This window comes from Sprattus sprattus, assembly GCF_963457725.1.
Source record: "Sprattus sprattus genome assembly, chromosome: 2".
Lineage (NCBI taxonomy): Eukaryota > Metazoa > Chordata > Actinopteri > Clupeiformes > Clupeidae > Sprattus > Sprattus sprattus.
Window position 1 is genome coordinate 61324778 of NC_137921.1, and position 72089 is coordinate 61396866.

The following is a 72089-nucleotide window of genomic DNA, read 5'->3' on the forward strand; positions in this document are numbered from 1 at the left end:
CATTGTTTGTTTTGTTTGGTCATATTGTATTAGTTGAAATCAATGAATCTGTTGGTCAAGGTATTTTGTTTCATCTTGACCCGTTGCCATTGATGCCCTCTGCCAGTGAATTGGGGTTATGGTTTTGTTTAGAATGAGCATGGTTCATTACTAAGAGCACTGTTGCTTTCTCCCTCAAATCTAACAAAAACTGAACCCATTAATGTTAGTGGCATGTGTAAGAAATCAAAATAAATCAGGATGCAAACAACATTTATCCTAACAAAATACTAGAGGCTATTTCTCGTAGTATTGTGAACTCATCAGCCTATACATTCAAGCTTTAAGTTAAATAACTCTCAAGGGGCCAGACATGGAAAGACTTTGTGATGAACATTCACAGCCTGGAGACAACGTGTTTAAATTGAAGTGCTGTTGCAAGCAAGCAACTAAACGTGTCCCTCTAGTCTTAGACTTCCCCTCTCTCCAACCCAATCTAACCATCTGAAATGAAAGAACATCCGCTATCTATACACATTTTGGAACTCATATAAATGTTCCGTGTAAGATGGTCAATTGACATCATATTTGTGTCTATTTGACTTTAGTGCTTGCATGATTTCCCTTTGTGAAAGTCATTATTTAGGCCAGTGTAAAATGCAAATATAAGTAGCAGACAGGAGAGCTGAGCACACGGGCATGACTCATTCAGGGACCTGCTCCTGTGTTCTGGCTTCCATGAGCATACTGCAGTTATTCCTATAGGAACCCAAGCATGATGAATACCGTTCAGCAGAGAGACCCTTATGCCCAGACCTCATCTCTACACACTATACTTCACTGGCAAAGGTGACTGTACGGTAACCTAGTTTAGAATGATTACACCACAAGGTTACAAGGGCGAATGTTCATCATACATCACGGAGGCAGCCAAAGGAGGCAAATACACCTGAGGTCAGTGTATTGTAGGATAAAATCAGCCCTGGGTTACTTTAAATTCTGTTGTAGTGTGAGGGGAGAAAAGATAAAGACCTCACTTTGCACTCTAAACAGCACAGGACCGTGTCATACTGAGGACATTACGAGGGCTCAGAACACCTGCCAATTTCCATGTATGTCTCCAGCCTTTCACATGACTAGTGACAAAAACTTTATGCCCGTCCTCAGTCCTATCCTTTTCATTTTTTTTCAATTCTAAGTTTAGCTGCATTTACCATTAGACTCAACAGGGGGGCACCAGCCCTCAATCAATATGGGTCCCATTAGATCCCCCCATGGCGCCTGGACTGTGGGCATCGACTCAGCGCCTGCTGGTGTGCTTGTCTAGCCTCCTCTCCTCCCATCCATCAGCTGTGAGTCCAGCGACCGCCCAGCACTCTCATAGGCACACACAGCTAATGGTGGTGTCCTTCTCACCCTCCTGGACCTGGGTTATCCTGGGGAGGGCATAGTGCCTACGGTGCAACCACATATACCTGTTTTATTTAGAGATCTATCCAATATTAACCATCTGTATCAGGCGATGGAGGGGCACTGAGGGACTGTTACATGTATGACATGGTAATTAATAACATTATCATCATCATCATCATGATTAGTAGAAGTATTAGTAGTATGGTTATTTTACCTGTTGAAATTAAACAACACAGCAAAATGTCCAGACATGGCACCAAGTGATCGAAATAATATTTTTTTGAAAAGCATGAATTTAGTCTATCACGCATACCAATGTTGTCTGCTGTTATGGAAAGTAGCCCAAGAAAGTAGACCTTGGAGAATAGCGTGTTGTTCGCTCAGACAGATGAAGCTTGTCTATCAGGTCTATTTACCCAGTTCCTCACGCCACGTCCCCTGAGACCTCTCCCGCTATCTATTCATTTTCATGAATAATGTCACACATCTCATGTGAGATGGCCAGATAGTAATGTCACAAAGCAGGCTCACATCTCTCCCTGAGCACAATTTACAATGGACTATTCTCCCATTTGGCCTCCTCCTCATGCCTCGCATTGCCAGCCAATGACACTGGCTGAGGAGATGCATACTTAGCCCTCACGCTGACCTCCCACTCGAGGAGCCCACGCAGCTCCTTCTGCCCTCTGTGCTCTGGATGCTACAGGTCACATCGGATTTAAAAGATGGCTATTTTGGGGTTTCTCTCTCATTTCTCGTGAGATATAAATCATTTCTCCCTCCACTGTGTGTGCATAGACCAGAAATTATTTTTCCATTTATGAGATTCTACCTAACATGGGGCACTTTTATTCAGACCAATTCTCTGGGAAAGTTGCCCAGGTCTTTCAGTATCTGTTTATGATTAATAACATAAATCATCAGTTTAATCAGAGTTTGATCTTATACCCCCCCATGCATACAATGTATTAAATCATGCAGAAAACCTCAACTCTTCCTTCAGTCTATGCTTAAATTACTAACTATAGTGGAATATCTCATCTTTTTCCAACAATTCCAACCACTTTATGGCCAATGCCTTTTTATGTCCCATCGCTATGGTTTCCTTTGCATGACTGTAGAAGGTGCTTCACATGCAACATGAGCTAGCTCCGTGACCGACCAGCTAATGTCACACACACACCATAACTCATCTCAGTCCACCGTGTCTTTGACCAAACCATCATATCTGCCAAATCTATCAGCATTTTCCAAAGAGGCATTGCCAGCCGGTGAAATTGATCATTGGCCCAGGGCACGGCACTCTATGGAGAGGGAGGACATACAGTATTTTACCAGCCCCTAAATACTGCAGGGTGCCACAGGCCAGGCCATAAAAAAGAATTGGTGTGGATCCAATGCAGTAAAGCCATTAGGACTGAAATAGCCTCAGGTGGACTATGCGCTAACAGCATCTGAGACACTTTTAATAAACAATATAACGCACCTGACCCGAGTCACGGCTGTGCTTTTCATCTAGAGGGGAACTCTAAACAGCCAAAATCAGAACAATAGGGGCAACTGGCATTCTAGAGTGGGGGTATTAGATTAGCATGGTAAATGTAGGTGTCTATTATCCAGTGAGCAGCCTTAGGGGAAACGCTTTCAATCAGCTTTGCATCAGATTCTGCAATAAATGTCTTTCTTCATTGCACTGGAATGACCCAATGAGTATTATTTTGAGCAGGTTTGAAGTGAAACCGGAGAAATGGTTCTGCTTTTATTATTTCAGTGAAGGGCATGGAAGCTACGCTTACAAATCTAAAGGCTTTCCCCAGGAATATTAAAAGACCTTACTAAATGCAGTAAACACACAAAACAAATATGTTTTGAAAATATTTCTGAGGCATTTTCTGAATCCGCTGTGGAATGTCAAACTTCTTTGTTGAGAAGTTGAGAAGGCTGCAAAATCAAATATCATCGGCATCAGTATGCACAAAAAATATCATTATACTATTCAAGCCTACACTGTCCACGCTGGGTGCACACTTGCAGTATGGGAACATCTACACTGTGCTAAATTGGTTTTAATATTCATACTTAATATTTATCAACATGTTGATTTTGATGATGTATGAAATGGCTTTAAGGGGCATTCTTACAACATTCGGCAGCACATAGTGTCCACATCGGCTCTGGTTCATATATTTGTGTTAGGTATTGGTCATTTGGCTTTGGGTATGATTACCTACACAGACAAAAATATTAAATCTCAATAACAGGCTTTGCTCAGGTATATAGAACAATACATTTGAAATGATCAACACTTTGTGTTTTCATGTCAAAAATGCTTTTTCCATACGGCAACACACACACACACACACACACACACACACACACACACACACACACACACACACACACACACACACACACACACACCATTCTTCAACATTACTAACCCCATGAACCTCCAGACTTGTTCACCCCCACAAACAGAATTAGACATGATAAATATCCTTCAGCCAAGTCAATGGCTCTTCTCAGGTTGCTTATGATTTACTGGCCCTACAGTCACACACCTTTTCTGTGTTCTCACTCTCCTCATGTGTGCAGAGTACAAATCTGCCTTTGGCATTGAACCCAACAAGCCCTAACCAAGCCCTACCACAGTTCTGTTTTTCTCTTTCTCTCTCCTCCCTCCCAGGACTGCTGGTGGCTGGGAGGGGCCACAGGTTAGGCACTATTTGCCTGCCTGCCTTCCACTGCAGACTTCCCCAAAGACGGGGCATAATGGGAGGTGGAATGTGAGCCTCCGTTATCTAAACCCGGGGTCATGGTCCTTTAATTCAACAGAGAGGAGGCTGGATTTTATGAAGCCAAGAATTTTCCAGTCAATTTCAACCGTTTCCTGGAATCACCTAGACTTAGGAGTTCTTTATTAAAGACGCAAATGGGTAACATTCGGAGAGTCAAGCAAGGGTCTTTTGAGCTATTACTGAATATTAAATAATTTGTCTTTCTATCACTTTAAAGTGTTTTGTTTTTTTCCATCTCTCTTGCTGGGTACATTTGCCCTGCTTAATGTGACATACAGTTTTTGTGTTAAGCTCTCAGAAGACTTGAATAGAAGATGTTTAGTCAGTAGAAACATTAAGGTTGGTATCAAAGCCTGAATCTGCAGAGGGGTGAACATTTTCTGTGCACTCTGCTCATTGTTAGCTTCATGTTTAAACAACCTGACACTTTCAGGGGAGAAGGGACATGTTCTTCTGGAGTCATTCCATCTGCTTGTAATACATCATATTGTTGAGGTTGTACCAGTCTTCATGAAATAAATATTGAAATATCTGTGGAGATGTAATCTTTATAAATCCATTAAGTTTGCTTTGTTTAAATCCCAGGGGATGGTATTCAATTAAGTTCAAATTTACTATTATTACTTTGGAACATCGCTAATGTCTTTTTAATGGCATGTCCCATGGCTGCCCACCGCCAGCAACATCATATAACTACACTGAGAGAGAGAGAGAGAGAGAGAGAGATAGAGAGAGAGAGGGATAAAGGGAGAGAGAGAGGGAGGAAGAGAGGGAGGAAGAGAGGGAGGAAAAGAGTACATGATATTATCTTCGATCCAGCCCTGTGACTGCAACTTTGTCACTATCCCTTCATTATAGAAACCTTAAACTTATCTGACCTCAGCATGCGAGGGATCCAAAAACACCATCTCCAGTACCATCCAGTGAAGAGCTGAGGCTCAAAGGCTATTGTGGTTCATGAGACAAACACAAGACAAGAATCTTTCTATAGATTGTATTATATTTTCCAAAAATATATGTACAGTCTATTACAAAGATTACAAAGCAAAAAGAAATGTCTATGTAACAAGAAATTATCTAGGTAAATGATTTTACAATTCTGCAGTTGGAGAAAATACATTTGACCAGTGAATACTCTCAATACTTTCATCACAGAAAAATAAATAATAAATCGACAATCCGCATCACTGTACATCAACCTAAAAGACAAAATAAAACAAAATAAAAATCTAAATGGAAAACCTATCATCTGTCTTTGGTCCTAAATGAAAGAGTATGTACAACTGAAACGGAGAGACAATAATAATCTGTGAGTGAGATAGAAAAATATAGTGCATTTTCAATGTATCCAGAACTCACTACAGAGTAATGTGTGTAAAAAACAACATTATAAATAAAATGTACAAGTTTTACAATTCGAACATATACAAAGTTTCCCTATGATCTCTGTGGTCTTCCTCACACAATCAACAGTGCTGAACTCTTTGGAATCATCAGTCTCTTTCCGTAAAGGGCTTTTCAACACTTTTCGTTCCAAAAAAGAAAATCTATAACACCATGTTCATCCCAACCAAAAGTCAATCTCTCCATCATAGACACATTTATTTTGTCCTGATGACCAGTTCCTGATTTCCACCACGCTGCCAGTGTGAGTTAAGAAAGCAGGTTTTAAAACCAACATTGTGAGTGTATCTGTCATTGAAGGGTCAGGATGTCTCGGGAGGTGGATTGATTGAATCTGGCTTTTAATCTCAATTTGGCCCAAAATTGCTGTCTCTACAGGAACCCAAATCCATACGGAGGGAAGGGCCTAGTGCCGGGGCCTGGGGACCCAGCAGGGCGGGCTGTAAGGGATCCGTACTCTGTGGTGGGTAGGGGAAGGGGAGGGGTGTGGGGGGGAGGGGGGTGGTGGTTGAAGGGTAGAGTGACGTGACTGACTGCTGGACCACTGGGCTTTGTGCTGACTGAATGCCTTTACGCCAGTGTTCAATTCAAAGGGCTGGCAGGGGCCCAACTGCTGAGGTTTGCTGTATGGAGAGCGAGTGGATCTGTACCCGCGGGCCGAGTGCTGGCCATGATCTGACTCCAGGGCAGAGGGACCCACACAAGGGAGAGTCCCTTTTGGAGAGGCGCACAATGGAAAATGGGGCGTGGGGGGAATGACAAGCTACTGTTTCCAACCTGCGCTGCGGCTGCAGAAGCTGCTTTGCGGGTCATCGACAATATCAAAGTGTCACAACAAAATCCTGCAGCTTCAGTCAGTTTTTTTTCAGGAAAAGGGAAAAAGGGAACAAGCACTGCTGCCCCTGATCTACCTAAAATGACATTCTGAAATGTCAGATGAATATCTCACTTTTGTGGCTTTCTAAATAACACTGCGTAAACGAACCTACGTTATGCTTTCCAATTTGCTGAAAGTAAAATCACTTACATAACTAAGTTTCGCTGAATGCAAGGAAATGGCTGACCCATTCATCAAGAGACCACAATGCTGATCACTAAATTAAGCAAAACATTCATTTGTTGTAGATACAATAGACTGTGATGGCACCAAAAACTGTTGACAGCACACAATTTCATCCATTGATGAGCAACAACAAAAAAGGAACAAACAAGAATTTCAAAAGACACATCATACCACAGAGGTACTGCTAGCATCATAACATTGCACAAAGGCTTGGACAGACAGAGGTAAACCGTGAATGAAACAGTGGTGGCTCTCCTGTTGGTTAGCTGACTACGCACAACCCACCACAATGTTATAATTTGTATCCTCTTCCTCCCCTGGCAATTAAAAATCCTTTAATTTAAGTGGTGAGAATATTCTCAAACAACAAGCAAGCCCAGCAGTCACTTAAGCTTCCCCCTGGGGATGAGTAAACAACAAGGCATGCCACCTGACTCATAAAATAGTTTGAAGTGGAGTGCTTCTTCTCTTTACTTTCTGGAGAGCCACCCCAGTTCCACATCTTCCTCGAGGCACCCTTGCATTCGGTAGAGGTCATCTGAAATTCAGCTCTTAAGCATGTTTGTAAAAACCGTAGCACCTGACTAAAGCGGGAGGAGGCTCGTTCCTAGCTGGGGAAGTTATTGCTGCTTGGGTCATCCTCTATCCTATTCAAGCTCATTCCTAACACTCCTCAAACGAATCGTTCTAGGCTTGGTTCAATTTGTTCAAGTTCAGGACAAAACTTTCAAAACTGGAAAACCATCAGCTATGAGCAAGAAGAAATGAAGCCCATTTTGACAAATACTTCAGCCACTTCAACACCAACAAAAATTGCAACATTTTGTAAATGTACTAGAACATTAAGGCAGTACTACGTCAACATTTTCACTGATTCACCTTCAGAAAAGATTCACAAATGAGAAAAAGACCTTTTTTTGCTTTCAGGTATTATAGTGGCCAAATATTTCACTAAAAACAAAAACAAAACAAACAAGCAAAAATAAACTAAAAATAAACAAAAAATAGACAAAAAAACAATTAGTGCTATTTTTGAAAACTTTTCATTCAACTATTCCATTTCTCTAAGTGAAAAACTGAAAGATACTGTGTACTCCATATGATGGAATAATTCTGTGGTAAACATCAAAATGAATGTTACTACTTGAACACAGGGCTTTTACAGTAACAGCTCTACATTGGTATTGTAATAACTCCAGGGATTACTCGAACACAGCTCAAGACTGTGATTCTTCACAATGGGACCATGTGTGTCAAATGCAGCCATCAAAACCACTCTGTAAAGTTGCAACTGAAGTGAATGTTACAAGTTGCAGTTTTTGATCTGAAAGGTAAAATAAGTGTGGAGACTATTCACAACAAACTTCATTGGATAGTGACGCATGGCACACTGGTCTTTTCATAGTATCTCTGATTCCTCCTCCCCATGTGGGATCTTTGACCCTGTTATCAAGCCAAAGGAAAAGGGAAAACCAGGTAATAAACCAAACGCAGATGTACCATTAACACCACACTATTTTAGAGTGGCCAGCATATCAAAGTAAATAGAACTAAGAAGATATTCATTAAACCACTCTAAGGATATTTTTTTCTGTCGTGTTTTTTGTGTGTTTGCTCTTCATTCATAATTTAATACAAAAATCTGTATTGATGTCACACAAATAATCCATAAAGATCATAAAGATAAAGAAAAACAAGGTAAAAAGCATCACAATAGTATTCAGAAGCTCCGTCTCTTCTTGACACATGTCTCCAAGTCAAGTCCCTCTGAGCCCTGTGCTCGTCCATGTCTACCGTGTGTCTCTCCCTCTCTCCCTCCCTCCATCTGCGTGTCCTCTCCGCTGCACCACCTGCTCTTAGTGAGGGGGGGGGGGGGGGGGTCGCAAATCCTTTGCCAAAGTACAAAGGAATGATTTTTTCATTCCGAAGATCCGGAACAAGAGCGACGACGACGAAGACCACAAAAAAAAAAGCACAACGTTTTGTCTTTATTGATTATCCTCGGTGGTGCCTGAGTGAGCGCGGGCTCCGGGGGTCTCCGGGGGGTCTCCGGGGGGTGTCCTGATGCCCTCCCCCTGTCCGGGAGGCTGCGGAGGGAGGCCGCCCCCGTCACACCTGGACCCCGGTGCCGTGGAGGTGCAGCATCTGGGCTCTCATAGTCTGTATGCTGCTCATGATCTTCTTCTGATGGCCCACTAAAGTGATTCCCAAGCTCATCACATCCCTGGAGGAGAAGGAGGAGGAGGAGGAAACACAGTCATAAATCACAGAGCCAGTCCATGAAGCGAGCAGCAGCAGGATTTATATAGAGCCGATATTTCATTAATGAGCAGAGAAAAGGGTGAAGCTGGAAGTGAACTAAATGGCATGCATGTTCAAGAACTAAAGTGCTGGAGACTAAAAAAGCGAGCCCCATCCTCCATGTCAGAGCAGAGAGGGGAGAGAAATGGCCAGTGATGAAATTCCTCTTGACAGCTATCTGAAAGTTAACCACGCGTTTAATGGTGGCAGACTCTGCTGTGGGGGTATGGTTGGATTTAAAAGGGGCAGTTACAAAACATCCTCTTACTCAATCGTCATCCTTGCCACCGATTCCAGCGAGCTGTAGCCAGCAGCTGTGAAGTTGTCTTTGTATCTCTCCATCTTAATGGCTTCCAACCAGTCTCCCACCGAGCGAAAAGAGGTGAAGTCTGGTGTGCTCTGATCCAACAGGGGACTGATGGGTCTGTGCATGGATCAGAGAGAGATTGCTAATGTCACACAAGCAAAAAAAAACGTCAAATCAGCACAGCTAAACAGGAACCAAAATACAACGATTAGAAGGAGACGCCCAGGAGAGCTACAGCACAAATTATGACAGGAAGCTACTGAATTTTATTAAGTACGAACATTGACAACTAATTCAATTTGAAGGTGTAATGTCTTTTCTTGTTCCCTGAAAGCGTCTAGTTAAATAAATAAAGGCACCATAACATTCTGACAAAGGCAGTAAGCTTTCCGTTTTAAAATCCATCCTTCTGCTATGTCCTTAATCTCACATGAGGGAGAAATGTTTCGACTGTAAATAGATTTCATCTGAAAGATGTCACAGTGGGGCCCAGGGTTCCCACAGAACTTAAAAGTCTCAGGGACTCATTACAGGGATTGATTTAAAAGCCCTGCTATTGACCAGAAAGCCATGGAAGCAGCTTTGCCATTATTGATTCTCTGGCATTTATCTCTCATCTTTAAACCTCAGGAGATAAATCAGCCGCTGGATGCTTTGGATTGTTCTCTAATGAAGTTACATACAAATAACTGGAACACACACAGACACACACACACACACACACACACACACACACACACACACACACACACACACACACACACACACACACACACACACTTGCTCACTCAGACACACACTTACTCAAAAGCATAAAACCCAGAGGCTTTGAGGACTACAGAGACCTATAGTCTGCACCCAATAACCACGGAGCCCTGTCCAATTTACATAAAGAATAAAGCTGTAATGAAGACACATTAGAAAGGAAGAATCATCCTTACCTCGTACATGTTCCCATTGGAGTCTTTAAAGTACTAGGATTGCGAATCATTTTATCAAGGATGCCAACTATTTGATCGAATTTGGGTCGATCTGCCCGGTCCTTCTGCCAGCAGTCAAGCATTAGCTGATGTAGGCCTGGTGGGCAATCCATGGGTGCGGGCAGGCGATAGCCCTCCTCAATTGCCTTTATAACCTTCAAGACCCAAAGCAAAGAGATAGTTAGGGCTCATTACTACCAAATTACCACCCATTTCAGCCGGATCCCTCCATTCTCAAAGCCATTACCTCCTTTAATCAAGCAGTTTGTAAACAGCCACCTCAGAGTATAACTCTTGGGTGTTTCCACCAATTACAAACTTCTGGGCAGAAAGTAGGTTAACCCGCTGTGATTGCTCTCAGTCAGCTTATTACGGTAAAATGACTGCGAGTTTCGAGGAGCTGGTCTACCAATATTCAGATGAGGGACTAATAGCGCTCCACTGTGTGGCTCTGTGTGCAGCAGGACTGAATGTGGCGGAGCAGCTGTCCACACCTGTCATGGCAGTGGAACTCCCTTCTAGTTAATTAAGCACAGGTTTCCGAAGTGTTCCCTAGATGATTTCACCACTCTGCCTCGGCACTCAAGAACCTGCGGTACGGTCTGTGTGTAGCAATTATCAGCCGGATGACTGATGAAATATGTTCAGTCATTGCAGAAATGCTAAGAAATTAAGTTCATAAGCTATATAAGTGCCTAAGCTTCTCGCAGTGTGTTTTGTTAAAACTCAGTGTGCATGGCCTTATAATACGCATAGACAACAATAGGAGGATATGAGGAATAAAGGGGTGTTTTTTTTTTTTTTCAAGTCCAGTCTAGAAGTCTAGAAATCCTTCGTAACCCAGAGGGTTGAAGTTTGTTTATTTTGCGCACATATTCATCTGCCATTGCTGTCATGTCTTTTCAAACAAGACTGAGCTATGGAGAGAGGAGTGTCAAAACAGTGAAACTGTTCGGGAAATGTAAATATTTCTCCTCTTTTGCATCCCCAGTGGAACTGTTTGCCAACATCCTGACAGTGAACAAAATTTTCTGACAGTGATGTCTGCCGAGTCCCTGAATGTCATATAATCCCACTTAAAGACTCCAGTCGTGCAGCTTATTAATATCGCATGGTTGTTGCTCGACCAACAGGTAGCAAAAAGGCTAAACGGATAAATTAGGCTTAGTCTCACAGATAAAGGGTGTTTCTACTTTGAGCCTCTCTGTAATTTTCCAAAAGAACGAGCCTAACTGGGCAGCATACACAAGGCAAGTGCTCTCAAACAGTGCTGGATTAAAATACTTTGACTCATAAATGCTGTCTGCACCAGGCAGGAATTTCAATTTGCTAGTGCTGTGATCAGCATGATGAGTGCCACTGCAAAGCTGATCTGTCCCAACTGAAGTCGAGACAAAACAATGTCCATCCATTCAGGGAGACAGGCCTGGGCTGGGCAGGGCAGGGCAGGGCTGGGCAGCAGCTCAACTAGATAACTCTGAAATGGCTGCACTGACCTAATGAGAAATTGTAATCACAGTATCTTTGCTCATTATAACAGGTTTAATAGTCTTTGTGAATCCCTGTTCAAATACAGAATGGAAAGCAGAGCCTTTGCTGTAATTGGTTGTGTTTTAACTGAATGTAAAATGTCTCCCAAAATAAAACCATTGCTCAGATTTTTCCCCGGGAAGGATAAAATGTTTCCAACAGAGCTCTGAATTTGATACTAATTTTCTGTCAGTTCATATTTCTTACACTTGCATTTACATTTACATTACTATTACATTTAGTCATTTAGCAGGTGCTTTTATCCAAAGCGACTTACAAGGATGTATACATTTAAGTAAAATCAATTTGTTTTCGTAGTTGTTTCGAAGGAGGCAGTTTTCCACTCACATCTTGATTGGACATGTCCCAGTAAGGCCTCTCCCCATAGGACATGACCTCCCACATCACAATGCCGTAACTCCACACATCGCTAGCTGATGTGAATTTACGGTACTGGATGGCTTCCGTGGCTGTCCACCGAACTGGTATTTTCCCACCCTGTTCAGTAAAATGCAGGTCAGTGGCAGGAGTAAAGATCAAATTCATAATATCCTGCATCTTCCCCTAAAACATCAATTAGAAAGAGTTAGAACTCAGCACACAGGGCATTAATAACAGTCCAGAAAAGAAGATTGACCAGACATGACATGCTCTGAATATTGAATGGAGTCAGGCAAGCATGCTGCTATGTGTTGATTCTCCTCCTCCTCCTCCTCCTCCTCTGCCATTTGCATGCATTGGCTTGAATATACTGAGACGGTGTGGGGGGGGGGGTTGGGGAAGGGAGTGCTGTGAACGCAGGCTTAATTGACTCACCGCTGTTGTGTAGACAGCTTCGGGATCGTCGTCTATCACTCTTGACAGGCCAAAGTCAGACACTTTACATACGAGATTGCTGTTGACAAGGATGTTGCGCGCTGCCAGATCTCGATGGACATAGCCCATATCGGAGAGGTATCTCATTCCAGCTGCGATGCCTCGGAGCATCCCCACTAACTGGATGACGGTGAACTGACCATCATGTTTCTGCACGAGCAAAGCAGACACATTGGAGATTAAGGATGAGGATGAGAGGCATTTTTTTCAATTAAGACACATGACAGTTTTCATCATTGTTACATTACAGTAAAACCAATGAGAATCTACTTATGTGACAACTACAAGCAGGACCTCACCCTAAGGAAGCCGTCTAACGAGCCATTTTCCATGTATTCAATCACAATCATGACTGGCTTTCCTGCAAAACAAAATGTAAATTCCATTATTTCACCAACGGATTCCTATATTGAACAGCAATAATGTCATTTGCATTTCTTTACGGATTGCCCTCATAAAATGCAAATAAATGTAAAGGATTGTTGTTGTTGCTCACCTCTGGTCACCACGCCCTCCAAATGAACCACATTGGGATGGTCAAATTGGCCCATGATGCTAGCCTCGCACAGGAAGTCCCGCCTCTGCTTCTCAGTGTAGCCCACCTTCAGGGTTTTAATGGCTACTGGCGAATCCCGTTTCCCTGGCAACTTAATGCGGCCGCTACACACCTCTCCAAACTCCCCTATCCGAGGCAAAAGACCACAAAAGGTGACTTCTGGGCATGTGAATACCTCAGCTAAATTTAAATAGAGTGGTTATGACTGTGGCTGGAGAAATAATAAGGCATGCTAAAAAAATCTTATCCATAAACACACAGAACACGCCTGCAAGACAGAGCCTTATACATTCCCACACGCACACTGATTTATACTGCGGCCACACTTCTAAAGCCAATGTGACAGCTATTTATCAGCGCCGTGCATCTCTGTTTGCACACACGTTCTAGGAGCACTGGAGCTCATACTGATGACAATGAACATTTGTCCTGCACGCACACACATTATCAATACATGGGGGGGAAGGGGGTGGAGGCAGTGTTCTTATTGGAAGTGTAAATATTTGGCTGTCAGTGTGATGTATGAGCATGGCGAGTGGACACACACGAAGCGAGAGCTCCAAGAGACAGCAAAAAACTCACCTGCTCCAATCACGCGCTCAATCTTAATGCAGGATGCGTCCAACTCCTTGGCAAACTGATGAACGGCCCTGTTTGGGTCCTCGTAGGTTTCAGGGTCAATGTATGTTTTGGTGCCTGGAAATTTAACTGTAGAAAGGTAAGAGGATTACTGCTACGATTTAATATGTACGTGGCTCAGAGGGGGCCTGACAGATGCACAATGGCAGAGGGCAGGCGCTCAGAAGGAATTACTCAACAATGTGGTGCGGGAGAAGACCTGTGTCTAAAGGTCTTTCACACACAGGCCCCGAAGACCATTCATTTCCCCCCCAGAATATCAAGACACAAGATATTCTTACAAACTAAAGCCTTGCTGAGCATTCAGATTATTACCATGGCTCTACATGATACCAGATTACACATTATCACTTGTTCTGAGACGTATATCTGGAATTACTTATCATGCTCAATTCTTGTATACAAATATTACTTAATATTCTTGTTTTTTATACTTTATCTTTCATCTCTGTAATGGTAAATGTTCAAAGCTACACGCAATAAACTACAGAGAGAAAAATACTCTCATTTCTATGTCTCCTTGAAAAAATGAAATAAATAAAAATGTCCTGAAGTCCAGAAAAGTATTCTTTCAAGGAAGTAATATAAAAAGCAGACACTGGGGATTAGATCACCTGTCAAAGTTAATACTCCAATCCATTTGATCAGAGCTAAGCAGTGAAAAACTACATCCCATTAACCAAGAACAGAAAGAAGAAAAAAAAAACATCTAAAAACTGCTTAAATGAACTGAAGACTGGCCTGTAATTAGATTACTGATCAGCTCGGAGCACAGAGCTGGGGAAGCCGACAGACTAATATCCTCTGGGCCCTTGAAAAGTATGTTGGCCGATTCAGAAACATAAACACGGCCTCATTGTGCTCCAGCAAGGCGTGATGGCAGCTGATATAATTGCTTCGTCCATCCCAGCTGTCACTGAATCTGATAGGAGACATCTTATCACAGCCCCCCCCCCCCCCCCCCCCATCTTTTGTGGCAGACAAATTGGGTCTACACGTCGAATTCATACACTATCCGGCACTGTTGGCTAGGCAGTGTTTCGTCATTTAATATCACTGAGCACCTCTATTTATGAGCTGCTGTGGTAGAGGCTTGTTTGTGTCTTAGGTTGGGCTGGGTTTTTTTTAACAGCAGGACCTGTGCAATCCCACACTCTATCTGTCAGGCGCTTAGCAGCTTTGGTTGGGTGTGAGCGCGGTTAACGGCCCTGGGTTTGGTAGCAGAGCGCTGTGTCACCCTGACCCTTTGTTTCCGAATCAGTAGTTGGCCTACAGCGCTGATCATTACAGCAGTGCTTGGGAGGCTGTCTGCAGCTGCATCTCCTGGGGCATCATTACGAGTGTGAGAAAGTGTGTGTGTATGTGTGTGGGTGTGTGTGTGTGTGTGTGTGAGTGTGAGTGTGTGTGTGTGAGAGTCTGTGTGTGTGTGTGTGCGTGTGAGTGTCTGTGTGTGTTTGAGTGTGTGTGTGTGTGTGTGTGTGTGTGTGTGTGTGTGTGTGTATATGTGGATATGTGTGTGTGTGTGTGTGTGTGTGTGTGTGTGTGTGTGTGTGTGCGTGTGTGTGTGTGTGTGTGTGTGTGTGTGTGTGTGTGTGTGTGTGTACAAGTGTCAGCATGTGTGAGCGAGGATCTGTACAAGTCAGAATATCCTGCTGTAACAGGAGAACTTGGAGAGCGTCTTTATCTCAACTGCTACATGACAAAACAAATCTTAAACATAAGCATGTCTACCTCATGGTATGAGGTTTCTGTGACCTTTCTACTGTTCTGGAAATGTTCACTCCTTCAGACATGCTTTACCTTTCATGTACTTAGGGATGTGGTTTGTCACTGCACCATAATTTGACATTTAAAATAACACCGAGATGTTGGACTGAGTTAAGAGCTTTGATGAGAAAGTCTAAACATATCAGAAGCAATTAGGTGTACATTACAATGGATCCTGCCTCTAAAGAGCTAAAGTGGATGGAGTAAGCCCACGAGAATCTGCATGACTCACATTGGAAGTAGAGCTCCTCGTCTCCTTCCTGGTCCGCTTTGCTGTAGCCACAATGCCTTCGAACAGAAAGAGGACATTAAAGAAATGAATTGGTGTAGCATGTAGCATGTAGCATATCAAAGGGTCATTTGTAGTTCAGGCCTTAACGACAGTAGTGAAATGCAATAAGCATGTTCAGAAACCGCCGCAGTACTGACAGCAGTGCTCTATTGTGTTTTGAGTAGCTTTTTAGAAAGAAAACAAGTCTGACTATGCACTGCTTTATCGACCTCCTAGTAAATGGACCAAACCCAGCATGGTAAGAAAGAGATGGAGCAGCACTCGGGAGTGTATTAATGTAATGACTGTGCCCCCAGCCATGAAATAATTTTACAAGGTTTGCACTTTGATAGTTCACGGAGGAAATTGATTGCGCCACAGTAGTGAGGCACAAGTGATGGCCATGCATCTGGGGTGATAAGATAAATACATCAAATAATAGCTCAAGTAAAGGAGGAGAAAAACAGCACACATATATACATCCACAAGTCCATCCTTCATGCTGGGCCTCCTGGAATGACATGACCAGGTAGTGATGAAATGAAATGTGGGACAATCTCCGGGAGAAAACAAAGAGGTAAGGGATGAAGACGGGGGAGATTGACAGGTATGAGAGACGACTGCTGACACATGGGCAGAGGGCCAGGTCCCGTGCTGGATCTGGCACTGGAGTACGTTATCACATTGCAGGGTCATTACACTGACCGCAAGAACGGAGAAACCATTCTTTTCGAGGCAGGTCTTCCCAGATAATGGCTCCATTACAAAACAAAAAAAAGAAAAGTCATGCAAAAATGGTGTTTTTATGCACAGTGAGAGGGCTGGAAAATAACACATGACGATCCATTATCACAGCATGCCACAGATGAGGGGTGTGTGTGAGACTCCATGGCAGTAGAGGCCGGTGACTGACAGAAAGACTAATTGACTGAGCGGAGACTCACAGCAGCGGAGAGTCAATGGGGCCCGCGATAGCGTACCTTCTCCCAATGATGAAGCCGAACACCATGAACACCAGGATGATGGTTCCCGCCACGGCCACCACAGCGATGATGATGACGGGGTTCTGCTCACTGGAGACAATGGTGGCTGAGAGGACGGAAGGACACAGAGAGACAAAAAAAAAAATGTCCAATTATTTGATGAGAAAAGGTATACTTGGCGCTTACTCAGTCATCCAGCAAGAACGTGTTAAAGTGGTAACCCCTTTCTCGTCCTTCTGGGGAGCCCGAATGGGCTGCTTCTATTTTTAGGAGCTCCGCCCGCACAGTTCTAGTGTTTCAGAAAGTGGGCTTAATAGTCCCTCATGGAGATGCCCATGCCCTTCATTTGAAACAATGACACATTCAGGTTGAATTGTTTTCCATTTAGAATCATTTCAGTGGCTAAAGACCAGTAACATTTGCATACTGCTGAGATTTCACATTATTTTTTATTTTTTTTACAGCCTAGTGTCGCACTGAACAAATTAGAATATACCAAACAAAACAATACAGGAGAAAAGTTTTTGTCGAAATGATTTTTGTGTGGTTGTGAGGGTACCTGCAGGCTCTTCTCTGGTGGTGACCTCTAGCCGGGGCCCAAAGGTGCCATAACCGGCGGCGGTGAACGCCCGAATCTGAAAGACGTACGCCGTGCTCGGCTTCAGGTTGTTTACTGTAGCCGATGTTGACTTTGATTTCACAGTGGAGTAGATGTGATCCTTCTGATCCTTTTCAAAGGAAAAGAGGAAAGGAATATGAAAATGGAGCACATGTATCTTTTCACAAAAAGAATTCTGGCAGAGTTTCACCTTAAGCATGAAAACGTTTCAGATCGATGGTATTTCAGCAGATTTGAAAAACAATATGATTCTCTCCTCTCTCGTATCTTAAGTAAAGAAATATAGCCATACTAAACTAAACGTTTGCTGCAAAAGGTAACCACCGTAAAAACACAGTGTATCTCATCTGTAAGACATTGGGTCCAGCAAACCCTTATGGAGCGCTAAAAGCGCTGTGGAGTGAAGTCATGCTTGTTTCCAATTTTACAGCTGGGCGGACAATGGCCACAGGACATGCCACAGTAGGGTGAATCCCTGGAGCCTGAGACCCTGAGCAGAGGGTGAGGCGGCAGGCCTTTTGATTTGAAGTGCAGACACCAGCAACCTCTCTCTGACTGGCCGCAGAGCCTCGCCTTCATCCTTAAATCTCCAAGCGTGCCAGCAGTCGGCTGTACAGTGGATGTCTAAGTGTACTTGACAAAAAACAGGTTGACTGTGAGACCTGATGTGAGTGTGGGCTGGCATAAGTGCGTGTGGGAGAGGGTGAAGGAGCAATGACTAATTCAAATCTTATGAGTGTCCCCTTGCGTGTTGCAATTACAGGATGAAGAACACGTTTTCCACCGCCAGTCTTACTCTCAAGAGAATTGACATGTAATGCGCAATGACAGTGAGACTCGATTAGATCCTGCGGGTCGGGGGGGGGGGGGGATCTAGAAAAAACACACTTGCTTTTGCACACAAACACTCACAACAAAACATGCACATACATGCCAAGCACTCCTTCCCACACCTACTCCGCCACGACTGTTATGGAGCCAGGAGGCGCAGCTACTCACCTTCTCGTAGTACTTGATCTCGTACTCGGTGATGACTCCGTTGGGCTGCTGGGGCTCCTGCCAGGAGAGCTGTATGCTGCGCTGCTGCACGCTCTGCCTCATGACCTCGCCGACCTGTGAAGGGGCTGTTGGAGCAACACAGAGGCGTCCGCGTGTCAATAGATAGCCAGCTGATCCAGCCCAACTGACAGTCAGAGTGAGACAGCTGACAGTCAGTTAGACCAATCAGCCCCATACCGCGCCAGCCGGGGCCTCTACCATAAACAGACCCCCCCCCCCCCCCACCCCCCCCCAACGTCGCACGCCGCCCCACCTCCCGTCGCACTCCAACCCTCCCCCCCGATCCGCTCCCGACAATCCGATGAATATTCACACGACTGCCTCTCAGGGTTTACGCCTTATAATGCAAATTTCAATTACAGTGCAAACAGCGGAAGATAGCATTATCCCAGCCAGTGTAAAACTGCAATGTGTGGGTTATGAATGACAATTAAGGCAAATTATTTCTGACGCCGGCAGTGAAGCAGGCAGCACTTATTCTCCCTGATGACAGACGCATTCAGGTAAAGCCTTTTAGAGAGATATGTACCTGTAACCCCACTGCACTCGTTTCCTGTATGACAATTATCTGTTTGCATTTTGAAGAGTTTGTTTCACCGCATACCCGTGCCGCGGTGTCTTGCAGACAGCCATTGTTATGCATGCCAAATAGTGCGCTTTGACAAGCTAATTGTTTGAAATCCACTCGTTTCATACCGTTTACAGTTATGAACACAGACACTATGTAAAATACTGGCAGAGGCTTTCAGAAAGAAAGAGGTCTGGAAGGCTAGCATGCTCTTTTCTCCACTTCTGAAATAATTACAGGCCACATTCTCTAGCTACATATTACAATCTCCGGTTTAACATTACAACGGAAAAGTCCAAGGAGAAAGGAGAGTTGGCCCTCTACACCATTACAAAGTGTACACCCTCCAAAGCTATCTGTTGAAATAGGGAGCAGTGCTCGCTGAGCTGGGAAAAAAAGAGTCCATTCTCTTGTGGGGTTTGGAGCTGCTGGCGGCTGAAAGCACTGGTGATGTCTTCATGTCATGCTTAATGACCCATAGGGAGCTGAGCTGTGCGGTCGTGACACCGACTGACCTCGGATTTGTTTTTAAGATGACCCTGCGCTAATGACTCTGGCTGGATTAAATCCTGATTAGTGGTTGTCCGTGGCCCTGACAGTAATGCCTACGACAGGAAACACCAGAGACCTCAACAGTCAGCCGTGTTTTGACATCTCACGCGTAATCCAACTAAAACAGTACGGTGCTGTATCCTAAGCAGTGCGCCTCGGAACAACCACTCCCTAATGCGCGCTCTCTCTCTCTCTCTCTCTCCTAACCTGTCTTTTCCTGTAGGGACAAGCTCCTCAATTGAAAAGCTGATTCTGATACAAGGTTCTCATTTGAACGTACATGCCAAAGACGCCTCAGCTTTGAGCGGTTTAGTTCTGGCACTTTCGCTACCTATCCAGATTCATTGTATGCACCAAGTGTCAATTACCCACAGAGGACTTGGGCAATGGGTGTGGGATCTGCAATTTAAAATGACAGTGGTACAGATGAAAACACTTCTCCTGGCAGTAATTGGGCATTTCTGCATGTTCCTGTCCGTCACCTGACAATACTGGCAGTTTATTTGAGGGCTTTTGGATGCCTGTCTGAAGGCCACGCACTTTGTGGTCACACTAGAGAGGCAGTATGTGGGAAAGGAGAGAGCTGGAGAAAACACAGAGATAGACGAAGAGAGAGAGAAAGAGATAGAGAGAACGGGCAGAGAATGAAAGAAAGAAAGAAAGATAGAAAGAAAGAAAGAAAGAAAGAAAGAAAGAAAGAAAGAAAGAAAGAAAAAGAGATAAGGGGGTATGACAGTCAAAGTTCAAAACTACAACAGACTTGCATGTCGCCTTGGTTGTATAAATGAAACATGTGTTTTCAAGGATTTGCTCACTCTTGGCCATGGGCTCATTCTCTTGGGCTTCCCCATCTGTACCAGGTACCAACAACTCATCCCCGGAATCAGGAACAATTTGCAAATACTTCAAATACTCTCAATGGGTCAAAGGGTCTAGTTCTCACTTCTCTCTGTCAACTTCATTTACTGCCTCCACTCTTACTTAGATCACCAAATCACAGACTTTTATTTGCAGTTAAACATTATGAGTAGACATACTCCACAGAGAATAAGAAGACAATAATTGGACCTGAAGGTGGATTGAAGCCCAAAATAAGTTCAAATTTAAAATTGGTGAGCAATAAGACCATGTTCATTATTGTTATGGACTCTACAGTCAAAGCCCATTCCTGCGACTTCCTGTCTCTCCCCTGTGGATCATTTAGTGACGACCCTAGACCAGCCACTAATGACATACTTAACATTGTGGAGGCCAGACCTAGCCTAGCGCTCAGACACTTTTAACATACCTGAGGGGCTTAGTGTACCAGAAAATTGTATAATTGTTATGTCTGTCTTAAAGTGACTGTTTGGGGAAGAAGCATTTGTGCAATCATTCCGCAATATTAAACAACCTATTAGTGACCCCAACACCTCTACTCTGTAAAGCTAATTCATTCAGAACCCTCTCTCTATCATGCCACTGCTTTAGAATGCATTATGAATACATTAAGCATGGGAATTTTAATATCCTCTCCTCTCCCTCTGCTAGTTAGTACTCTTTCTACAGAAAATGTAGCAGTGAAATGTCAGTTCATTATATTATCGCCATTTTTGGCTCTTCTGCATGGCCCGTGAAGTAGAGGATATAAGCTCATTTTTTAATTACCAAACTACTCGAGTCGAGCTTGGAATCTCAGTGCCCATTTCTTCCTTCCATCCATCTTGTGGAGACACAAGATTAGTCAGGAGCTTAACTGTATATTAAGTGGGATAGCTTCTCACTTGTGTTTAAATCACTCTTAAGAGGTAGATTACAAGGACTATTCTTTACTAAAGCCTGAATATGGTTTTAAAAACTGACAATGCCAAAAAAAGGACTGCAGTGACGGTTTGAAGGTTCCGTGCCATTAATAGCACTTTTGATGTATAGCACAGGAAACATGTCAGACGACCCAACATGCATAAGGGAGTTGTCTTAATTTCATCCAGTCGTTACCAGAATGTTTTGATATTTATGATCCACTTTGCCTGCACATTCAACTTTTAATAGCCTGTGGCCTCTGGGCAGACGTCTTTTCCAGATCTCCATGAAAACATCAGAATCGGGCGACGGACGGAGCGCTCTCGGGGCCCGGACGCTAACGAGGCATGACGTAATCTCCTCTGCTTCCATTTGACATTGTGACTCCGTACGGAGGGATAAAAAAAAGAGAAGAAGGGGGAAGAGAGGCGGGCGCTTCTCGAACGCTGGCAGCGCCCCCACAGAAGAGTGTGAAGAGCCGCCTGGCGCCAGCCCTCCTCATTGTTATCCTTCACTTCTTCACGCCGCTCCGACTAGAGAGCAGGCCGAGCGGGAAGCAGAACGGCTGGCGGAGGAGAGGGGATTTTCAATCATTCGGGCGGATGGCACACTGGGAGCGGCCATAAAAAACGGGAGCTGGTGGATAACTCACTTGGCTACGTATAGCCGGGTAGAGGACCAGTGAGTCAGAAAATAAAGTATAGATGATGATAGGGCCAGTCTTTGATGAATGTGAGGGGGACTGGCAGAATTGGTGTGACAAGGCTCAGACTCCTCGGGCTGGCTCCTTTCCTGTCGCTTGTGCTCAGGCAAACATTTTCCCCAAGCCACCAGCACTGAGAGCTTTGTCAGCTTCGGTTAAAGTCAGGGAAGGGACACGCTGGAATTGTCCAATGCTGACAAAATCTGTTTGGGATTTTAAGTAATGCTTTCATTTAGCAGAATGATGTTGGATTTCGCAGTAAAGTATCTTTTTAGAAAGTGAAACATATTCTGAGCTCATACCTGAGTCTCACTTATGGAAGTGCTTCAGGACTACTTGTACCATTAAGTGGGATTAAATCCACATTAAATATACATCAGTCTATCCATTTGCTGTTTGAAATTCACTCAGAAATCCTGGCTTATAAGGCAGAGCACAAGAAGCTAGAACACAGAACTTCTGAAAAAATGACTGACAAGACAGGACTTTTGACCCCTGTGCCTTCAAAAGACGGGTCAGCATGAAGGCCATACTTCAATCTAATTGAATAATAACCGTGATTTCAAGGAGAGTCTTGTGCTTGTACGAGAGCTGACACCTTTCAGTCTGATGTGCAGATGATTAATACACATCCAATCATTCCTCACTGACAACCCATCAATGCTATAACGCAGCAGTCTCACATCATTATCTTCATGTCAAAGTCCTTTTCGTTCTTTCATCTTTTTTTAATACATTTGTTTTCATTGGGGCCTCAGTATATCCTTACAAAAGTACCATATGTTTTCCCAGGAGCATTACACACAAAAAAACACGAAAAATTTCATTTTCAAATACAATTATAAAATAAAAACTTTAGAGAGAGGCATGTATAGTGCTGGACTGCATACTACAGCCCAATACAGCATTAGCATCAGCGCAGACATACCGCATATATGGGGCATCTGTGCATTAACCCTTCCATCCCCCCTACTGGACGGGTAAATACTGTAGCAAACAGATGGAAAAAATAGAGGCTGGTCAAAAACTATAAAATCCCTAAATCGGTGCTGCTAATTTCTCTCTCAGTTAAGGAAATTGCAATGGGGCTCGCAACCTGTTCATGGTACGTTAGCTGACATGAGCATTGCGCATGGCTGAACTTGCGCATGGCTGCGCGTGGACAGAGTTCCTTTTAACCTGTGATGTGGTCCCACGCTGTGAACTCAGTCATCAGCTCTGAATGCTCTTCCGTACTATAACAGAGGCAGTAATCACTGGTCATCTCTGTCACATAATTGTTTAACCAGCGGGGTCTCCACTTACAGGAAATCCCAATCCACTCCACTGCTTGGTGTCAGGGTCCAAATGAGGGATCTGGGCCGCGAGCCTATCATCATCTCTAATCCAAACACTCTCATGGACGCCCAGCTACTAAAAGTGCCCCATCTCAAAAAACTCTCTTTTCATGGGAAAGTATGCAAAGCATTGTCCATAATCATTGTAATTATCATTGGATAAAATCAATGCTAGCAAATCCATGTTTAACCCCACTAAACATCTAAATCTGAAAATAACCGACTTTCTGTTGTACCTTCAGGCAAAACTGCACGAACCATACAAATATACCAGCAAAACACCAATTCTGCTCAGATTTTGTTTCTGTTTGTCTGGTTTTAAACAATGTGTCTCTACAATAAAATCATGAGGTGAAGTAAAAGAGACAATAAAGTGTATGGCGTTTAATTTATACACGGCTATTCAAGCAAGGTTATTTTATCTTCTAGAAAACTGATTCAACCCAGAGGAAACATGTGCTCTCTTTAAATGTGATAACATCATCATTTTAAACAACGTTCCTCACAGCTCATTTACATTTACCACAAATCCTCTGCTGCTCCCACTGGGAAGGACAAAGCTCAGTCTCATACCATAAATTTCATGCGCTGCCAAGTATGGGCTTTTGTTGACTTTTATAAGCAATCAAAATTTCACTGACAATAAACACGAGTCGACAAGAGGAAGAGAAAAATATAAATTCTACAAAACACAGGCGGGTTTTTCCGGGAGGTCGTTCTGGAATAAATGACAAGGTCAGAAACTGAGGTAAAGCTCTGAGGATTTGTAAATAAATCTCCAAGATTTGCTCAGTCAGTTCTCAGTCCGAGCCCACTTAATCAAAGCATTAGCTCTCTGGAGGCCGTACAGTGCCGTGTATACACTCCTAATTGCAGAATTTCCTGAGATCGACTGATATTACAGCGCAAATTGTCTATGAGTATTTGCGCCCTGTATACTGGAACGGGCTGGTGGATGTTGAAGTCATAAAAATGAACCATGCCAGCTCTAACTCCTTTCTTCCGAGCCATTTCAGAACGGTGATTCTGAACTACCTCCCCACACGTAGGATGTCACAGTGAATTCTCAAAGCTAAAGGGAGACGTAAACCAGATGAGAAATGCAAATCCTGGGGCGCTCAGTAATTTAGCCTGTACCTGGCTTTGCTTATCGCTCCTCTCTGTGACCTTTCCGCTATGAGCTGCTACAAGATGTGTCTTTCCAGATACAGGGGTTGGCCTAAGCACACATATGTGTGTTTGCCTAACCCGCTGACTTTAATCTTAATAACAGGAAGGTCTGGATGTGATGTCAGAGCTCTGAAGCCTGGCTTTGTGGCTGCAGGTATTCACGGGAGCCACTAACCAGCCTGGAGGACCTGAACCTCCTCATTTCTATGAAATGTCAAAGTACATCCTTAAGCCTTTGGAGTTTCTCTCTCTTTCTCTCTCTCTCTCTCTCTCTCTCTCTCTCTCTCTCTCTTTCCCTGTCTCCCACACACACACTAGTAGAGTACATAGAAACATATCACCGGTAGATTATTCACAAGAAGGCTTTAAAATAAAGGGTGGTCTGAGGTCAGACACACTACTGTTATTTAGGGCTTACTAAGGCAACCAAGGCCTCTTATCTCTGTGTGCCTACTGAGGCAGGCCTCCGTGCCTGAGCTCTGCTTCCTTTATCAGCAGTGAATAAATCATATGTTTGGCATAGTGGTGCTGAGGATATTAAAATGTTGTATTAATACAGCTAAACTGTTCCACAGAAACCAGGGGAGAAAATGATCAGTCGGAGTTGGCATCCTAAACATCCATTTATTACTGAAATACCTCTGTCATCACAGAGATGATCACATTAATCAAACCTCATATGCTCTTTAATCACAAACTTGGACAACTTCCACGGCGGCAGACTCCTACCCAGAGACCCTGCAGCCTGTCCTGTAATTTGCAGTGTTTCTCCTGAGCAGGCTCACGAGCGCTGAATTCTGCTGTGAAATGCAGAGCCCCCTCGATGCATCACCACTCGCAAATCAAAGCTGGAAAATGGATCACTGTTCATCCTCGAAGAGGAGCAACCCCTGAAGCCAAACAAATCAGTTTGGACAGCTGTGTGTGTTTGTGTTATGATGAGGACAACATATTCAGGGCTAGCGCTCGCCACTGCATACCTTGCTGTGGCAGGCACATTAAACATGGTGTTGGACAAAAGCGAGCAGTTAAAAGGCCGCCTTCCATTATTTTTATGTGTTTGTGTGATCTGCATGTGTGTTTTGGTGATTCTTCATTTGGCCCGAGACAATGCAATCATTTGTCAGGCGAGGGGGCGCATCTGCAGAAGAGTGGACATGCTCCATTGTGGTAGAAATTGGCATCAAAAAGCAGGAAAGAGATGAGAGGGAAGCTGGTCTTGTTCAACAAACCCTTGAATTTTGGCCCCGGCCAGACAAAACACAAAATGAAAAACAGCTCAGATGGCAGCCAAAACAAAACAGAACCGAAAAAAGAGAAAAGGGAGGCTATGCTATTTCTTTTTGGCTCGGCCAGGTTCATGTTGCCCGTGGCAACGGCCCCCCACTTTAAATGACTGGCTATTGTGGTGCAGGTGAGGTGGGGTGCTTGAGGTTAGGTCACAGCCACACGTTCCCTCCCAGCACCATGCCTCACAGCACACACACACACACACACACACACTACATGCTTCACAGCACACAAACACACACACACGCACACACGCACACACACACACACACACACACACACACACACACACACACACACACACACACTACATGCCTCACAGCACACACACACACACACACACACACACACACACACACACACACACACACACACACACACACTCACACACACACTCACACACACACACACACACACACACACACACACACACACTCACACACTCACACACACACACACACACACACACACACACTCACACACACACACCATGCCTCACAGCACACATACACACATGTCGCGTAACCCAATAAAGCCTGACCGACCGTCACCAGAAACACCAGAATCGCCCAGAAAACCCCTCATTGTGCCTTCAGCTCTGTCATGGCTGAGGTAACATTCTAACACTTCCACACCTCGTGAAGGCACCTGGGCTGCCCCCGGGGGACATAATGACCTTCCATGGAAAACACAGGCACCTTAGAGTGGCCGTTACCGATGAGCAAGGCTCATTTCTGCGTAACAGCCAGGAGTGCCCGTCCCTGTGAGCCACATCACCTCAGCCGAGCAGGGCTGGAAGAGGTAGCTTTTTAAAAATAATAACAAACTGATGTCTGTGTGAGCCACACACTCCGGCACGCTGCTGCACACACACCCTGTGAAGTAAATATGGAGTAATCCCCAGGTCGCTACAGTTGCTAGCAGCACTCACGGTGAGTAACACAGCTTCCAGACACTCCAGACTAAAGCGTGGAGCTCCACCGAGGCCAGACTGCAGGGCAGCTGCTCTTGCGCAAAGTCTCCTGAGTCACCCCATGCGCTCTGTTTGTTTTGTTGCATCTGTCACCATCAGTAAGCCGCCCAATCATTCATCTGTCTCGTGGAGACTTGACGTCTTCATTACAGTCTGACTAACATGAAAGGACACGGCACCACGCACCACATTAGGAGACAAGCCCACGGTCAGCCACACTCGGCAGGTACTTTCCACACCTTCCCTACACTGACGTGAGTAACAACAAGCTGGCAGAAACCGATGATAAGCTAAGAGCGATTCTACATCACTTCTATGGTTTGGACAGCAGGAGATGAGTGCATGACTGCTGCTCTTGCAGGACCAAAATGACTCATCCTGAAAGGGTTTCCTATATCACAAGATGAAAGACTTCAGCTCTTTTTTTAGGGGATTTGTTTTTTGTTCTCTTGAAGACAACCAAGCTGATTTCCACACTTCTTTGCCTATCACAATCAGGTTTGATCCTGCCCCGTAATGAGGATTTATTGTTATGTGCGTGCTGAAAGCTCTTTGCCCGCATAAAGCTCATTGGAGTCCTCAGTTCCCAGCTCAGAACTGGGAGAAAGCTGAATACCATGTGAAAAGGCTGATTATTCTTTGAGGTTTTTTTTTTCCACCCCGCCCAGGAATCAGCTGGTGATTTCAAATGTCTGCAGCCTGAGCTGTGTTGAGTGATATGCTACCTGCTAAAACAATGGCCTCTCTCAGGTCACCGAGGCCAAACTCCAGACAACTGAGACTTTCACTACTGCACACAAAGGAGAGGCTCTCTGTGTCCTTTGACTCCCTCACACACACACACACACACACACACACACACACACACACACACACACACACACACACACACACACACACACACACACACACACACACACACACACACACACACACACACACACACACACTTCTGCCAACCTTTCCACGTATAACTCCTCTCTCTCTATGATTGACCGGTATGAGAAGACTACGTTGCTTTGCCAAATCTGCCTATAACTGGCGCATGATCAGGAAAACACATAGCGGATCAAATAAAGAGGCTAGCCTTATTCCCGGACATGAGAGCTAATCCTAATCCACTTCACCACTGTTTTGTTAAATGACAACAACCTTAATACGGTTTTATGTGCCGGGGGTTGGCAGGTATGGCTAGGACTCCCAACAGGAGGAAGGAAACTTATTGCTCTAAATAAAGTGTCCTTCAATCTCTGCTATGACATGGACTTTTGGCTCTTTTCGAATATACTCAGGTGGTATAAACTCTAAAGCTCCTAGTGTCCTGTTTCGAGGCTTTCCTGAATCCTTTGTTAATCTCATGAATCAATATGTATTTAAAGTAAGGCTTATCTTCTCAAAAGATGCAGTATATGTTGCAGGTTGCTATAATCCCCAATTTAATGCACTTCACATATTAATGTATTTATTGTAAAAAGTTGCTCTAGAAACCATAAACAAGTACATGTTTTGTATTATGGAATGTCTTGAGATATTTATAGATAGCTTTCTTTTCGATGGTTGGAGAAACACACATGACATGTTGTATTATTTCAGGCTGAAACAAACAGTTGATCCAAATTCTCTTTTCCATGGCGAGTAGAATCACGGTTCAATGAGCATTCTTGTTTATTCATCAAGGTGAAGATGAGATGGGTGAAATGAAACATAAAAATTAGATATGTGAACAAGTAAAAAGATTGCCGTTGTTCACAGCAAAAGAGCATTCAATATGGTAGTGCTGTGTCTTAAAAGAGAATGCAATAACAACAGCCATAGAGGAAGAAACAGCAGTGTATCCAATGGACAGTATACAACTATTAAACCATAAACACCTTCACCAAAGGTCAGGCCAATTACTTTAATTGTGTTTGATTGCAAAGCACTACAGAAAGAGCAGAGAAATGTCTTTGAAATAAATACGGATTAGGTCACAAATGATGTGCCATTAAGTAATCACTGAAGACACATTTTGTGTAATTGCTCTATTACCTGGATAACGTTTTCTAATTTAGGATCAAAGCAACATTTCGACGCCTTTGTGGAGGGGTTATTGGAAGTTCCTGATAATGACAAACCCAAGGAATGGTCAAATAAAAAGTTAGCTGGGCTGAGTGGATGAATCACTCTCTCTGCCAGCATGAAAGGAGCAGAGCGAATGGAAAGGAATGAAACGTAAGAGCCAAACAGAAAGCCTGGCAGACGCTTTGAAGTAAGGCCTGATTAGAGTTTGGAGCGCGGCCAGACACAAAAAAATGAAGTCTTCACTTTCAGTTTTTTACTTTTCTTCCTTTAATTCAAAGAAAAGACAGGTATTTAATGTCCAACAACTTCTCATCATGCCTTGTTTTTAACCCTCACATTGGAGCATTTGTAGAAGAAAGAACATGAGGCCAGGTCCATCACCTAAGTAAATATATGCTCCCGGTCAAATAAAACCCACAGCCTCCAAGTGGAACTAACCAGTAGTCAATTTCTTGCAGCTCTTTTAATTGTGTTGTCTCTTAAAATGCTCTGCTCTAACACAATTGCCATTAATCACACGGCACCATTAAAAAGGCCGCTGTATCCTGTTCTTTGTCTTGTAGGCTTAATTGCCTTAAATCCTCAATGCTGAAGAATAGCTTTTCAATTCTATAACCCACTCGCTATTTCAGGCAGGCACAATGCGTATTGAGGATTAGTGAGGAAGTGTGGGCCCTAGATGATTCTGATGCATACATATCTGCTTTCTTATAGCACTGACCTCAGCTCTCACAGTTTTTGAGTTTCATATTTTAAAACTCTTATTCGCTATTATGTTTCTTTTCTCTCTGATGGAACACTCCCCCAATCTCTTCCACTTTCTGCAACTGTGCGCGAGGCCGAGGTCCTACTGAGTGTAGGCTACTATTCTAACCACACTTTTGAGACAGCCAGCCCAGGTGTTGCTGTGTGATGTAGCACTACAGTAATTGGCATGTTCTCCTGGTTGGGGCATTAGGACAGAGGCTTAACTCTAAGTGGGAGGGCTGGACAATCGTTTGCTTTTCAGGGCGTCTTGGTCTCTATGCCAACCCCCTTTTTTCCAATTACCCAATACACACTGGCCGACAGGCGCATTTACCTCTCTTTGTGTCACTGAGCAGCTTTTCTTAGAACATCCAGGTCTACTTGGTTGCCCGTTAATTGGAGGATGTTGCCGTATTATTATGTAAATACAGGAACTTTTCAATCAATTTATATGGGATTGCTTTTTGTAAGCTGGAGGTTACAAAACTAACAACTGATAAAGACCCGCTGTGTGGCCCTCACCGCTGCCAGCCAGACAGAGAGAGCCGCCCAAGCTGATATGTTGATGGACCTGTCAATATTCATCATGAGCGCACATCAAGCAGAATAGGGCCTTTTTTCTCTCAGTTACCAGTTACTGGTCTGCTCTGCTAGGCCCCATGCTGCTATTCTGCTTACGTAACAGTTACTGAAAAAAGAAAAAGATGGATTATCTCACAATGTAAAATTTCTAAAACAATCCTAGAAGAAGTATCAGCCTACACTGTGAGAAGATGTATCTGCCTACACCGTGAGAGGATGTATCTGCCTACTCCGTGACAAGATACATGTTGTAGAGGGGGAAAACAATGGAGAATGCAGCAGTGTGTATCACAGCCATGTACTCGACTCCAGCCAGGTTGTTGACATCTAATGCGGTCTGAGAGCAGAATGCTTGTCAAGATGGGAATGCTTTGAATGCTGCACTAAATATCTCAACACGTGCTGGCAGTCAGCCATCCAAGCCAGGAGCATGGCAGCAAGGCAATTCACGGCAAACTCAAAGAATTACATTTTTTTTTTTACTCTTAACACTCTTCTCCAAGGATATGTGGCCTTCCCAGTTTCATTGGAGAATAATAAACTGACAACAGAGCCTTGTGTCTTTGGAAGAGGATCATATGGTAGATCCTGCGGGATACTTGGAGAGATAAAAAGTTGGTGCAGACAGACCCTGTATCCAGACATTGCAGGAAAACGTGTCTGTCAACCCTTCTCTCTATGGTGTAGCAGACATACCTGGGCCCATACTCACAGAGCATCTTAAGCCTAAGGCTTAGACTTACCTCCACACTTGCCCATTTAGGAGAAACTCCTACAAATAACACTAAGACCAACACCTAAATAACGCAAAATGGCATCTATCGTTCAACATTACAATGTTTTGGAATGCAGAGGCAGAATTACTGCAAAAGATGCTGTATCAATCTCGATGGAGTAATGAGCCTATGAGGCTTGGAAGGGAGGCAATAACGTCAGTCAACTGAAACAACCGGCTCAGTGGCTAAATTGAATTGAATGTTGTGTTTGATTGTAAAATCAAACTAGCTCCTCGTACACAAACATGTTATCATACAGATGTACTTGTTTTGAGCTGTGCAGAGATACTTTTAGGGTGACGTATTCCATTATTACTTTGTGTCACGTATTTATTTATTTGTATTTCTTCGTGGAGGGCTATGAAGCGCATGCCTACTCACCGGCACAGACCTGTCTCTCATCAACCAATTATAGAGGTGTTTGTAAGCAAGCTTGTGCATGAGACTTGACTTGACGACTAGCCATAGCAACAGAGTTTTAGCTTAGGGGTTTTCTCTTTTCCTTTGTGAAAGCTGGCTCAACAGCTTTGGGGATAGGATTTAGGAGAAAAACATTTAGTACTCTTAGTGGATGCTTTGCACAGGCCCAGGTGTTTTTCTCTATAGTGTAGAGTACAGTGTATTTCAAAATGCATGCTTTTTACATTGTATCTCTATTATCTTTTCCTGATACTCAGTGTTTGTAAGTTAAAGTTTTTGTTGCACTTTTTTTGCAAATAATACTGTGCAAAATAGATGATTTGGTTATGTTTTACACTCTCTCTTCACTGTAGCTCTATCTACTAGAGATGCACCGATATGGAATTTTAGGGCCGATACCGATAACCGATAATTATTGGTTTATTGTGGCCGATACCGATACGATAACCGATATTTTTTTGTATTTAAAAATAAAGGGTACAAAAGGTTTTAGATGTGCCTTTTTATTTTCTCAAATGTTAGGGCACAAGAAATTTCATCAAAAGCAACACACTTGATGGCTAGAGCCCTCAACAGGATGCACTACAACGCTTAACATGTAGTACTTTATATTCACTATAATATCACGTTTAGTGTAGCCAGGCAACGGACCTATGAGTATAACAGGCTACCCGGGAAAACATATTTGGAGGGAAATTAGACGTTAAAAATATCGGCTTAAATTATCGGCCAAAATTATGATATCGGTATAATAATAATATTTTATTTTTTCCACTTATCTGCCACTAATATATCGGCCGCCGATATATCGTGCATCTCTACTATCTACTTGTGGAAATAAAAGTGTTACCGTCCCTGCTGCTGTTGAAAGTCATTGTTTGCACTGGTAACCAGAGGTCAATGATCTGGATTATTCCCGTTATTCTTTCAGATGAGTTTCTCCTGTCAGAGGACAACTATTCTTCTGTATGGCAACTGGTTAGTTTGAGCTTGTTCATTTTGAGGACTTTTGAAAGAATCACAGACCAAAAAAAACTCACTTTGAACGGCACACTCCAGAAGGTTGCGCAAAATGACATGTCCAAGGTTGGCCATCCAATTAAATTCATCACTGCCATACATTGGTCCCGATGAAAGTCTCATATCAGACACACACACAATAATCATACTTTTGAAACCTCAATGAAAACACGGAGAAAGGGCCCAACTGCCCTGGGAATTAACAAAAGCCTTTCAATCCACTAATGATTTCACCGTACCAAGGCCCTGATGGATCAGCAGGGAACTGGAGACGCGGAAGCCAGGGACTTTACAAAAGCACACAACCATTTCTCTCTCAGCATTCTCAGCCTCCTCCGCAGCCCCTAACTAACACACTCAGGTCAGATGTGCTCTCCATCTGCTCCAGAGTGAATTCTCACACACCCGTCTGTGAGCGACCATAATCTTTTTACTGTTGTTTTACACTGTGCCATTAAAAGCAAGGCACCAGATGGCAGTCATATATTCCCCCAGCTTTGATAAAAAGGCATTAGCGCCGGGGCGCTGTCAGCACACGGGGTTGGGTCCGCCAGCTGATGAATACTAGCAGGTGCCTGCGACAAGTTTAGGCCGAAGCTAAGGCTATTTGACGCAACACCTTCCAGAGGTTGAGAGGTTAGTAATAACCGGCTGTGGCGGGGGTGCCCACTGCAGCACTGCAACCCCCCCCCCCCCCGCACCCCCCATGGCAGTGTCGGTCGTGACTCAGGCTCATTATCATTTCTATGCGTGATGATGTGAGGAAAGGGGAGGGGGGTGAACCAGGGGGGTTGAAGACATAATTAGTTCTCCTCACCACAGGAGACAGTATGTTGATGAGACAATATGAGAATGAAAAGAGTAACTTTTTTCCCCATCATGCCCTTCATTTCCTTTCGAGTGACAAAACTAAAACACACAAATTCCTAACAAAATCGTATTCATTTTTTTTTTGGTGCAAAATATCTCCATTTGGAACAATGGCTTGACTGGGGTGCACCGAAACAGTGGAATCAGAGCAAAGTGCAGTTGTGTGAACACAGAAGTATATTGTACACTGGAGATAGTGTGACAAGCTGAACTAGACTGTGGCAAGATATCAAATACCTCTTACATTAGACTACAGACATCGCTTTCCCAGGACCTGGCAGTTAGATTTCTACCTGTCACAGCAACTAAAACATTCTGGTTTACAAGACCTCCCCAAATACCACAGCTGTTTTGTTAAAACAAAAAAACAGAAGAAAAAAAAACACTCCTTTCACATTGCACGCCACTAGCAGCAAGAGAATAGAGTTATGGCTGACCAGTGTGTGTTCATGGGGACTTAGGCCCTATCAGCTACCTTTGACATGCATCACAGTTGGGTGCCTTTCCCTCTGACAGGAAATGAAACACATTCCTGCAATGGTGACAGTCTGCTGCAGGTTCAGCCTTAAGTGTGGGACCTGTCACTCAACTCATGCATTTGAGGGAGAGAGAGGGCGAGGGAGAGGGCGAGAGAGAAGAGGGGGAGAGGGAGAAAGACAGACAGATGGACTGACAGACAGATAGATAGACAGGTTTACTGTGCCATCCGTCATACAAGGGCAGTAAAGAGGAAAGGCTATGCATAGCATGGGCAGACAGCTCGGAACTTATGTGATCTTAACAATAGCCTGCCTGTCTCCTCTCTGAACGCACAAATCACCTTTCAGAAAAAGCACAAAATAATGCGTTTCAAAATGGACAAGCTTAAGAATACTTTTTTGCTGGAATACTCTTGACTCTTGTACTCTTGTTTGAAGGCAAAAAAATAACGAAATAATTCATAACCCGCCAAGAAAAAACCTCTTTAAGAAGTAAGATATCAATGTAAGAATAGCCGGGTGAAAAACAACATAATGGTGTGCTGAACATACAGTTTTATCTCCCCCTCAATCATTCATTCTCATTCATTCATAATGGACACTGGACAAAAGCTGCCTCACCATCAGCTATATTTTCATTACCGGTGCATTGTTCCCAGGTTCTCATGCTGTTATTAACAATAACTCTCCCCTGCATTACCCATACAGACTGCTCCAATTAATGTCTGCCACTCAAACACCGTGGACAATGACCCGCCGAGCAAAAATTAATCTGGTAAAAGATTTCCATTTCCGTTCCGTATAATATTTCTTAAGACCTCAGGGACGCCTACCCAGTCTATGCCTTGTCGAAGGCGCCGTAATACATAATGCTGTGTGGTTATTGATTACATATTGGTGATTTTGAGCTTTTCCTTCAAATGGAAGAAAAAAAATATGCTCTCAGGTATGTCCAGGAGATTCAGTACATGGTGTACGCCTCTCCTCAAAGGGACACGTCTCAATTTCAGGATTTTCTTTTCTTGCAGCCATTAACAATGTATTTACTTGTGGAAAACTTAAGAAACTTTGTTGCTGCTTCGCAGGCGTCTAAATAATTGAGTGAGTCTGCGTGTCCTCATCAGGAGAGCAGAGATGCAGGCTGGGAGATGAAACTGAATAAGAGCTAGCATTGTCTTTCAACTCAGACAGACTCCCAGCTGAGGCACAGGCGTCCTAATCATGAAAGTTACAGCTTTCACAAGTGTGTATCAAATGAAAGCCATGCTAACACGTCCCACCGACACATAAACTCAAACACACATATTATCACACAGACCAAAGACGATCCTCCCCCACACACGCACACTCCTGCAAACACACAGATGGTCTGTGAAAAATATCATTTAAAACGGTCAGAGAGACACATCTATTTTTTCTCAGCTGAATTAGCAGACTTATTAACAGGATGGAGGATAAATTTGCCATATTTTCCGGCGACATTTATTGGCGGGTGACAAATCTGTCATTGCAGCTCTCCAGACTGTGTGTAAAAAAAGGCGCCCGTGTCCCGTCCTGGCGGAGAGCTGGGCGTGCGGCTGCCTGTGCGGACAGGGGGAGCGTGACGCACTTAAAGCCCTGGGTTTCCTCCGCGAGGCTCTGCCCTGCAGCCTGTCCACTTGACGTGATAGGGACCAGCTCAAGGGGAAAAAGGGAACAGGGGCTACTGTGAGGTGGTGCTCGCTCAAGCGCAGAAGATTCAGGGGGATTTGGGAGGCCGCGTCTGCCAGCAATAAAAGGCTGAAACAGGATACTTGGGGAGATTAATTACCTAGATAGGGCACGATAATGCCATTTAAATGGGAAAGTAATTAAAGTGCACCTTCCATGAAAATTATTCATTGCTGACGGATTGGGTGACAGACAAATCAGGAGGCATTTGCGAGAAAGCTACAGGTTAAGTGCTGAAAGCCTGCGCCTGGTGAGACCACCATCGCTTTAGCGCGGCTGCTGAATATCACTGTTTGGTCCAGCTCTCATCAAATGACAGCTGCTGTGTGGGGTGATGCTTAAAAGGAGAGTGAGAAAAAGAGTAGGTGGTCATTCAGGTAATGTGACACCACACACACACACAGTCCCTCTACAGAGGGGCCATTCACTTCACTGGTCAGCTAAAGAGTCCCTCAAATGTAGCACTCTATTGCTGCATATCCTTTAGCAAGACATCTTCTCAATGTCCCCAAATGGTCACTATGGAGAAAATATAATACACACTACAGTCTAACTAAGCAAACTGGTCATGGCCTAAGCGCTTAAGTCTGAACTTTTGAATGTCCCATTAACCAGTGAATAAAGACTTGCAGCTTGGCCATGAAAATGAATGCATGGCATTGCTAGTCTTTCTTTACTTTCAAAAGCTGTGATAGCCCATAAATCTCCCTTCAAACCAAATGCAACAAAAAACCATTGAAGAGATATTCGTCCGGCTTAAATTGTTCAATGAAAAACTAGACTCTGCAAAACAGCTCAGTGCACATCAATGGTGCACAATAGTGGAAACTTCTTTTATTGTTATCAGCCCAGAAAATCCATAGTGGTGCATCCCTAATGCAAAAGACCGCTAGTGTAAAGAGGAGGAAAGGCACACAATGCCAGCTATGGCAGACGGCTAAATTAAAAGCAAGCTATTCTCAATATTATTTGCTTCTCAGGCACAGCAAGGTACAGAAGGCTTTTCAGATCAAAGTGAAATGCTTAGTCTACATTGAAGCATGCTAAGTTTTTTTTCTCCCATTAACACAAAAAGGGAGCTGAGGGAACACCAACTCTCTCTGAATGTTTGAACATTTTTACACGTGCAGCTTTCCTTTTAAGTAGGAAGTGGCAGAGAAGCATGAAGAATAGAAGATGAATGAAGATTAAGCCATACATTGTTGAATGAGCTTAACTTTTATCTGTTGTGTGACAGTGTAGAAGTAACATAAATAGTAGTTGCCCTGGCAGGCCTACAGAACATCTGGTTATGAGCAGAAGTTAATGTTGCCATTTCAGAAAAAAAAAAATACTTGAAAATATATAAATAATGCATTCACCATAATGCATTTCAGATATAAACGAGTCCTTTCACAAAGTGGATTACAAATCACACACTTGAACTCACTGATAGCCGCACCAGAGTTTTTATACAAAAAATATGGCTCCGTGTCGGCAGAGCCAGGCATCGGTGCATAGCCTGTACATAGCCTTTGCACGACATGTGCATTTGGCATTAAAATCAATTTCCACGGCAACTCATCCGCCCTCTTTATTACGTGCCTTATGCCTCTTGCTGTCTGTGCACCTGAACACAGAAGGTCTGAGCCTGCAGTAAGCAGCTGAGGCCAATCCTATTTCTGCTCTGCTCTGCTCTGCTATGCTCTCCTCAGAGGGTATTTTGGCTGGAATAGCAAATGCGCCTTTGAATAAATATTAATAGTTCTTCCATAAGAAAATCCCCACTCACAGCCCTCTGAAAGAACAAAGTGCCTTGTTTACAAGTGAGCTGCATGAGAATGTGAACAAAGAGTGGCGTCCAGGGCAGCTCTGTAGAGCTGTGGAGTGACAAAGGAGCCCTGATTGAAATGCACTCTGCCCAAGTTCCCATGTCATATCCGACAAAGATCACACTAACTCGCAATCATCCTGGGAGGTGGACGTAGACAGGAGACACCCATACACACACACACACACACACACACACACACACACACACCAGCGAGCGCGCAACGATGATGATCCTGCCATTTTTAAAAACACTCACCATTTAAACTCATTTAAAGTCAGAGATGAGCAGTAATTAGGTTTCAGGGAACAATAAGTACTCAGCACCTTTCCTGGTTCTCGCCTCACCCAAGACAGTTCCATCTGTATAATTAGTTGAGGTGTGAATTCTTCATCAGATGCATAACCATCTGCATTCATGCAGTGCACAGTCGACAGCTCAACCCCCCCCCCATCCCCAGACAACATACACACACTCCATCAACACCCCCATACCCCACACTCATTATCATGCTGTGGGGAGATAGAGGTCTGTAGCTCTCTACTCACTAGCTCTTTCTTCGGACTGTTTCTTCAGGCCTAAAAGGTTAATCAATACAGCACAGTGTTTTAGATGAAAAAGTTAAAACAAGGGGGTCTGGCAATTATAAGGCTTGGTCCAAACCAGAAGCCTGAATCTTCCATAAGCGAATACTAAGGTACTGAGGCCGTTCCTCCTGCTAAAACAGCAAGCTGTATAGTTTCAGTCTGCGTATGTGCAAGATCCTATACTGCTGACACATGATTATACATTTCCTTCATGCTTACTGTCTACCTTGACTAACTCATTTCATAGAGGACTGATTTTCATCAGCGTAGCAGCTTCCCTTAGATACCATTGCCATCATTTCAGAGTGAATTCGCATTTGTAATAAGAATATGGGTACCCCCACAACCATCTCCTTCAAATGATGTGTCCTTTCGTCCTTCGTCCTTGCAAAGGAAACCCTCAGCACAATCCAGTGTGTCTCTGTCATGCATCGTGTCACTGAACATACATCATCCCCGGCAGTTCATCTTCCATTCTAGCTGCTCTCTGCCAACAATTATCCCCTCTCTCTCCCTCTGACCTGCCGGCAGATTGAGGAAGAGACTGCCAGACACGCCAATTTCCGAGATGCTGTAATGTTTATATCCTTCAACCCCTCCCCCCCCCTGTTTTCTACAAGCATGATGAAGTATACGAGCATCACTATCCTAAGGGGTTACGCTGGAGCAGTTAGCAATAATAACAGACACGAATTTCCAAACACGAGAGAGCTGTTCATCTCCAATGGTTGTAATGCCTTCATTTGACAGTATAAACCATGCTGTCGACATGGCACTGAGGCTACTGGTGGAGGGCGACCGACCCTCTATTAATGACCATAGTCAGTATGCACTTTAAGGCAAATCGCATTTCATGGATGCTTGAGCATGAAAGAGAGATCTTGTTTAGTGGCTCCATAGAAATGGTTCATTAAAAGAAAAGGTCTACTTTGCCATTTGGAGCAGTCCGCTGCCAAGGATACAACATTTCAATTATCGGGGGAGCTCCCTGGAGAGTGAGCGATATGCCTGGGCTCCCATGGTGGAACTGGGAGCAATGCTCACACTGATGTTTGCAGAGAGATAAGGACCATCTACAATTATTCACCACTTGATATATCTGACTTCGAGGAGCATTAACATATTTTTTTCACACATTTAGGGGAGCCATCCAGGGAAATGTCCGTCTGTCATGTGTGAAGTGATGCTAAAGACGGGCGTCTGTCATTTCTTAGAATTGATGGTTAGCAGGGCATGAATGCTGCCTCTTACACAGGGGATACGCTAGAGCCAACCATTAAAAAAATATCCAACTGCAAATTATGAATTGCTATAAAAGCCACTGCCAAATAATTTGTCAAATTATCCCACAAAAGTAATTCATGCAATTCTTTCAAAGCACGTAGCCTCAAGCCAAGGAACACATAGAAATCAGTGAAACCGAGCTCTGCGCCCAATGAAAATTAATGAAATGAGGCTCTCACAGCAGCACATCGACAGACACACCATCAGAGACTTTCCTTGTACAAATAAAAGAGCCCGCCATTGAGAGAAACATGAGAGTGAAACAACAAAAACATTTCAGGAGAGCAATTACAGAACTCTTCACGGTGCCACCCTCCCCCGTCGCACTCCCCCCTACCTGCTTGGCTGGTGGTGATGCTGACTGCAGCGAAGAGCCTCTGGGTGCGGCTGAGGTCGGAGACGCCATTGACGGCCTCCACCTCAAAGGTGTAGTTGGCGTGGGCCAGCAGGTCGCTGATGGTGACGTAGGTGTCCCCTAATCCAGACTGCTGGGGCGAGAAGCCCACGTTGCCGCTGCAGGCCACGCACTCCTCTGGCTCCCAGCTGCAGCGCCGGCATATAATCCTGTACGAGACGTCGTTGCGGCCACCCGTGTCTGCTGGGGGGCTCCACTCCAGGCTCACCGTAGTCTGGTTGATGTTGTAGACCAGGTTCTGTGGAGCCGAGGGGGGCCCTGTCACAGGAGAGAAGGGGGAGGGGGGACAGGGGAAACAGCTGTAAGTAACGCTACGCCACGGAGAGTGACAACTGATTGGGTTCAGAGACTGGATCTACGGTTCCTTTAAAAAAGGCCATGGGACGCGGCCAGCTCGGTGCCCGCAGCAGAAATACAGACACGCAATTACACTGTAACCTAGATACATAGAGATATTCTGGACTGCTGGGGAGTGAGACGCGAGCGCTGCCAAGGTCAATGCAGAAAGGCCGTAAAACATCATGGGAATCGTGCGGCCATGGCCGTGCGCTTTGAGCATTTGGGGGGGTGAATGGAAAAAAAGATACAGGAGAAAAAAAGACAGACTTATCACAGTTCTTCCTGGCAGACTTGAAATCCATTGAAAAAAAAAAAAATTGGCTGCCGGTAAAATGATAAGTTTCCATTGTAATGAGCAGTGGGGAGAAGACACTTAAAAGTTTACGTTTTTGACAAATGGGCAGACCATGATTCTGACTCACCCAAGAATTTATGAGTCCGATTAAAACCAAGTTATCGCCCTACAATAGCAGCTTAACACAAAAGGTCGTTTAGGCACAATGCTTCATATTTCACAGCCACAAATGACTACACAAGGACCCAGACGCGCTCTCCTCTCTCGTAACATGAAATGCCATAGGAACTAGCTCATCTAATTAAGAAATTATTTCAGCACAGCCATTATTACAATACAACATCCAGACCTCCTTTTAATGACCCAGATGTTTTCATAATGATTTTTTGAGTGCCTATTTATTACCCCTTTAATGTCACAAAGAAGTATATTCTTTATGGCTGTTCTGTTAGAAATACATTTCATTTTCAAACAAGAACACAAGTGATTTAATTTCCTTATTTAATTTACACTTTCCTTCCACTGAGCTGAATGAAAATACCTGACATGACACATTTACTTACATTTAAAGATTATGCACATGCATAAGGTGAAATGGGGAGGACCAAAACTCTGAAAACATCACTAGGCTCTGAATGGGTAATGTGGCACTTGAGGTTCTTTGCCCCGTTCCTCTCATTAAGCTAATGGCGAGCCCCAGCCATCCATATTCAGAGGCGAGACACATGAAAGAGCCACCTGTGACAGGTGAAGAGGAAGGGTGCAGCCTCTCTGACCACAAACCCCACTTCACCTCCCAGTCCTAATGATCTCCTCCTCCCTACTACAAAGATCTGTATCTCTCTCTCTCTCTATCTCTCTCTCTCTCTCTCTCTCTCCCTCTCTCTCTTTCTCTCTCTCTCTCACACACCACAAATGCATATTCACAGCCATTTGTAAATTGTTTATATTTCCATGGTGACATTATTATAAGCACTCTGCCTTCCAGCACTCAACCACTCTCATTCTGGTCTGGAGTGGCAGAGATCCAGGCCGTGTTTTCTGGTTGCAGTGGGCGGGAAAAGGCATTGTCATGATATGATAATGAACATTACGACAACATTAATGAGGAAAAGGAAATTAATGTAGCTCTGTGCTGGCTTGAATAAAAGGAAAAATAAACAATCTTGAAATGAGAAAGAGCTTCAAATAATCTGGCATAAATGTTGTCCTTTTATCTCCTTTTTAGTAATACAATGATTGCACTTCAAAAAAATATAGCATTAATGAATAAATAATTCAGGGTCAAAATCATGCATCTCCCTCTCGTTCTCTGTCTCTCTCTCTCTCTCACACACTCCATTTTTCTTTTTTATCTACTCATTTTCTTATTGGCTAACGTGGCTCCTCTAGCGGATAGCACATGGTGAGCCTGTGCTGGCTGTTTCTGTTGGCAGCTGGAGGGCCTGCACCTCTCTCTCTCTCTCTCTCTCTCTTTCTCGGTCTGTCTTATCTTTTCCTGTCCCCCTCGCTCCACCTCAGCCACCTCCTACAGAAGTTTCATTTCACGGATTAGCCTTCCCCAGCCCACTCAGGCAGAGATGTCTCAATCACACACTGTCTACTTTCAGACCGACTGTGTTATGAGAGTAGGTGTGTCTGGCCCAGCATTTGGGAATGTGTGCGAGTACGTGAATGTGTTTCTGTGGGTTTCAGTGTGTTTGTGTGTGTGTGTGTGGGAGAGAGTGTGAATAAGAGTATGTTTGTATGTTTGTATGTGTGTGTGTGTGTGTGTGTGTGTGTATCATGCCGCCTCCTTTACATGCTGTTGTAAAGCTAATTCCCTATAAGCGGATGTCTGGATGAACCTGTGATTTTGCCAATGAATAAGTGCTGCTGACGGCCCACGCCCTGTGTTAAGTACTACTGCATGTCTTTAATGGAGCCCTGTCTCCCTTCCTCCAGGAATCTGCTGCTGCTCTGCTCTGACTCGTGAGCACAATGGCCGAGGCGGCAGACAATGTGAACGCTATTTGACAAGCTAACTGCGCGGAGGGAGAGCGCAGTACTCGCCACTGTTAATTAGGTCACCTTGCAGATTGTATTTCTACTCTGCCGTCGCGTTTCAGGCCTGCCGTAATCTACAGCTTAAGCGAGTAGAATCCTACACTTATCTTCTTTGGGGGGGGGGGGCGTTCTTTTGCCTCGGCTGCACGCTACGAATCAAGACGCTAACTGAAGACCTGCGGGGGGAATAGGCTTGCTTTGAGTTGCATGTCTACAGGGCACGCAGTAAGCCTTAATCTGCAAACATGTTGGGTGCCCTCTGCCCTCTGCCCTCTGGCCCGACTCCTGGAGTTGGTACAGTACAGAGGTGTGTGATCCTGCAGAGAGGACACATAGAAGTGCTGGGTAGGGGGGCACCATTTCTACGCCCCCCCCCACCCACCCACCCCAACCCAACCCCTCCTCCCGTCGCCACACCATCTTTCTCTGTCCCCTAGCAACTGCTGTCAGAATACTGGCTTTGAGACATGTCAACTTGTTGAAGTGGCAAGATGGTGTGTGTGGGGGGGGGGGGGGGGGGGTGATGGTAGAGAGGAGGAGTCACAACTGCCCTTTTGAAACCTTGCTCATGCCAGAACTGCTCACAGCTGTTGCATGATTGATGCAGACTACAAAACCTGTCAACGACTCCCATCATTCCCAGCTCCCAGGAAAAGTGTGCACTGCCCACCCTTCTCTGTGTGTTCACTATCTCACATGTCCCTGGCCAGCAAGAGCCCTTTCCACAAAGAAATGAGCATTTTTTTTTCTATCCACAAATAATTAACATCGCATTTGATATTACCCTTGGTTGTGATAAAAAAAAAAACTCTCCATCCCTAATCTTCTGCACTGACATTGTAATTCCCGCATATAATTCAGACACACAAACATTCAAACACAACGTGCAATTACAAACATGGCAGTTTGTTTACTCAGTTTGAAAACATCTAAGGGGAGCAGAAGTGTTGTCCTTTAATTTAATCCAAACAATAAAACACACAACACCGCTGTCAGCCGCAGTGAAAAAGAAAGAAGGTCCCTCTCGCATGGGTGCAACCAGAGGCAGTACTGGGGAGCAGTAAAGTGAGTATTTTCAGCCCTCCGCACTGAAACTACAGTACAGTGGCGTTGGGGAAAAGTAATGGACCCATCATTCACAAAATGATCCAAGTGGATACTGTGTGAACGTGGCCCCTTTTGTTTTCTACTGTCTGCAGATTGGAGGAACACCGGGCAACAATTAAGCTGAAATTGCATTTGGTATATTCTCCTCTTTGATTTGGTCACGGAGGGCAAAGAGAGCCAGGAAGTTTCAGCAGACAGAGTGAGTGAGACACACACACACACACACACAGAGAGAGAGAGAGAGAGAGAGCGAGAGAGAGAAAGAGAGAGAAAGGAAATTCTTCACTAATGTACACATGATAAATCAGCCTGTCAGAGTCGAACCCAAAACCCTTAATAGCTACGTCTTTTGCAACTGGCTACAATGTGTTGCTTTCAGCTTGATGCTCGGTTTCATTGTTCTCAAATCGTACATTCCTCACTCCAGCAGGGAGGCTAGGCAAGAGCTCCTGAGGAAGCCCACAGACAGCTCTGCGTTGCATGAAGGTCTTGAGTGAACATGTTTAGGCACAGGATTTAAGGAGCAAATGACCCCACCCTTCAAAATGGATCCTTTGGCCTAAGTAAACAACCCATCAGCGCCTGCTCCCTAACTGACATACTCGCTACGACAGCCCCAGCACCAGGAGCTGCCTGGGTTGCTTCTGCTGTCTGTAATTGCATTTTTTGTGGATAGGAAACTGCAAATTACTGCTCTGATCAATAGCTACCAGACGAGGGGCGGGAAGAAGGCAGCGCTACCCTATGAACATAATCATAAAGACATGTTGGGAGGCAGGGCTCTGCTCCCTCTCAAGCCCTGGATGGAGAACAGATTTGGAGGTTTGGAAAAGACCAGAGTAAGTATTTTGAGCCGGGGATCTGGACTGTGTGCCTGTGTGCCTGTGTGTTGTGTGTGTGAGGGAAAAAGTGAACAGGGGTGGGGAGGGGCTAGAGGGGAGTGTGTTTGTGCATGTGTGTGTGTGCGTGCATGTGTGTGTGTATGTGTGTGTGTGTGTGTGTGTGTGTGTGTGTGTGTGTGTGTGTGTGTGTTTGGTGAGCATGTGTGCCTACTGCCGGCTTCAGCATGTGTTTACGCAGCAGTGCTACTTACTGGTGCAGGCCACAGACGGCGGGTCAGACAGAGCCCTGTAGTAGCCGTCCTCGCAGTCGCAGCGCCACGATCCCTCCCTGTCGTTGTAGCTGTGCGCCGGGCAGCGGGAACACTGCAGGTCCTGGGAGGAAGACTTGTAGAACCCGCGCCCGCAGGCTGCTCCGAGAGAGAGAGAGGGATGAAGGGGAGCAGAGAGGAGGGGAAGAGTGAGAGTGAGGGGGTGAGCAAGAACAAGGGAGTGAGAGAGAGAGAGAGAGAGAGAGAGAGACTTGTTCACACTTGAATTCACATAAAAAAGAGGGCAGGATACAAAAGACTATTTCGCTTGTGTTCACATGACGGAACAGCTGGTGTTTGGATCAGCTGGCCCCGCAGGCTTCATATGCACACTAAACAAATCTACTTAAAATACAAATCACATATCACTGCACCGCCTTCACCGGCAGCCCCCAAACACATGTCAGAGTCCTGGTGTTGAGTGGAGGAGAGGTGCTTTGGTCCAGCGCTGGGGATGTGGTCTGCGGGGTGTCCCGCTCACACTAACTCAACTGCATATCATCATTACATGGTGGAGACAGGATTACGCAGAACTGAAAGGAGTATTTTGGAATTTCACTTTCAATTAAGCAACAAATGACATTCACATATGCCAAGCTTCAAAGACAAACACATTGGTAGTAGTCGAGAGAGCAAGTACCAATGAATAGTCACGTGTATCTGTATTTACAAAATCAAACAAACTGGTTTACATTTATATATGAAGTTCTGCGACCTGGGTTCTGCGACTTCTCACGTCCACGTCATAACCGGAAGTGAGTATCTGTATTTAATCTATGATTTATATGTACTGTTTCAGAAAACAGAGAACCAAAATGCCTTTCATTTCTCTGTGAACCACATTTGAGAAGCATTAAGGTCATTTCGAGGTAACAAATGTAACTTTATATTTGCAAACAGATTTGGAACAAATGACATCAGGCAGTGCACACCAGGCAAAGTGATTCAGAAGTGAATTATAATCCCCATTTATGTTGTGCCAGTGAAAAAAAATCTATTTCTGCTTTAGCCTTTTAGTCTCAACACTTAAAGAAAGCTAATCCACACAGACCAGCTGTTTGTGCAAATCCTAGTTTAGCCAGAGAAAGAAACTGGGCCACATTCTTTTTATATTCCGCTCGGAAATGCGCACGCTATCCACATGACTTCAGATGGCGGCTTATAAAAACTATCATGTTATGTGAAGATGCATTTTTCATGAGTAATTTGTGCAAAAATGTATTGATTTTCACTCACAGAGGCCCGCCGGTTCAGATCTACGGTTTATTATTCTTTCAGGGGCTCAAAATCCTCCTGCAAATGTATGTGACAAGTCTCGAATAGAGAGGATAGAGGAGTCCAGACCTCCACATTTTAACACCTCCAGAGTGAAATGAGGAGACTATGGGACAAGGTATCCCCATTTCAACAACATGAAAGCCCTGTCACTGCTTATTCATCTCAGCCCACTGCCTCCATGAAATAAGAGCTTTTTCAGCACTGGAGCAGTCGAGGGAGGGAGGGAGGGGATAATACACATGATTTTATCTCTAGTATTTCTTTACCTATGAGGTAACTGGGAACAGGAGCTAGGGCCAGGAGAAGAACCGAAACAAGTTTAATTCATGCCACGTAACTAGAAAAACGGATAACTGGCTTCATTTAACATGATGTGCCATTTTAACAGCGCATTCTGCAGCGCGTTTATTGATACGTGTAAAACTGAATTAGCTTCATTGCAGTCCTGTATTGTTCTGTGCAACTTTCACTAGGTTATTTTACAACAGGCTAACAGTTCTATGTTCTATTTTTTCCCCCAATTTCTTTTGGGCAGGCTGTTGCCCAGTAAAACCTTCTGATACTCTGGTGTGCCTGTTGGCCTCTGGGTGTCTGAGCTCCTGTGTGGAGAGCCTGATCTATGCTGAGCCCTGGGCTTAGGTCTCCGCCATCGGCACAAGGCTGGCCAGACGCTAATATGCCAAGATTAGCATGGGCAGAGTCAGAACACAAGACTTTCAAAAAGTCAACACTCCCAACCTTGCTCCCCCAGATGTCTGTTTGTGTGTTTTTGTTCACTATTTCTGTAGTGCTCTGACAGTGTTTATCGATGTGTCTGAATAGCTGAGATGTTTGTCTAAGCACCCAAGCAATAAATTAGGCCTATAATCAAAAGTCTTTGTGACAAGGGTAACCGTTTCTGTGCTTTCCATTTTCACCCCACCCCTTTAGAACCTTGCTGTGAATGACATGCACAAACATAGCTGTGCAGGCAAGGCATTCTTATCTGAGAAACATGACTGTTTTTGGCTAGCTCAGATCCTGGGTTTGGCACTCGCATTTCTTGCTAACATATTAATGTCTCAGACTAGAATTAATGTTGGCCTGCCTTTTTTTTCTGAGAGACCTAGATAAAATAGCTAATGCAATTATTACATGCTTCTAGTCCTCTAGTCGTCAGCAGTTTGTAGTCAATGTATTCAAGGGTGCATTAGTCAAACAAGTTACTAACTTGTAAACAAGGCAAGATCGGTGTTAAGACCGGGACTAGGACAATGGTTTCCTCACAGGTTTCCTCAGTATTAATGTTACATGCTATTTATGTCAAACGGCAGAGAAATTAAGACATCCCAGCACTACCTTAAACACATACGGTATATGATTTGAGTTTTGGCTGCTAGTCTACAAGTAGCCTTGTTGTCAGGTAGCACTAATTAGGTGGGCCATATTTACCACTAAGAAATGAGCCAGTCAGTTAGGACGCTGTGTTGAGGGTTAGGAAAGAGAAGGGCGGGAGGAGAGAAAACTGAAAACTGTCTGACATTCCACCGGTCTCCTTAGCAGGCAACAAGAGTCAGCATCTGTAATTTACCTTCCAGCGGTCAGGCATTCTCTTTCAGCGTGAGGGGAAAACACTCCACAGTCAGCGTTTTTAAACACAGCACCGATGGAACCGGAAAAGGCCTTGGAGCCAAGTGAGGAATACGCTCCGCTTTACACCAGTCTAAACGTCTAAATCACAATTGACATCGGAAGAAACCACGGATCACGCAAAAGAGGTGCTGTCTCCTCACAGACACACAGCAGTGAACAGAATGAAATGGTCTATTTGTTTAAGATCCTAGTCTACAGTTTTTCTTTAGGCTCTGGCCCCCGGAGCCTCAACATTATTGAATTGCGTCCAAAACCTTGAGATGTTTGGCTACTGAATGACACTCAGGATAGGGGACATGAAAGCGAGGAGAAATACCATGACCGATGGATGAGCTTCTCAACATGAAGTGGCATTCAGTGGCAGTTTGACATATCATTTCCCGTGGCCACAACCCATGATAATTATTTCTAAAGTCTGGATGTGACGCCACAGCACTTGAACTGTTCCTTTTCTCTCTCCAGATAATCTGCCTCCTTGATTGACAGATCACATTTCACACAATGCCTCCTGACTGGTGGTACAATTACAGAAGTGCAATGGCTTCAGTAAAACACAGAAGCGGCACACTAGCACTCCAGAAGAACCCCTCCGATATGAAAAGGGAGGTTATCTTTATCTTACCCCGACCAGTGTGGACGAAGGGCACTTTAGCAGCACAGGAGCAGCGCCGGAGATTGAGTTTCCCTAACATCTGCCTCAGCTCACTTTAGCAAGGCCCCTAATGGGGATGGGGGCACTTGGCTTAATGATCCCGCACCGAACAAGATGGAGGTGAGAGCACACACACACACACAAAAAAAGAGAGAGGGAGGGAGAGAGAGAGAGAGAGAGAGAGAGAGAGAGAGAGAGAGAGAGAGAGAGGCTTCACACACACTCACTCATGCACACTAGAAGATGGCCTTCACAAGTCCATCCCCCATGATGGTGGTGATGCGGCCTGTCATGGTCAGACCTCCCACAGGTCCCTGCCATCCGGCCTGATTATGTGTTAAATCCGCCCGCGCGTCACGATGGATGGGGAAAGAATGCTTGGCCGTGCTCACGGAGTGGCCCACAGACGCAGCGGAGAGCAGAGAGCGTTCACCGGCCGGCAGATAGCAGCCCATTAGAGTGATAAAGGAGGCTGGGAGGGGGAGAAGCCGACAGGACCGACACGGCAGGCCCCGCCAGGCCCCGCCGCTGATGAATGCCAGGTGGAGCGGGTCAAACGCGATAAAGGAAACTGTTTATTTTCTTATTTCAAAATGTCGTTGTGCCTTTTCAAAACATTCTCCGCCGCCCACCGCTGACGCGACAAAATCGATACGGAAATGTCTTTATAAATATCAGCCCTAGAGGAGGCCGTGGGACAAAAATGGGACACTTGTCCTGTTTTCCTTTTTCAGTGTCTTTTTACATTTCAGCTGGCTTTCCCCTCTTTATGTTTGATTTGACCTCAGTTTGTTGTTTGTCAGATTGCATCTGATGTCTATTTTGCTCCACTTAGCTTTATTGTGAAATAAATTAATTCACCAAAAATACTTATTATATAAAAACCCTTACTATTTTATCATAGAATTTTCTTATTCAATATTTGGCCTGCAGTGACAGCATAACACCACACTGGCTATTTACATGGTGCATATTATCTCTGAAATACTATCTTTCCCCTCAGCCTTATCTTGACAGCACATTTGGAACCAGAGCAACAGGTGCTTCTTCAGAACTTTTAGCTTGAGGGCACATACATTTAAGCAGACGATCGAAGAAAAAAAAAACCTCATCCTTTTTTTTTTTATAAAAGGGAAATCTCTGCAACTATTCATCCCTGGACATTTTAATCCTCCACTTTAAGAGGGCAAGGCGCCTACCCAGGAAATGGTGGCGGACCATACAAAGGAAAGGAGAGATTGAAACCCTGCTGGAAGGCACCACACAGGGGAATGGATATGGTTCCAACACCTAAGCCCTACACACTGGAGCTTCCAGAACTCCCTCCCATACTCTGGCAATGAATACAGTGTTGCACAGTGCAAAATCATAAGGGGAAAGGGGGGAAAAGTCATGGATTAGAAGTCAGGAAAAAGAGGGTGAAAGTCAGATTAAATGGTTAAAAATGATCTTGTTCTTCCTAATTCACACATTGCCTGATGGATTAGCGGCATAGAGCTGGGTGACTCAGGACTGGCTTCGCATATTGAGACAACTGTTCCATTCATCTCCAGTACCTGTGCTAGGGGGGGTGTGGGGTGTGGGGGGGGGAGGGGGGATTAGTAGATTTCTTTCCGAAACAAAGAGAAGATTAGCATTCCCTTACATAGTGTTAAAGGACACGGCGGGTCACCCTCTGCGCAGGCTTGGAGAAAGCCTACAGATGAACCAAACCTGGATTGAGGCTTCAGGAGACTTGGTTGAACCCCTGCGAAATATCTATGGATACGATCACACTAAATCCACCAAACATTTTGGGGGTTTTGCTTTAAATAATTGAAATGAAATTCTATATTTAGAGAAGAGGAAATAAAAAGTAAAAAATAAAAGATCGCCTGCCTGTGTGTTAATGTAACGGCTCTAGCACATGTTAACATCCATAATATGATATCTGTGCAATTACTGCTGAACACATTATTTTCTGACAATCCTATAGGTGTTGGCTAGAAGGACTACGCAAGCTGACTTTACACTCAATCCTTATTTTTTATGTCTCGACTGTGTAAAACAAGAAATTATTATACTTAAACGATTTCAAACGTACTTAAATTTGCTAGTTAAACTCATTCCTAAGATGTGGTGCGACACATATTAAAAATGTATTTCTATGCATAAAATGCATTATGTATTTGAGAACAGCACAATTGTCAACTACTACAGAAATATAAAACCCTCTGCACCCGTACCTGTGTTCTCGTTGCTATTATAATCATTTGCTAACAAAGATTTTTCAGTCCAAAACAAAGGTTGTGTTTAACATTAAATCAATTTCCAGTCCATGATGTTATGCCGGTGGAGACAACTGGCCTTCTTCTTGATGAAAAATAAACAGTGAATCCTCTTTCCAAAAGACAAGTTCCATTCATAATGCAACACTGGCTTTGGGAACAGATCCTCCCTGCCATGGAAGATGTCCTTGCCTAATTGTCTGTCTTTTAATTCATTGCGCACACAAGACCAGTGGGCACGAAAGGGAGATGAAAAAAGCTGAAGCGAGGCGACGGTCTTTAACGGACGATGCAGCCCGAGCCCCATTGAGATCCTCTGATGAAAAGCATTAAAGGAGAATGGGGGATCAGCTATCGGTTAGATGAAAGCCACAGGGCCCAGAGGTCTGCCCAGCCCAGAGGCCTCTGATGACCGCAACTAATCAGTGATGAAAACGGCCCCAGTCAGCAGGACAGCATTAGTTCATCCCACTGCCTGCCCCTGTGTCTCTCTGCTGCCCGTCTGCCTGTCTGAGCCCATGGCTGAGGCATGGGTGACAGAGCAGAGGGGCAGTGTCAGCTCAGCCACGGACCCCCTACAGACATTGTCCATCACAGAAACCCCCTCGGACATTCACAGGCCATTGGGCAGGCAGTGTGTGCGGCTGGGAAAGGAAACACACAGTCCCATAGTGAGGCCAAGAGCGCCTGGGTCCACGTCCAAAGACTGCCGAACGTCATCTCCCCAATCCTGTCCAAAAAGTCAGTTTCAATGAATGCTAATCTTAGCTCCGTGGGGTATGATGAATCTTATTAGTCTTGGAGCTGGGGGTTGTGACATATGAGAATATGTAGAAAAGTTAAAAGAAAGAAGAAAGTGTATCTGCAGTTGAGAACGTTTTTTACTTTTCTCTGTTACTGAGCAGAGTTGCTTTCAAGATACATCAATTGGTTGCTAATAACCTGGCGAAGAGATTCAACTCCAGACTGTCTGTCTACAAAGTAGAGCTTGTGTTTGTCTGCAGAATACTTTTACTCATTTAATCCTTTGTTATGAGAAAAAGAGCGCTTCTTCTGCTTCTCATTAGCAGACTCAAGCATAGTTCCTTCCTCTGGAGAACATACAGGAAAAAAATGGTTTAATGCTGATTGGAAAGCTATAATAAACAAACTATTCATTGTAACAAGCGTTTGTCTTGTGTATATACACATTGTCACACACTTCTCGCCAATCCCAAAAAGAAGAGCAAAATTAGATGTTGCCTTGGCAACAAAGACTTTAATACTTGCTAGATATCAGGTCATGTCTTCAACAGTCCCAACTTGGTGGGAACAGAATCACTGATCCTTCTTTTTGAAGCAGAAGGCTGCTTTTGTGAGTCATGAAATGGATGAACAAATACCAGCCTATGTTTTAAACTGTCTGCACACATTTCCTACTCTATACTTTTTACAGAACGACTTCAATGCCTTTTCTACACTACAATTGTCTCACCTTGATTCACACAAGTGTATAATAAAACAGTTGATTGTGGACACATGGAGTCTTAAAGTGTTCCTCAAGGGACAGACACTCTTCCCTCCATCCTTCATGAGGCAATGAGCACAGGCATATTATTCTCCTATTAAGCCACCGCCCCTGCGGATCTCAAAAGGGAGAGGAATCGTTCCAAAAACATTTATCTTTTCAAATGTGTATCCATCCAACCTGCCAAGCCAAATCAGCGGCAAAGCAATAATCCCAATCAATACAGACAATGGGTGCGGACATCTCACACGGACATGTGAGCAGAGAGTGTGAAATGAATTGTTTATGTGAAGAACAAAAAAAAATAACAAAAAAAAAAAGGATTTTTCCCCTCTTTTGTCTCAAATGGTATTTTTGTCCTCGGTGACATGGAGGTCTGGCGAGGGCTGCGCATAAGGTCAGTGAATATTAACTTCATTTACACATGGTTGCAAACAAGCCGCGGCTCACAATGAGACCTGCCTCTTCTGCTTAGTAACATGAGCAACCCCTGTGACAGGACACTGCCACCGAGGAAGATGGATGAGCGCGGCAGTTGACCCTTGCCTGCCTGAGGAGTCACCTCTCTAGCCTCCTTTTGCCTACACAACAAAGGCCCCTCGCAGCCACTGGGGCAGCCCTCATTCTCACTTGCACTAACAGGTTCAGACGTCTCCATCGATCCCTGGGTTCCATACCTCTAACACCACCGGGCTCCCCTCTCCTTAGCTATCTAAACCTTGGCGCAGATGTCTTTTTTTGTAATTGCTTGCCGTGCCGTCTGTCGGGAGGGATGTGATCGGACAGCCGAACACGGTGTCAGAGGAGACAGCACTGCACCGTTTAGTGCGCCTTCCCTCTGGCGTCTGGGGGGAAAGTGATATGTGACTGGGCCGGGGGTCTTAACACCCTGCACAGGAGCTGAGCGTGCTGGGAAGGCTCTGTTGTCAGTCGCTCTCCTCTGAGACTCTGCGAAAAGGGTGGCTCGGCACTTCAATCTTCCTTTAAGAGGAAAATCAATATCTTATTACATAACCTCACACTTTTACCCCCTGTTACACCAAGAGTTAGAAGGCAACACACACACACACACACAGACACACACACACACACACACACGTATACACACACACACACACACACACACACTGTCCTAACACAAACGCACACACTCACACACTTTCTCTCTCGCTCTCTCTCTCTATCTCTCTCGCACACACACACACTGTCTTAACACTAAGGCACACACTCGCTCTCTCTCTTGCACACACTCACACACACTCTCTCTCGCTCTCTCTCTCTTTCTCGCACACACACACACACACAGGCAAGGAGGGGCTTTAAAAATGCTTAGTGTTGCTGTGTAGCATGGAATGCTTTTGTTTCCATCCAGTTATTTGGTCCTGAAGGAGAAAACAAGCACATATTATTCAGTGATGACACTGGATCCTTGGTGCTTCTGTGCATGCAGTGTGTGTATATTGGCACGAGAATGTCATGTCTATTCCTGTCAGACATCAAAAGTAACATATAGACCACATCACAGGACTTGCTATCTTCCACTAAGATTGAAATCTTTTGAGGTGCAATGACAAGAACTATCTACTGCAACTTTCTTTCTAAACTGATCCATAATCAGGTCTGTGCAGTCTGTCAATTGTGTTTGCTTTGAGGGAAGCAGATACAAAGCCACATCTGTGCCTGTCACAATGCTACCTGCCAGCCCAAACAAAACCAAGGGAAAGTCCCTGGGTCCTCAAAGAATACCGCTATTCACGGAACCTAGACAAGACAGGGACAAAACCATCATCATCCATCAACAAATAATTTCAATCTAGATTGATCTGGTGTCCAGTTGAGTCCCCATGGGCAATAGCCTGCCTTCCCGCCATTTACATAATTAAGCCTACTTACAGTGGTACTGGACGACTGTTTGAAACTTCAAATTCACACCTTATCAATCAAGCCTGTGTCAGTACGCACGAAAGACCTCTGACTCTTGGCTTCATTTGAAATGCAAAGTGTGGCCTTGCCTCTGCCCAGAGCTGGAGCTGGTCTTGACTGCCTGCTGTGTCCAGCCACCTTGGCTATTCTCTGGGCTAACCTCCACAGCTAGGCCCCTTCCCTCTCTGTCGCTGTCATCAATCACAATCTGACAAACTTCTGTCTGACTCTTTGACACCTGGGGAGATGGATGGGGTTTAGTGTCTGCAGGATGCTATTTCCTCACATTAATGCACTTGTTAGCCCGTAGCCTGTTGAGGCACAAGCATAGTTGAGATGTTTCTTGCCTCTCACACTCACAAGCGAGCTGGGTCACCAATCAATTATAAGGCAAGCTAAAATTGTGCCACATGCATTCCTATGATAGTCTAAAATGTTGTGTTGACAAAGGAACCAATGTCTGTCTACAAGGGCTCTTTTTCACTCTCAACCGGCACAGTGGCTTCATTCCTTTGAGTGGCCACTGCTAAACAGAACCTGAGAATGAATGGCCGTTATTTTTACACCACTCATCTCTGTGAAAATAAACTATGCGAATGCTGCAAGACACTTCAAATGCCCTTTTTTCAACACCCTCAACACTGACTCTCTTACCAGGGCATTGGACGTCACTGAATAAAGCAGACGGAGGACTGCCACTGTCTCCAAGCCAACTAGCACGAAAAGAGTTTAAAAGGCTCTAAATGAAGAATTGGAGAAAGCACGAGAACCGAAAGAAGCACAGTCCCTGTGCTTTTGATGATGATAAACGACCAGATGAAAACACACATTTTGGAGGAGGCCTCCGCACAGAGCGTCTCTTCACACGACATGACTGACAGCTGAGCTACCTTACGTTCTTCTTCCACTCACCACTTAATATTTCATGCCTGGCATTTTACACCATGGCGGGTTGCTGTGTGTGTGTGTGGGGGGGGGGGGGGGGGGGTAGAAGGGGGTTAAAGGAGAGGAACAATGAGGAGGTGTGAGGGAGGAGCTGCCAGCCATGTCAGAGAGGCGAGGAGGCCTCAAGTGTCCTGCAGGAGGAGAGTGCTGCAGACATAATATTCTGGTCACTCACAAGGACAAGCCTGTTGCACATATTAAATGGACACTGTCTGCTGCAGGCGTCTGGTCACTTCACAGCACAGCAATAAAATACAGAGGGGAGGATGGCCTTTCTTCTGTGAGAAACACTGACCAGGCCATTTAGCATCCAAAAATCTATGAGCTCAAAGGGCTAACTGCTAGCTGCCGCATACATTTCACTTTAGATAGATAAACCACTCAAGTAATGCTCAAGCCATTGGAAAAATGCTACGCAAAAGTTATAATAGGATGATGTTGGGTCAGGAACTAGGACATGTTCTAATGTCCTTGGATGACACGCCAGGGCTATTTTGGTGGAGTCGCAATAACCTTATAGAGGGGTTATGTGAAACTCACCATTTATAGGCAGTGTTCACTTTTTCTTTAATTTAATAAATGAGAAAGAATGACATTCTATTTCATTCACTGTATTGAGTGCTCTCAGTAAGTCAGTTTTGCATTTCTTAAAATGATCTATTGAGGTGATCCACAAGAAAATATTGGAATTATTTAATATTATGACTTTACACTAAACTGCACGAAAAAGAGGGATCCTCATTTTCAAAAACGTCATTTCTGTTACAGTTTCAAATTAGTTTTCTCCACTTGAACAACTTTGCACATTTTACCAGCATACTAGAGCGGCTTTGTTCCCTTTTTGGACAACATAATGAGATCTCTGAACCACCCTTCTCATGGAACGACACCGGACTGTGTGTATAAAGCATAAAAGCAATATACCTCTGAAAATGATGCTGAGAGATATGCTGCTGAACTATATTGAGTGGCTGAGTAGGTAAAGGCTTCTACTTTTATCCCCCTCACCAAAAACATGAGGACAACAACATACATTTTCACTCAATGAACACGTGGCTATAATGTGTCAGTGCCTTTCGCCAGGAAATTCAATTCTATACAACTACCAGGACCCTATCCGGTCTTAGCTGTACTTGGTAGACATGGCCACCTTTTTTGTATGCCAAAAACACCACCAAGCACAGTGACTTTAATTGCGTTTCCTGTTAGAACCCTTCATAAATATCCCCAGGCCTAAACGCCACAGTATGGTGGCTATTTGTTTTCTCTCTGTGTCAGGGTCGTTTCGGAGGGGCAAAGGGATACTGAGAGATTGGCTGGACTTCCTCCAGACCTGTGTATTTTGCAAGTGATTGCCTTGGTCCCCTGCCAGAAGGAGTGGAGAGGACTCTCCGTGAAGAACATCGAGCTAAACTGAAGTGCAAGTTATGATTTAATCCCTGTGTCAACACAGCTTCAGCTATAAATTAAGAGACAGCAAATTAAACAATTAAAATGGATTTCAATTATTATGCCGAAGGATTTTTTTTTTCAGCCTCATTTAATCCATTCCTATTGAAGAGCCCAGTTCTTTTTTTTTATTGTATTTCCACAGAAAATTGTAACTGCAAGGATCATCAAAATGAAGTAATATTTTGGAGCTAATTGCTATGCTTGAGACATTGCATGACAAATCTATGGCTGTACATCAACATGTACATTTTAAGCCCTTTTGGTAGACATATTCTGGGGTTGTGTTCTTCTAACACAGAAGACCATGTCCTTCTCGTTCTACGCTACTCACTATGTATTTCAGGAAGTCTGAGGGAGGGATGAGGTCAGAGTAAAAATGAATATGGCAGTACTCACGTTCACATGCGTCGCCCTTCTGGTGAAACCCCGCTTTGCATATACATTTCCCAATGGGCACCAGCCATTCTCCTTCTGCACTGCAGTGCATTTTGGGAGAGTTTTCAGCCTCTTCCTCTGCATCACTCACACACGTCCCCTCCACCTCGACAAGGGACGAGAACTCTGATCCAGTCACTGTGTCCGGGAAAGTCGCCAAATTCTCGATGATCGACCAACACTTTTTGTAATACACTTTGACAGAGACCAGGGCGATGCAGGCCCCTACATCCTGAAAGGCCAGGTAAAACCCTCGTCGGGACAGGGGGCCAATTATACGCACTTCGGTATTCAGCTTCATCTTCCTTTCACCAAGGTCCCCCTGGGTGAAGCTTTCATCTGCTGCGATAGTGTCGATTTTCACATAGTGACTCTCACGTATGTTCCTCCCAACCTCTGTGTCCGTTTCCTGGTAATACAAGTTGAATGTCTCCTTGCAGGTCCCCACCACACCTGGTAGGCTGTTACAATCCCTCAAGGTGAACTTCAGTTCTACAAAAATCCTCTGGGCATCCCCCTTTTCTATCCAGTTAGTCCGAAGCCAGTTATTCTGATTTGGCTCCATTACCTGGCACACTTGGTAAGTACGGATGGGGGTGTAGTTTTCATCCAACCCGCTGATCTCCTCCCACTAAAACACCAAAAACAGAAATTTAAATTAACATAATACAGATTGTGCCACCTTCACCCACACTATCTGACGATATAATATCCAAATACACTCAAATTTGTTCTTATGTTCTTAGAGGTAGTACACAAAGAAGAAGAAGGATGCAGTGTTGCAACAAAGTCGTGAGTAATAACGTCGACGTAACAGTGTTGGTTAGTGATTCCGAAAGATTCTCTCTTCGTCAACATATTAAAGACTAAGGAATAATCATGACAACTTCAGGGCCTCGTTTCCCGAACGCGCACTTAGCCTAAAAAGCACTTGAAATCGCTCGTAAGAGGATTCCTACGTTGCAGACGGGTTTCCCAACGCCACACTTAGCTTAAGTGTATCTTTCATTGAGAGGAATTCTACGTGTGGTCAGGACCAGTAGTAACTTCACACTTAGCGATGTAATCCACCAGGGGCGTCGTTCGACCGTCGTTCGGAAGAAACGGGAATTAAAAAAAAAAAACATGGCTACTTGAAGCGAGGAATATTTTACATGAATAAAGCTATCTACACAACTTTTTATATGTTTATAATGACTCGGTTTGATCGGAAATGTGCTACGCGACCAATGCAGAGTATTTAGGTCTTGACTGAAGCTTTCAAACAGTAGTTTGATGGCACATTTAGCGCTTATGCCACCACTCCATTGGCTTATATGGTAGCTTCTAGCTAGATGGTTGTATATTATGTAGAAGAAATCCAAACGATGTTTCTGTGTATAGCACATCATGAGAATGTCATTGTTTCACCTGCCTATTCCCATCAAAATAGAAATAAAGAATATTGAGTATTTGAAAATAAAGATTAGGCTATACAAAACTAGTGCATTGCCCGTAGGAATTATGCATTCTGTAGTGTTAGCAGACGTAGGGCTGTTGGGTAGTGTAATGGCAAGACATATTTGCACTCCACATAGGTACAGGTTACACTGAAGTATTATTGTGATGCATGTTTCCTTTTCATTAAGAAATGTGTTAATGGTAGCCTTTTTGGAGAGTTACCAACAAATAAAGTTTGAGATTATGTAGTGGATGCAGTTGAATATACTGTAGATGTCAACGTTGCTGTCTAAACTATAAACTAAATGTCATAAAGAAAGACATTATTTAAAATGAAGTTATGGTTGAAATAGGATCACTTCTTTATTGTAAGGGTAAGTGTGGGGCAAGAATGGTCATGCAGTTGGACTCAAATGTAGGTTAATTTTCTTGAATGTATGTAGCCTACTGTACTGTATGACTTTGATGATGCTAGCTTTGACAGCCCACTCTCAGACAGATCGTAATAAATGTCCTTACAATGGGAACACAGTTTAAATAGGCTTCTCTGCTGGAGATGGCGTTACTATCCCCGCCCCGAATTTAGTGCACATTGCACGTTCGATGCACGCATAGGCTAGCTAATTTCACAGCAATTAACGTAAACAGGTTAACCTGACGTAAACAGCTCCTAAAAGCTACTTAAGAACTCGTGCACGTTGCGCTCGTGCACCTGACTTTAAGTTGATGGTTGGGAAACGCACGTAAATACAAAGTGCTACTTAGGCCCAATCCCATTTCTCATCTCTACCGCTACCCTTACCCCTACCCCTTCGCCTTCGCTTTTTCAAACGGAGCGGTAGTGGAAGGGGTTGAAACGCTAGCCCTTCGAATTGGGATGGCACTTCAACACTTACGTACGTCATCAGTACGCTGCGTCAGCTGTTACGTTACCGGAGAGCGACAGCTGTCACTCACCAGACATAAACAAACATGGTGCCTGCAGCTCTTATTTACACAATGCAACATTTCATCAAACAAGTTTTAAAATCATGAATTACAAAGAAAATACTTTCATTTGTTTGATGTTTTCCCTTCTGTTTCCGACATTTTTAAATTGACTCTCGCGATGTTTCTTCTTTAATGCTCACGGGTTCGCAATGCATTGAGGGAAATCAGTCTACCCCTCCGTTTGAAGTGTGCCCTCGGAAAATCTCCGTTTGGAGCGGTAGAAAGCGCTTCCCCTTCCCCTACCCCTCTGTCTTAACGTGAATTGGGACAGCACTACCCCTCCACATGAACGCGCAAAACGGAGGGGAAGGGGAAAGACGAAGGGGTAGCGGGAGAAATGGGATTCAGCCTTAGTGTACGATGTCGCGAAAATCCACGTAGGCCGTTAAGATACATCGTTATCGGGAAACGAGGCCCAGATCAATTAAACCATGGTAGTATAAATGAAATGCTTTGGAAACCACTACATTATTCATAATATTATTATAATATTACTTAATGATTGTTTCTAATTAAACTTGAAACAACAGTTACAACTATGGGGGAGATAAATGAAAGAAAGAAAGAAAGATAGAAAGAGATGAAGAAATAATACAATGTTGTGCTGTAATTCAAGTAAAATTCAATTAGCTTAAAACGTTAGTCATTTGTCCATATAATGACAACATTTTGCAATGTTAAGTGTTCAACGATCCAAATGACAGCAATTGGGCCAAAGTATAAACATAGCTTATTAAGATGTTTAATGTATTGCTCATGAAAAGGAGATCAACTTAAATAGTACAATGAAAGTCAGAGTATTTGTAGTAGGACATTGGGATTCAATTCGCCAAATAGGGCTTCTGACCAGGCTGTTCTTCTTAAAATGGTCTCCGACGAAAAAGCAAAATATAGCGTACAATATTTGCTGCTTTGTTTGTTTTCACATGGACAAGTGGACAAACTGTGGGATTTTGGTGTTCTATGCGATTTAAGGAATAACAAAGCAGTGACAGTATAGACTATAAATAAGTCAATGGGCTATATGAGTGTAGCCTACCAGTGCAACTGCACTAAAGTCTCAGCACAGAGCTTAAAATGTCTCCCGTTAGTGATGTTTAATTGCAAAGGTCAGTGGCCCGTTCACAAATTCCTGGTATAGGCTACGTTGAATAGCCTACTGAATCCTACTTATTTTTATTCCTCTGCCTTCCGGATAAATTAGTTGTTGTGGAATGAGTCATAAGGTTCCAACCACGACCTCAACTCTGTCATGCAACTGTAACCCCCAGAAAGCAACCGTGTCCTTGCACGTTGGCCTGCTGGTAATAACAAAATAAGACTCACAAAGCAGAGAGGTGAACAACAGCTCAGGCCTAGGCAGTGGCGAATGAACTTTTCAAGGCAGTCAACTTACCCCACTCGGAGGAGAGGAAATCCATTCCAGCTCTGTTTGTTGCGCCTTAGAATCCAGTAGAGTCACTGCCGGCGAGAATGAAGGTACATGCCATTAAACACTTTTGAGTCTAGGCTATATCCATGTGGCTTGGATGGAGTAAAAAACTAAACAATTATCTAGCCTAAAGACTGAAACACACAGGCCTGAGAGCATCTAGGCCACTGCAGGAACCAGTCCCCCTCGCATGCCGTGTCCTGTTGGCACCTGTTCTCGAATAAAAACTATGCTCAACATAAATGTTGTACCACACGTGTTAATTGTACATGGTAGGTCAAACCACGTCTAAGGTTGTAATTGTGTCTCCTCTGTTTAAGTCTTGTGGTGCGTACGGCAATGTCATGCTTTACATTCTGCTTTAGCTCAATTGACATGTATCCTGGGTGCCCGAATGCGTTATTAAGGTAACCTAGTCGTATCCGTTTTTGATTTAAAATCTAACCCAAAATATTTCACCCTGTTCATTCAAAATGCTCGTTCTATAAACAACATTAAAGAACGCGTTGCGATAACTAAATGCGGGCATTTCATGCAATCTCAGAACATCCTTTGACTATGAGTAAAAATGGCTCAAGCTTTACGCTTAAAAATATGTTTATTTTGTAACTATTCATACTAAGAAATTACGAGTTTACTCCAAGTCATGCTAGCATGAGATCATTCCATGAGACTGTTCTCGGCTCTACAGCCGAACGAGTGTCCTAAAATCGCCGTGAACCCAAAAGGCTTCAGTAAATCGGATATCGGCATACAGTGCACGTTCATTGTTATCGGGCTATTTAATGTTTTTATTTTAGGTTGATCGTGGTGGCAGTTGGAATAAGCTGTGGTCACTCGAGTTGGTAAAATTAGTCTTTCGAGTTTATTAGGTGATGTAACATTTGTCAATCCGTCAACAAAGTTTGATCATTTGGGTGACTGTCATTTGAAGTTATGTTTATTACATAGCCTACAGCTGACTGTGAGCCCGTCGCCTTGAGTTGTGTCGACTTTCAGAAAGGGTGAAATCTGTATAGTTGGGACTTTGCTACGGAGCAGATATTTTGATGAACATTTTCGATGCATTTTAGGTTCACGACCGTCATCAGAAACAGTGAACTACAATCTCCAAGCAGACTAATATCCTGAGTCTGATTACAAAATTATATACGAGATCACTTAATCGAACGACAGGCCTAAAATCTGTTCTTGATAGGAAAAGTTTACAAATGAATTTACTGCTCGTCCCGGTCCTGTCAGATTCATTTTGAGCGGATCCAATATGATCAAATGGACATATTTCATATGCGGTCAAGTGCGCGTCGAAAAAAGCTTCTAAAGCACAAATGCCTCCCCTCCCAATATGATGTAAAGTCATTATTTTCTCATAATTTTTAATGTCTTGTTTGAATTTGCTTATTTTCATATTCGTCGCCCCTGTCAATAGCAAATGCGATCGTAGTTTGAGCTTCAGTGCTCAGCACAACTGATTCTTTTTCGGGATGCGAACATTGGATGCAAGAGCACGAAACTTTAACTCTTACCTTCTCTCGAATTCTGTGCTATTCCAGTGTTCACATAACAACATAAGTGAAGGCAAAATATAGTCCACAAACACAGAACCGAAGTCGAAACCATCGTGCCACTGGAAGTTAGATAGAATGCGCTTTTCCACCACCGCGTTCTCTTCCCATTGACGACGCTCCACCAGCTCTGTGTGAACAAAATAATCGTTCTTCAGTCAAATAGCAGCGGCAGCTGTAGGCGGGGACTCGGCTCTCTGGTGTCAGTCAACAAAACAGACAAGGGGAAAATCCACGTCAGGTACGCTAGAGACGCTGTGCCTTTGGCCAATGAGATTCTCTAAAGGGCGGGGTTTCAAATGAAGAGGCCAGTTGAGACGAAAGTGTGCCTTAAAAATTTACTTCACTGTGCGGGGTAAACCCCTGTGACAAAGCTTTATTATTTTGAACGGTGATAAGCAAAACCGAGTAGCTTATTAGTACCTTTGAATAGCCAATAGGAGTAATACAGGTGCACATGTCCTTGTCTACACCTCACTTATAAACACTCATTTCTCCAAATGAAACACATTAAAGAAAGGTTAAAAGCATAGATTAATTAGGTCTAACATCAGAGACATAGGTTTGTCATTTTTTAGATTTTTTTATAATCTGTCAGAGTTTTAACATATGAAATGTGCTAAGAAATGTGTTTTCATCAGGTAAGCTCCATAGCCTGAGAAGTCCTGAGTGTAGTTTACACCGTTGACAGGTAGGCCTTCTGTCCAGACAATAAAGAATAAGGCTACTGAGAATACTGCAGAAAATTCCATGGAATTGAATTTCTTTAAAATGACAGCTGAAAATTAGTAATTATAATGGGTTTTGTAGCTTATTTTTGGCAAGTAGCCATATAATAAGTGAGATGATGCATAGCACACCAGTCATTCATGCAAAATAAACAGCTTTTCGTACAGTAAGACTACATTTGAGCTAAGGCCCACAGTGATTTTACAAGGCTAAGGCTGAATGTTGGGATGCGCTAGCTTGGCAACGAGAGGTATGGAACTAACTAACAACTGGGCTTTGGCCATAGCAACCATCCATGTACAACTAGTAATGATAGTTTTTCCTGTAAATTAGGAAAACACTTATTGTGTGGCAGAAAGAAGTAGTTCTACCAACAAGTCAGTTTAAGCGATCAAAACGTGATTCCTCTTCACATCATCAAGCCACCTCAAACACAAATTTCCCCCCATTATTCCATTATAACGCAGGTAAACTGGGGTATTTCAGTGTGTCATAGTATGTTTCTTTTATAATTTCTTGGTCCATTCACCTATATTGACCAAAATAAGAGGAAGAACATCTATTTGATCCTGCTAACTCTTATCAGCCAGTGAGGGCTGTATGTCCAAGGTCACCTTAGACACTGGACGGAGCTCCACTGAGTCTGTGCTGATGAGTGAATTCATTAAGACTTGCTGTTGCCCGACAGGTTCATACCATAGAATGAACTGCTGGCTGTTTTTAAGCGGTGTTGAAGACTCAAGACAAACACAAAACACAATTAAAAACTGCTACATTAATTTCCAGTGGCTCAGATGACTTGGCAAATTGCTGATAAATTAAAGCATGAAAGGAAAGTCATTAGCTCCTCACATATATTGCACTTGTTGCAGGTACCTAATTGATCTCCTAGAGCAAGTAGAACAGAAGCAATTATGGTGCACAAATATTGATAAAATAAACAATGTACATCACAACTGGTGCCAAGCAGACAAGGACTCACTTCAAGGTTTATTTCCCCCTTTTCCTGTTCATTATGCAAATGATTGGTAATTCACGTTGCCCTTGATACATACTTTAGTGTTGCATTATGTCCCATTCCTAATTAAACACGTATTCAAATGTACTCGTTTATCCCACTTGAGCAATAATGCCAATTAATACTAATCAAAATGGCATAGTCCACGTTGCCCATGTAATGGTTGCAACCTGCACCATACTCTCAGTTCAGATGTACTAAATATTCTTTCTTTTTTTTAAACGTTCATGACAAACATGCTACTAAGTCATTCCTAAATAATAATGAGGTGTTGTTGCACAGGACTTCTCTTCTCTTCTCTTCTCTTCTCTTCTCTTCTCTTCTCTTCTCTTCTCTTCTCTTCTCTTCTCTTCTCTTCTCTTCTCTTCTCTTCTTTTCTCTTCTCTTTCTATCACACACATGCATGGGTACTGAGATGTCTAAATTATATCCTGCAGACAGATACTTCCAGTAACTATGTTTGAACTGCAAAAATAGAATGGAAAAGAAAATAGAGTTTTAGGTTGCAGCTGTAGTTATGTCCTAGAGGCTTAATAAATGTGCAAAAGGGTGATGATGAACTTTTAAGGCTATTTGCAGACTTTTAGCACACTTCTAAGGGAGATGTTACAAATGCAGGTAAATACATTTTTTCATTGAACAAGTAAGAGGGCATGCAAAAGCTGCATTGTTTATAAAAGAGTGCACATTTGATAGTACTGCACCCCATGCCTGTGCCAGGATAACATTCTCATAATCAGCAGGCAGTGACATGCATGTCTGTTTCTAGGTTATTTCCCTTCAGGACCGCATAAATCTCTCTTTCTCTCTCTCTCGCTCTCGCTCTGCATCTCTTTTTTCTTTTCTCACCATAGCCTCTAAAACACTGTAAAGTGGCATCGGATGTGAGTCCATGAATGTGTCAGTGTCCTGTTCCACAATGGCCCGAACGGAGTGGGTAAGATGAAGGAGAAACACCCTGAAAACAGCAGGCCCCTGCCTGATCCCCGCACTCAAGCTGGGTGGGGGCGGTCTGTAGCCTGTGAGGCCCCGAAGGAGAACACCACCCACAGATTTAATAGCGACCAGGAGAGAAAACCCAGAAGCCTTCAGAGAGTTTGGTTTGGTTTCTGCTCACAGGCAAATGTGGATGCTTTTTATAGCCGAGTAATATGGGATGCCTGCCCCATAGGAAATATAAAGTGTTGAGAAATTCACAGAAATTCTCAGGGATTGTTGTGGGGCAGATCACACCCATTTGCACCTGACAGTGGTTTGTTGGGATAATCACAGTTGTAGCCCCAGTAGGTTTTTAAGAAATGCAAAGCACAGTAATCATGCCAGCCCATTTCCCTAGTGCACAAATAGATGTAGGGTTCATATCCTTGCTCTCAGTCAGACTTACTGTAAAATGAAAGACGTGTCAGCGGTAAAAAAAAAAAGTAAGAAAAGAAAAGAAAAGACAAAACCATACAGCTATTAATGAATTATTCAATAAGTCACTTCAAACAAGGAGATTTGCTAACATTGAATTGAATTGAATGAAGGTCCTATGCATAGCATATTTCAATTTTCAGGTTTTGTTGAAGTGAGAAAACATTAAGTGAAACTATTAATTATGCAGAAATTATTCAAGGAATACTTCTGTAATTTAGTAAGGGAGACCTCCCTTTGGGTATTTGTCCTTTAAAAGGCTTGTAAAAGTTGTTCAATTTTGTGCATAATGAAACCAAGCAAGGTAATCTGTTAGGAACAACAGCAGGCTTGACTAATTGTCAAAGCGACATGTGGAATAATTTTGTTTTTATCTTTTAAGTTAATTACATAAAGAGCAGCAGTCAGAGTAACAAATCATAGGCAGCGCTGACTAATGGCATAGAAAGCAAAGCAGAGGAGACGCGAGTGGAGCCACTATCACACACACAATGACTGATGCCAGTGGTGCCACTATCACACACACAATGACTGATGCATTTACATTAAAGCGGAGGAAGCCACGTCTTTTCATTTTTTTCCCCCATAGCTTTAAAAAATATCTTTTAAAAATATGATACCATGTAGCATGATGAGAATATGTGCTGTTTGAGAATATTTACTGTTTGTCTAATGCTCAGCACTGAATCTACAGTTTTCTCTCAAAAGCACAACATCTACGGAAATTAATACAGTAGTGGTTGTATTTCATCAAGCAATTATTTATTTTCCTTTATTCTGTCCTGTATTCCTCATTTTAATTAGACAGCAAGAGGGCCTCTTAAGTGCTGTTTCGAGAGCAGTTGTTGGTAGCGTAGCTGAGCCATGGGAAGGTTGCTTTGATGACTGAGCCAGTCTCCGCACATTCATCTTATGATCATCCCTCCGGGACACATAGACTCCAGGGGCCCTATCTTGCACCCAGCGCAAGTGACATTGTCACCGACGCAAGTATCATTCCTATCTTGCACCCGGCGCACAGCGCGATTTTCCCTCCAGAGGACCGCTTCGAAATGAACTTGCGTCGACATGGGCGGGGGCGGAACAGAGAAGGCGTTTCTCTGGCGCAAGTGGTATTTTGCAGTTTTCAAAACAACGCCGTGCGCCGTGCGCCATTGACCAAAAAAAAGCTGGTCTAATGTGAGGCGCAATGTCTAAAGTCTGTAACGCGTATTCAGAACGCTATTTTAAGGGCGCATGTGCTTGCCCGCACAGTATAGGACCTGTAGGCTACACTTTACTTATGTCGTCTTCACGAGAGATTTACACCAATTGTTTGGCAAGCCATATATAATTACAAGGAAAATAAAGTATTTACCACATGAGGATATCATTGTGATATCCGTATCCAAGACATTTAAAAACTAGGCATACATCTAGCGTACACAATTGACCCAAATGATTCAGGTTAATTGAAGCTGCGTGACATTTGATTTATTGTATGGCTTTGTTGCATTTATTTAATGCCAGTATTATTATAAATCTTGTAAACTCATCTCTGTGTATGTGGACTTTATTTATGTACCTTGGGTTTGGTCAGCTGGTGCACTGGCTTGGGTGCCGATTTCCATGCCCCCAAATCCCTGCACGCTCTCAGGCGTGAGGGTAGACGTGGCGATGTCCTCTGCTGCCGTCAGATCCTGGGTCGAGGCAGATCCACCTCCCGTGAAGGCACGAGAACGTGTGTTACCTTCCAGCTTGGATGTCCCACGTCTCCGGACGTCATTATAGCGTTTTCGGCAACGTTTTCGGGTGCCCCGTTGCAGAAACAATCACGGCAATATCTTGACATGCTTGCTTGACTTTGCTTACTTTTGGAGGGTTTCTCGCATCCCCATATATATCTATCTCCCGGCTTTTTACAAAGCCATACAATAAATCAAATGTCACGCAGCTTCAATTAACCTGAATCATTTGGGTCAATGTGTAGGCTACATGTATGCTTATTTTTAAAATATCTTGGATATGGATTTCACAATGATTTCCTCAAGTGGTAAATACTTTATTTTCCTTGTAATTATATATGGCTTGCCAAAAAATTGGTGTAAATCTCACGTCGGTCTCCTCGGCTGTGAACTTCTCCGGTCTTCCACCAGGTAATTCCGCCATCAAAATAACAAGCCGCTATGGACTATGCGCTTCTCGCTCTTAAAGGGAATGTGAAATGACGCTCCGATTGGTTTATTGCATATTACGCCCAAACCACACCTATGGCTGAGTAACCTCCTTTGGACCAACCCTTTTGACACTTGCGCTGGACGCAAGTGTGTTTTTTCCGCCGTTAAAATAGCAACTGCGCCATAGAGCCGCCCACACAGCTACTTGCGCTTGGCGCCGTCCTACTTGCGTTTCTGATCGGCAAGATAGGGCCCCAGGAGTGACAGATTAAGATGTCCAGACTTCCACGGGGACCCAAAGCTTATGGAGTTAGAGGCCTCAGATATGCCCCATGTGGCCAGGTTTGGACTGCTTGAGCTAGCCATAGGCACATCTCGGTGCCGTCTGACAGACTCTCCAGAGAGTCTTTCCTGCTTTGCTTGGAACATTACTGTGCCACTTTGAGAGACTCAAGGCATGCCATGTTAGACAGCCAATTTGTTTGAGGCCCCAAATGCTGGAAATGAATGTAATTCATGTCTGCGTAGTTCTGAAAAAGAAGAATCACACACTGTAAATTTTACACCACTTTTAAGTTAGGATAAAGATTTTGCTGTAATAATGGACCTCTGAGGACTGTCCCTTTTGCTATATCTACCGACAACAACAAAGTGAAACAGATTTCTTTGCTACTGACAAATGCATAGAGTTGAGGGCATCTACAGTTAAAGGGAAATCTACAGTTAAAGGGAAATGTACTGACACTGTCTCCTTATAGGCCCACTGTGAGCCAACAGCTCACTAATAACAGTCTTGAATTACTGAGACAGTGCTAAATGAATAACCTCCTATTCCCCTTTAAATGGGCCCTGTGCTGCTATGAACTCCCCAATTACTTATTTTGAAATATGAGCCTTTATTTTCAGACCACCAAAAAGAACTCACTTATTTGGAGGCAAATGCATCATTGCAATGTCCATTAAAAAAGCGAAAAAATTTAGATCAGTCTTTATTTTAAGATTCCAGCGGGTTATTCACAGTCCAACATTATGCCGCTGCCCAGTCTTAAGATCATTGTGCTTTACTGCCAGAGCTGAGGGGTGAACATAGCTCACATATAGCCTCTCTTCTCAGGTACTGTAGACATGCAGAGCATTTCATGTTCCAAATGTGGTTACAGTGTTACATTACTCAACCGTTCCTTACATCAACCAGGCCAGACAGACTGTGTGTTGGGGGATGGCATATGCTGTGTGGATGTCTGAACGTCCATGTTAAAATCATAGAAAGAACTCAAAAGCCCACCTGGATCTGACGGGTTGAGAGGTAAGTGATTTCATTGTTGCTCAGGCTGCCTGCTTCAGAATGCTGACAGCATTGAATTTGTTGATCCAGAGCTTGTGTCTGTTGTGTCTAAAACTTGTCTCAGGGAGAGCAGTCCTCTGCCTGACAGAAATGCATTCTGGGGGAAAGCTGTTCTCACTTTCCTGCAGACTTGCCAACTCCCCAAATTACTTATTGACCTATTCTAATTTGCATTTCCCTTTTTACGCAGCAGAGAAGTTTCTTTATCGTGGTATAATACGCAACCAAGTTCAGTCTCTTTTTCATTTCAGGCATGATTTGACAGACAGAACTTTATATCTGTCTATTCCCAGTTGCTTTATGCAGTGCTTCTAAAGCTTTCGATTTCCTTATGATGAACAGCCTTTGGGAAAATTGATCAACAGGTTTATATCATGTCAACATTTTTCTTCATCATAGGAGCCATTATTGGAAAGAAATATTAAGGTGAATTTGCTTTCCCCTCAGGCTAGGGAATCAAGCATATTGATTTTTTAATTTCACACAACTAATGGTGATATACTAACCCCTCAGTGATTTTTGTGTAATCAACAGACTAACGGCACAAAGCGGGGACAAAATGAGTTCTCATCAGAGTACACACACATACAGTAATGGCATGCACCAAAGCATCTGAGGTGATAAAAGCAAACAACACGCCATTAGGCCCCTTACGCCCCTGGCCCCTCAGGCCTGCAGGCTCCCCACCATTAACAGCCACTGATGAAAAGGCAATAATAGAGCTCAATACGGTGGGGTCGCTAGGCAGATTGGATTGCTCATGTTTTTACGATTTGAGTCAAGTTACTGTTAGGGTTGAATTTGTTTAATGTTACTGTGTCATACTATTATTGTCATCTGTCATAGTCAGCACTTGACCTACAAGCAATGGAAATCATTATTTTACAATTAACTTCTGTGCAATATTTAATGCTTAAATCTTAGGGATTGTAGATGGTTTACATCTTGGCTGAGCCTTTCCCTTGTATTTGAAAAGAAAGCGGGGTTATTTTACTTCTGTATCATTATTAATGATTTATTCTCAAGCATCTTTTTTCACTAGGAAAAAAAAACATGGCCGACTTGGACTGCTTTATCTTGCAAGTTGCGATCCCTCAAAATAATTGTATCCTCCCCAGAAACAGCTGAAGGGGCTGTCAGATCATTAGTGAGTGGCCTTAGTAAGAAGAACCTGCCATCATTAAGACATCAATTGTCTATCTGGAATTCCTTTCCCCCCATTTTGTCTTCCGTCTTTTTTGCACAGAAAGGAGGAGATATGCTTACTGAGGAGAGGAATAGAAAAAAAACAGCAGGCCATTTTATAGCGGCCTTTTCTTCATGTAGAAATAAAGACAAAAAAAAACAAACAAGAGGCAGAAATCCTTTGACACTAGGCCATAACCTGTCCAAACGTTAATGAGATGCCAGTGCCTCCTTGCAAAGTTTCTCCTCATCGCCGCCATTAAAGCCCCCTCATGGACTTTTGACTTCAGATTTAGTTAATTTTTCCTTGAGGGAAAGAAAGGGGGATTATGTAAGCTTTAAAAGGATCGGCACACACATGCCCTAGTTCCTCTGGTCCGTTTCATCTCGGGAGTCAGTTAAGCCTTTGTTGGAGTAGAGGAGGAGGTAAAAGTGCTGACTGGCTCTTGGCTTTGAAGCAGGGCCGTGCCACTCTCCACTGCTCTGCTCTGGCCATACCCTCTAACCAGCCGTAGCCACACTGCCCTGTCTCCCTTGGCAGCCGGGGTCCTGTCCATCACCTCGTCCCTCGTCAGGCCTCTTCCGACCACTTGAGTTCTCTCCCGCCCGCCTCTGCTCTCACTATCTCTTCTGTCGCTCCTTATCACACAAGGACTCACCATCTCTCTGCTGACAGCCATACAAAACCCCAAAGTCACATGCAAGCTAAAGACCACTCAGACATTCCTTATGCGGATTCAGTAGCCAAAATGTTTGGCCATACAGAAGTGACCATTACAAGAATGCAAACATATCCTTTACATAACTTTATTGCCCATGTGACACAAAACAAAACGATAATAAACTATGTTTATTTAGAACCGGTATGCTGTGCAATTGCTTTGTGGAAGGTAGGGTACATTTCAGATTCCCTTAAATCCATTTTATCTTGTAGTTGAAGACAGTAGATAAAGAGGTGAATCTGCTTTGCAGAGTGCTCAGCTTGTAGTCTGCACAGCATAACCTAACAAATCATCAGCGTTTCTCCAGGCCATATCGAAGCCTGTGCTCAGTGCTCTGTTGTGTTTAAGGCGTAAACATAAAAGATGCAATGCAAACGACATCCTGCATGATTTAATAATTGATAAGATATTGTACCTGCAGCGAGCTCCATTTACATAGGTGACTTAGCTTTACAAGTTACTGCTCTGCATTAGCCTCCACAGTAGTGGCACACACACTGTAGAGACAGAGGCTTACACAATGTTCAATGATAGACAAAGGTCAGAATGGGCTGTTTTTTTCCAAGGACTGCTTGAAATGGAAAGCAGAAGATACAGAGAATGATGCATATCTGCTGGACCCGCCGACACAGAAATGGGTTGAAAAGGAGGAGAAAAGTAGAGGGGTTTTGGTCAAGATTGACAAGACAGGGCCTGATGCATGCATTTAATTGGAAAGACACACCTCTTACAATGCTATCAGATAATTAAATCAAGAAACAATTGAGCTTTACATCTTCTTAAAAGGGCGATTCAACATCTGAAATCTACACTGACACTCTGAGACACAAAGCATACGGCAAGAAACGGAAAAGAAAGAAACACGTTTAATTCCCACAGATAGCTCAACATCAGAGGATTAGGAAAGTCAGCTTTATTGAGAAACAAGATTAGCAATTATTCCTCATTCCAAGAGCACCCTTTCAAGTCAGCCTGTGTGTAAGAAAGGAGTTCCAAGAGCACATTTTCTGTCTAAATGGGTGCTAAGTTATATTTTGTGCTTTTAAATTGAAATCCGGTTCCCCTTGACATCATAGATACAGCATTTGAAATCATAACAAGTCATTTTCACAGCTCATCAACTTTGCCCTACAAACACAGACTGTGCTCGCAGGACAGGTGTGTCTCTGAGGCCAGGGGGTAATGGACTTTCTGTCAGTGCTTAGGCTTTTGAGTGACACATAATGACAGTTATTAGACCTCATTTTCCTCCCAAGAATATCTTCTTTTAAAATAGTTTAAATAGTTGAACGCCTTAGTGTATACTATTGGATTTTTACTTTGAAAATAGATGGGGTATGAAAGTATTTAAACCTGGTAGTCTACCTGACTATTTTATTTTTTTA

General features: G+C 43.7%; 1 protein-coding gene across 9 annotated transcripts; it reads right to left on the reverse strand.

The window, feature by feature from the left end:
• Positions 1–8766: 8766 nt before the first annotated feature.
• On the reverse strand, positions 8767–57289 carry epha7 (eph receptor A7; the record flags this gene model as incomplete). 9 transcript variants are annotated; one of them, XM_080833179.1, is made up of 15 exons in its annotated part: positions 56671–57289; positions 44562–44717; positions 39604–39939; positions 18486–18610; positions 17427–17595; positions 16865–16973; positions 15846–15901; positions 13790–13903; positions 13148–13333; positions 12951–13012; positions 12592–12801; positions 12124–12273; positions 10207–10400; positions 9227–9382; positions 8767–8881 (listed from the first exon to the last, which is right to left on the reverse strand). In XM_080833179.1, exons 1-15 carry the CDS (start codon positions 57272–57274, stop codon positions 8767–8769), a joined length of 2742 nt encoding a protein of 913 aa, XP_080689305.1. In that variant the 5' UTR covers positions 57275–57289. The 9 variants fall into 9 exon arrangements, with proteins under 9 accessions (XP_080689305.1, XP_080689304.1, XP_080689303.1 ...); XM_080833178.1 differs by having other exon boundaries at positions 13790–13915; XM_080833177.1 differs by having other exon boundaries at positions 12124–12300; positions 13790–13915.
• Between the last annotated feature and the right edge of the window lie 14800 nt (positions 57290–72089).